Source organism: Arachis ipaensis, chromosome B7 (assembly GCF_059453495.1).
Source record: "Arachis ipaensis isolate K30076 ecotype BB chromosome B7, ASM5945349v1, whole genome shotgun sequence".
Lineage (NCBI taxonomy): Eukaryota > Viridiplantae > Streptophyta > Magnoliopsida > Fabales > Fabaceae > Arachis > Arachis ipaensis.
The window spans coordinates 20,552,337-20,624,425 of record NC_142442.1 but is presented as its reverse complement, the minus strand read 5'-3'; the positions used below and the strand labels follow the sequence as shown (position 1 = coordinate 20,624,425).

General features: G+C 31.9%; 3 protein-coding genes and 1 pseudogene across 3 annotated transcripts; all 4 read right to left on the bottom strand.

Moving 5' to 3' along the window:
- Window positions 1–10,754: 10,754 nt before the first annotated feature.
- On the bottom strand, window positions 10,755–13,454 carry LOC107606857 (agamous-like MADS-box protein AGL80). The gene is made up of 3 exons (XM_088492845.1): window positions 13,278–13,454; window positions 12,600–12,953; window positions 10,755–10,901 (listed from the first exon to the last, which is right to left on the bottom strand). The coding sequence occupies exons 1-3, from the start codon at window positions 13,452–13,454 to the stop codon at window positions 10,755–10,757; spliced, it is 678 nt and encodes a 225-aa protein (XP_088348971.1).
- A 14,314-nt stretch (window positions 13,455–27,768) lies between these two features.
- On the bottom strand, window positions 27,769–31,009 carry LOC107609556 (transcription factor RF2b). The gene is made up of 4 exons (XM_016311557.3): window positions 30,334–31,009; window positions 29,281–29,413; window positions 28,807–28,891; window positions 27,769–28,712 (listed from the first exon to the last, which is right to left on the bottom strand). The coding sequence occupies exons 1-4, from the start codon at window positions 30,822–30,824 to the stop codon at window positions 28,357–28,359; spliced, it is 1,065 nt and encodes a 354-aa protein (XP_016167043.1). The 5' UTR covers window positions 30,825–31,009; the 3' UTR covers window positions 27,769–28,356.
- A 6,281-nt stretch (window positions 31,010–37,290) lies between these two features.
- LOC107606855 (uncharacterized) lies at window positions 37,291–39,180 on the bottom strand. Its single transcript, XM_016308867.1, has one exon. It carries the CDS (start codon window positions 39,178–39,180, stop codon window positions 37,291–37,293), a length of 1,890 nt encoding a protein of 629 aa, XP_016164353.1.
- A 22,695-nt stretch (window positions 39,181–61,875) lies between these two features.
- Window positions 61,876–62,896, bottom strand: LOC148550534 (transmembrane 9 superfamily member 5 pseudogene; annotated as a pseudogene).
- Between the last annotated feature and the right edge of the window lie 9,193 nt (window positions 62,897–72,089).

Genomic DNA, 72,089 nt, shown 5'->3' with positions numbered 1-72,089 from the left:
CCCGAGGACAGGTGATGTTGCAAGAATCTCTTTGAAATGATTGAATGCTTCCTCACACTCCGGGGTCCATTCAAATGCTATCCCCTTTCTCATCAAGTTGAAAAATGGCAGGGCCTTCGCAGCCGATGCCCCGAGGAAACGGGATAGTGCGGTGAGCCTTCCTGACAACCTCTGAACATCCCTGACACAGCCTGGGCTCTTCATTTGGAGTATTGCTTGACACTTTTCAGGGTTGGTCTCCACCCCTCTTTGGGTTATCATAAACCCTAAGAACTTTCCTGCTTCCATGGCAAAGGCACACTTGAGTGGGTTGAGCCTCATGCCGTGTTGTCGGAGGGAAGCGAACACATTTCCTAGGTCGCTTAAGAGGTCCTCAGGCCGGGTGGTCTTTGCAAGGATATCATCCACGTATACTTCCACCGTTTTGCCTATGAGGTCGCTGAATATCTTGTTCATTAACCTTTGGTACGTGGCTCTGGCGTTCTTCAAGCCGAACGGCATTACCTTGTAGCAATATATTCCCCCCGGCGTTATGAATGCTGTTTTCTCTTCGTCTGGCCGGTGCATCGGTATCTGATTGTAGCCAGAATAAGCATCCATAAAGCTCAGATACCGATATCCCGCCTACGCGTCGACGAGCGCATCAATGTTGGGTAGGGGGTAGCAGTCCTTGGGGCATGCCTTGTTGAGATCAGAGTAATCCACACACATCCTCCATTTTCCTTTGTGTTTTCTCACTAGAACTACATTCGACAGCCAGGTCGAGTAGTCGAGTTCCCAAATAAATCCTGCTTCGAGGAGGCTGGCCGTCTGCCTGGCCACCTCCTCTGCTCTTTCTTGTGACATTTTCCTTCTCCTCTGAGCCACTGGTCTGGCCTCTGCCTTGACGTCCAAGTGATGTGACATGAGTTGGGGGTCTATCCCTGGCATGTCGGCTGCGTCCAAGCAAATAGGTCGCCGTTAGCCCTAATCATTTCCATTAGGGGTTCCTTCAGGTCGTGCGGGAGGTTTCTGTTCACGAAGGTGAACTTCTCCTCTGTGTCACCGACTCTGAACCTCTCTAAGTTCCCTTCCGATTTAGGTCTTGGCTTGTCGTTGACTCTAGCGTCCAAGTCGGCGAGGAACACTCCCGATGCCTTTTTAGATTTCTTCCTTAAGGAGAGACTGGCATTGTCGCAAGCGACTGCCATTTCCAAGTCTCCTTTTATGGATCCCACGGATCCGTCATCAGCGATGAACTTCATTACCAACATCTTTGTACTGATCACTGCCCCAAGATCGTTGATAGTCTTCCTTCCTAGGATGACGTTGTAGGCCGTGGAGTCTCGCAGAACCACGAACTCAGCCATTACTGATCTTCGCCCCTGTCCTAGTCCTACTGATACCGGTAGGGAGATTATCCCGTCTGGCTTGATGAAGTGGTCGCCCAAGCCTACAACATCGTGCTGGTGAGTCTTTAGGTCGGCATCCCATAGACCTAAGGCATCGAACACATTGCGGAACATGATATTCGAGTCAGCCCCAGTGTCTACGAGGATCCGCTTGAAGAGGCCGGTTCCCACTCTGGCCGTGATGACCATAGGAGGGTTTTACGCGACCTCATTGAACCATTGGTCCTCCAGACCGAATGAGATGGGTGGAACCCTCTTGGAGCTTCGCACGGAAGATGAAGAAACCGCCAGTACTTTGGCGTCTTTCTTGTGTGACGACCTCGACCTTGGAGCCGCGTCTCTTGCTATTACCACGTTCACTATGGTAAGGTCGTGCTCGTTGTCCTTCGGCTCATGACGTCGTTTCACTGCGCGGGTCTTGTCCTCTCCCTCGCGGTCGCGATCTCGTCTCCTCGGCTCTCTGATGAGATGGGAGAATTCAGCCAGTTTTTCGTCCCGGATCGCTTGTTCTAGCGCGTCCTTCAGGTCGAAATAATTCTGTGTCTTATGTCCATAGCCCTTATGATAATCACAATAGAGGCTCTTGTCCCCCCCCCCCGTTCGGTCCTTCAGAGGTCGGGGCTTCGACAAAATTTCCTTCTCGGCTATCTGCTGATAAACTTCTATGATGGGGACGGTGAGGGGGTGTAATTGGTGAACTTCCCGACTCGGGAAAATGGCCTGGATGTCTTTCCCGGACCACCGTCTCTAGCGTGCTCCTTCTGTCTTTCCCCACCACCGTGCTACCGAGGTTGACTGTAGGTGGGCTACCGCTTGTTGGCAGCCACGACTTGACTGACTTCTTCATCGTTGATATATTCCCTGGCCACGCTTTGGATCTCCTGCATCGTCCACACCGGCTTTGTGGTGAGATGCTTCCTGAAATCCTTGTTCAGAAGTCCATTCGTCAAATATAGGTTGGCTACCGAATTAGTTAGCCCGTCGATCTCCAAGCACTTATCGTTGAACCGGTTCAGATATTTTCTGGTCGGCTCGCCGGGCCTCTGCGTCACCCCGAGCAAGTTGATCGGGTGCTTTGCCTTTGTGATTTTGGTAGTGAATTGGGCTAGGAAAGCGTGGCTAATGTCCGAAAACCTAGCCACCGAGCCCTGCGGGAGGCTGTTAAACCACCGTATTGTAGGTCCCGCCAGAGTGACCAGGAAAGCGCGGCACCTCACTTCGTCTCCTACTCCCTCTAAGTTCATCCTGGCCTCAAAGGCCGTGAGGTGCTCCTGTGGGTATTGGGTTTCGTCGTACCTCATGTCCGTCGGCTTATCAAAATGCTTTGGTAGCCGGACCTCAAGGATGGAATGATGAAATGGGGTTGCGCCCATTATCACGGGTCGCCGCGTTCTCCTCGGCCTTTCTCCGCTGTCTTCCTGGTTCTGCTCTGTGGCGCGTCTTCTTTTAGGCCGGGTGTATCTCACGGGGTCACGACGTCTTCTTGGACGTCCTTCTTCCTCCCGGATGCGTTCGGATTCATATCGTGGGCTAGGCGTTCGCCGGGAGTGACTTCTCGGAGGAGAACGGGAATAGCTTGGTTCAGGAGTCTGTTGACGATGTTCCTGATCTGCCAGCTGGCGCTCCAGGTTCTGCATCTTGTGACGCAATTCCTGCGCTATTCTGGCGCTATTGTTGCCTGTTCCCCCAAAGGGGCGTCTCTCTTGATATCGTGAAGACGTCTCGGGTCATCATGGGGGGACCTCGTGCGCTCCCGGGAGGAAGCCATGGAGGTTTCCCCTCTGTGCTCGGCCCCGCGGCCTGGTTCTCCAGGACCCAGTACAACGTCCATTCAGGCATATTTCCCACAGATGGCGTCAATGTACGGTAGCTCGGGTACCGGACGGTTCGGAGAGGTCCTCAGGTGGATAAGGTGGGGTGTCGCCTGACTCTGGGTTGCGGGGGTAAAGCTGGAGTAGCTGACCTCCCGGGCTCTTTAAGTGAAGAGGGGAGTGTCACCTGCAAAGACACTCCGACGCTCTAGTCAGTCAGGTGTGCAGGAAAAAAATGGAAAAAGGTGATGTATGTGACATACCTTGGGGGAGGGGTAGGACCCTCCCCTTATATACCTTGCCAGAGAAGTGGGCCCATAGGCGAAGGCCTCCTTCCAAGGAGTTTCCTTCTCCCCAACTGTTATGCAGCTGGCAAGGAGGGCGCGTGGCCGGATCGCCAGACAGGCGGGTACGATGACCCGCCCAAACGGGTCGTTAGGTCTCCAGGTCGGGTCGGTCTCCATGCCTTGCTGGGCTAGGCCGTATCACGCACATACATATGTATAAATCAATCACAACTACTTATATATATATATATATACACATACACAATAACTAAGTTTTTTATACCATAACTTACAAACATAACCATCAAAACTTCTACCCTCTTTACAAAATATAATATTAATGGCGAGGGATAAATAAATAACAACTAAACTAATATAACAACAAAATCATATAAGCAAAACACGCTTAAATTCTTCGTAAGCTTCTTCATCCATTTTCTAAAAAGATAAAGCTATATATAGGGGGTGAGAACCTAATCACACGATCTCATAACGGAGTTTCAAAATTGTCATAAGAAGATATTTAATAAGAAAACTGTTTTCAAGCTCAGTGATGATTATCGTTGTCTTATGAATCTTTTGAAAACCGACGGTTTAATCATAAAAAAATTCAAAAACCTTTTAAAAGAAATTTGTTAATTATCTAGAAAATCCAAAACTCACTTTTCTTATAAAAGAATGTTAAAAGTTTTCTAACAGTATAAATGACCAACCTGTTTCAAACATAGGTTCATTAAGTTTATGCTGAACCAGCTTGATATTTCATACTTTACTAAATCATAATTAGAAACGAATCACGACCTTCGGTCCATCACATAATCAACCACGGCCTCTTCCCCAAGCAATTCAATCAAATCAATAATAAAACATCACATTAGGAAACAACCCTCAGCTTTACCACCACCAGCATGAGAGATCTCTCAGTTGTTCAAATATATACAATGCAAACAAGAAAAACACAATTAAAAAGCAAATACAACAAATAGCTCAGATAACAGTTAATAACAGATAAGCAATTAGGCATACCAAAACAAATTCAAACTCAAACAAAGGTTCTTGCGATGTTAGTGTCTTAGGATCGAGTTCTGATTACTGCATGTTGATGAATTTAAGTTGTTGTCGTAGCTGCGGATATGGTGGAACTATGGTTGCGGCCACCGCTGATTACGGGCCGAGAGAAAAAATGTTTCTTTGACGCGTTTGGGGTATGGGTTGCAACTTTTCGAGGTAGGATTTTTTTGTTCTAAAAACTTATTTTTATATTTCGGAATTGTTATAAATGGATATTGATGTGAAAAATACGTTTTTGGTGATTATGTAAGTCTTATGGATTGTCTGGATTGTTTTGGATGAATATGATTGTTTAATTGATTGAATTATTGATTGATCTTGTTAAACTGGTGATTGCTGAATTGGTTCTTTTTGAGTTTTGGAAATGGGTTTGATTTACTGGAAATAACTTGATTTTGGAATTGATTTGATTTTGAAATGGTTGACATTGAAAATGGTTTGATATTTGAAAATTTGAATTTTGTTTATTTGAGGAATGATTTAGTTTTGAACCCATTGAAAATAGTTGTGATTGATTTATACATATGTATGTGCATTTTTCAAACAAAAAGTATTTCTAATTTTTAAAAGAATAGTTTATATGGTTTCGAGTTTTACAAAGGTTCATATTTTATTATTAAGTATGGAAGTCGTCGTAATGTTCTTCACTATCAGAGTGGCGCAGCCGAACGTGTGACATTCTAATAATAAGAGTGTTACATCACCCATATCTTTTAATGCAAAAGCTGAATTTAGCCTCTGAATTACTTCAATAATGACCTCCTTTTTGTTTCCTCTGATGATAATGTCTTATACATATATGAACACAAATGTAATAGTTGTTCTATCAAACTTCACAAATACTAACACATTAAATTTGGTGGCTGAGAATCCTAAAGTGCTTTAGGATAGTAAAGAGTTTATAGTACTAAGTTCATGGTGCTTGCTTCAATTCATACAATGCTTGTGTTAATTTATACACTAGAGAACTATCTCCTACTACATATTCTTGTGATTGCTTCAGGTAGAGATCTTCACTTAAATCACCATATAAAAATACATTATTTACATCAAGCTATCTTATTGTCCATGACTTTGTTAGAGTTATTGACAGTATGAATCTGATTAAGGTAGGTTTGACTACTAGACCATAAATCTCAGTGAAGTCAAAACTAGATCTTTGAAAAAAATTTGGAGCTACTAACCTAGCTTTATGCTTCTGCAAACTCCTATCTGTAACATCCTTACTATCAGAATGTCACGTTTCCGGTTGCGTCATTCTGATAGCTAGGATATTACGACGACTTCTATACTTAATAATAAAACAGAAACCTTTAACTCGAATACCGGATCGCTATTTCTTTGAGAAACCGAAGGTTCTTTTTCAATAATAACAAACATGCATATACGTATATACAAAAATTCTGATACAAGTAATTTATAAATATTATATACATACAAATCATACAACTCCTATACCTCTTACAAAATTATAATGACAAAAGCGAGGAAAAAACTATGATTGATATATATAAAAACAAAAACAGTACAACTAAGGACTTAACAAAAACTTCATCAGCTTCCTCGTCCGTCCTAAAAAGAGAAGTCTGTAGGGGCTGAGAACATCATCCTCGCTGAATCTTAGTAGAGGGTTTTTAAGAATTGTCATAAGAAGATATTTTAAATAAAGCTATTTTCAATCGCAGTGATCATCAGTTCATTATCCCAATCTAAAACTCATATTTTTCTTATAAAAATTTCACACAAAATAACATTCCATATATTTTACTACTTACTAAGGAACCATTTTAACCAAACTTATCACTAATCCAACCAATCACGGCCTCCGACCCAAACACAATCAATTCACAGTCTCTGTCCCAACACATAATCAAATCAACAATCAAATCATCACATCAGGAAATGATCCTCAGCGTCACCACCACCAGCATGAAGGATCTCTCAGTTGTTCAAACACATACAAAACAAATAAGAAAAATACAAATATGGAAACACATACATCAATTAGATCAAGTAGCATTTAATTATAATTAAGCAGATAGGCAAGCCAAAACAAATGCACACTCAAACAAAATATACAAGTGCATATAATACATGTCTGCCTTATGGCTAATGAGCTCATATGTTGGTTATACAGTCAAACCCGACATGTCTAGTAGCTAATCCAGATATTGTCTCTCTGTTGCACACTAAAATCTCAACACATCAGCTGACCATTAGAGGGAGATTATGTACCCTATCACCATTAATTAGAGAAAATACGTGTCCTATCACCATTAGAGGGAATACGCGCCTTGTCACACTTTTCAATCATAAGGATAATCCTCAAACCGATTTCAATTTGATTCTTAAGTTCAAAATATTCCCACCTTCCTTACAATGCACCATTTAACACCTTTCTCTCGAATCCTTTTCCTTTTAAACCAATTTTAAATTTAAACTCCTTTCAAAATATTCAAAAATCATTTAACAGACTTCAATAATTCGTTTCTTCATATCCCTTTAAAATCCTAAGAACATAACTCTTAGACTAAATTTAATTCGATAAAACTCACATTCGTTTTAAAACAAGTTTCCAAAACTAATTTTCCAAAACTAACTTTAACTTCACTTTAAATTCAAAAACTCTTTCCAAAAGATCTAAAACCATTTGAAATTGCCAATTATAAATCCTAATTAAAACATAATCACTTATTCTTCAACAATACTTAAAAATTTGCTAAAACACCTCAAAACATACTCCTTCCTTTAGTATTATCAAAATCAAATAAAATAATTTTTTAATCAATTTTAACTAAAATAAAACTTTCAATTTCTCATAAAATTTTGGCAGTATCTTCTCTAAAATTTGGACTTTACCACTCTTCAAGAGTCCCAACCACCAAACCAAATATCTCTCGGTCATTCAAATCATTTTCAATAAATCATTATCTCAACAATCTCCAACTCAACTCAAGGAAAATTAACAAAAACCCATAATTCGAACAACCAATCCAGTAAATCACAATAATTCAACCTCAATTATCAATGCGCGTTCAGACGCTCAATAATCATTATATCACAATTCAAAAAAACTAATTTAATTAGTCAATAAATCAATCATTTATCCAAAACAACTCAGTTCAATCCATAAGACTTATGAAATCATAAAGATATACTTTTCATATTAATATTGACTTGTAACAATTCTTAAAAGTAAAATGAGTTTAAGAAAATGCTCCTACATTGAATAGTCGAAACCCGAAAGCTATAAAACGTGCAAAACACCTTTTTACCAGCCTGCAGCAGCGGCAGCCGCAACCACACAATAACAATGGCAACTTCAAACGCGATATGTAAGAACTGAAACTCAACCCTATTGTAATGACGCCATAGAAACCTCAGTAATATATAACGGAACAGCGATTAAAAGGTTCTCGGAGCAATACAACTTACTGTATCAAAAAGAAACTAAGAACAGAGTAGCGACAGCTCCAACAGTTGATTCTGGCAAGCTCCAGCAGCGGCGACTATTGCTGGTGACCAACCAAATGACGACGATGGTGGCAGAAACAGCGGTGACGAATCTGGCTCAACGGTGGTGACAGATCTGCGACCGTGGAGGCACGACCACACGAACTCTCTCTCCGAAGCTCGCCGGCGGCGGCCATGGAAGCTCAGCGACGGCAACCCAGCAACGGTGGCTCCTTCTCACGCGTGCTTCCTCTCCATCTCTCAGCGACGGCGCATGCAGTTCGGCAATGGTGCCACGACAACATCTACCACGGCAGCGGCTCCTTTCTCCTTGCGTGGCTTCAACGACGGCGACCATGGAGTCGCGGCGGGACGCGGCTGAACGGTGGTGAGCTCCCAGCACCAATGCGGTCTCAATCCTCATCAGTGCCATCTCCCCTCTCCTTCCTTCTTCCTCGCTGCTCCCTCTCTCTTTTCTTTCCCTTTCTGTCATGTGGGTGTGTTAGAGTGAAAGGGGTGGCAGCTAAGATTATGTTAGGGTGTTAGGGTTAGGGTTTTTGAAAGATATAAGGATAGTTTTATAAATTCTAATAAAAGTAGGGTAATATAGTAATTAAAAATTAATTTTAATCCAATAATAAATATATATAACAATATCATTTATTCATTATTTTGTAAATAATTTTTTTTAAATAATATTCTAATTCAAAAATTAAATAATTAAATTAATTTTCTGTTATTCGTAAAATAAAATTAAAAATCTAAATACTCAAATGAAGGCATAAAATTCTCCTTAATATGTTTAAATACAAAATGTTTTTTTAGATAAGTAGTATAAAAGTTAAAATACATGGCAGAAATCAGTATAAAAGTAATATTAATCAATAATAAGCACCGGACCTTTTCAATACATATAAAACAAACTTATCATATGTTAATCCATATAATAAGTTGATAAATAATATGTTGGTATCCTTACTTTTTCATTGGATAAAAATATGTGAATCTAAATGGTAATAATTGGAAACTTTTAGATTGCATACATTTTCATGCATAAAGGAAAAGTCCTTCATAATTTTTAAAATGTGACATTTAAAAATAGATTATACAAAACAAATGTGATGTTTTTAAATCGTACTTATTCAAAATATGTTAATTGGTGTGTCGCATTTTTTATTGACTAAACGCGCAAATCAACCTGTTACTTTTTTTTGTTGATGACCTGCGAAATACACGCTATATGTGTGTTTTTTTTTTGTTTTTGTTCACAATTGATGCATGTTTCTCCTTTTTTTATTGTCTTTCTCTTAGGAAGAGGCGAAATATAATCAACTTGAATTCAGGACAGCTATTCGAAATTTTAGTTGTTCACAATTGATGCATGCTTCTCCTTTCATATGTGCACGCCTGACGTCTTTATTCTACTTGCACACAGTAGGAATCTGGCCAAAAAAAATTTTCAAACATTAAATTAAAAGTTTCTGAAAAGCATTGAAAATTTCAAAAATTAAATAATGAGCTAATAAAAAAAATAGTTAGAAAAGTGACTATATAAAAACTGAGTAGAAGAGAAGTTAGAGCATAAAAATAAAGAATTTGTTTTGGATAGAAGAAATACGCAGAGTGTGTTTTAGTGTGTGAGGGAGTTTTTTTTTAATTAAAATTAGTGTGTGAGAATATATTAATTTTATATTAAATATATTTTTTGGTGTAAATAAAGTTAAATAATGTCCTATTGGCATCATAATAAAAGTAATATAACAATAGAAGCAGAACAACATATTATTGAATGAGTACATGGAATTAAAGTATGTAACATTTTATATGTTTTTAAATATTATTAGTATTATTCTAAATATAGTTACAAATTATTATTAAAATTTTTTATGTAAATATCATAATATAATGTGCAAAGAAATCAAATAACAAATAATAACAACAAATAAAATATATTAGATAGTTTTTAAATATTTATAATAATAATAACAACGTTTTATGGTTAAAAAGTTGTTATTATTCAACCTTTAAAAAAATTGTTATTTAATTTAAATATGTAATTTTAAATTACATATTTAAATTAAATAACAATTTTTTTAAAGAGTACCAACATATTATCTCTCAATTTATTGTCAAGAATAATTAATTATTATATTTTAAATATATATATAAAGAGACACATCCAGAAAATATATCTATAAAGACACTTCTATTAAATACAGCCATAAAAAAGACATTTTTATTAGACACATCCACAAAGACACTTCTATTAAACACAGTTATAAATAAGAATTGGCAGAAATTGGCAAAAATGCTGTTAATAACCTAGCGAGATTGTTATCCAATTTATCTTGTAGATCTTTTGATTCGACAAAAATAATTATTTCATTTATTATCCATCTATTTAGATGTGTAACTATTATTACCCAAAACAAAAAACAGCTCTTCTTAGTAGTTATCACAAAATAATTATCAAAAATCGAACAATTAGAGAATAATACAATAATGTAATGAATTTATTCCCAAAACACTTCTGAAATGTAATAAAAGTACTAAATACGCCACACATGAAACTGAAAAGACAAATACTAAGACACTAAACCACACACATCACAGAGTAAACTGGAAATTAAACAACAACGGAAACGAAACCATAAAATGCAAGACCCTTACTTAGCTAGAAGAGACAAAGCCCTAAAGCCCTAATTAAGTAATTATTATCACCATTGATCAATCCACACAAATTAATTAATTCCTGCATTTCCAAGAATCATCTCAAAACCACTATTGTAGTTGTTGTGGTTGTTTTCCTCCATAAATGAAAAATGGTTCATGTTCTTCCTACTAGACTCTCCACTCTCAAGGGGAGGACCATGAATCGCTGGTGACGACTTGGGGGGGCCAGATAGAAAATAATTGTCAAAATATTTTTAATATGAACCCCATTTAAGATAAGCTCGTCTAATCTCATCTCTCTGGTTTGGGTGATATTGCCAAATTTAAAGCCGTTTTTTCAAGATCTCGTTCCAAAAAGTTAAGGTTAATGACGCCAGGACGTCGCTTGGATCACCAATCTTGGCGAGGTTAACAACCCCACTATGGTGACATAGTTTAGATTCACCAATCTTGGCGAGGTTAGCAACCCCACTATGGTGAAAATAGCCATAAACCCATCTTAGTTGGCCAAGCCAAGGATGCACCTCTTACTCTCAAAGAGCCTAGAGGAAAATAAGCACACAGCTTATTTCATATTCAAAAATCAACTTCAACTCTATTTCATAAATAAAAGGTACATGAGTTATTTATACTAGTGGGAGAAGGAAAAGCCTTCATAACTTGGACGATGTGGGACTAATTCATAACACAAAATTCACTATCTTAAACAATATGGGACTTGTATTCCCTTATTACAATTAACTAATATAATTAACCTACTAACTCTACTATCCACACCAAAAAGATTTCATTGGCGAATCCATGCCAAAAACCTACACCCACAAATCAAATAAAATTCCACTAAAGCAAGGTGAAGGCCACAAGGACCGACCTTGCTCTGATACCAAACTGACGCCGGGACGTTGCTTGGGATACCAATCTTGGCGAGGTTAACGTCGCTTGGAATACCAATCTTAGCGAGGTTAACAACCCCACTATGGTGACATAGTTTACATTCACCAATCTTGGCGAGGTTAGTAACCCCACTATGGTGAAAATAGCCATAAACTCACATTGGTCGGCCAAGCCAAGGATGCACCTCTTACTCTCAAAGAGTCTAGAGAAAAATAAACACACAGCTTATTTCATATTCGAAAATCAACTTCAACTCAATTTCATAAATAAAAGGTACATGAGTTATTTATACTAGTAGGGGAAGGAAAAGCCTTCATGACTCGGACGATGTGGGACTAAAATATAACACAAAGTTCACTATCCTAAACAATATGGGACTTATATTCCCTTATTACAATTAACTAATATAATTAACCTACTAACTCTACTTGCTCATGCGTCAGTTAAAGTCATCAGATGTAATTTTTTGAACTTTTGAAAGTTATATCTCACTTTCTTTGTGATTTATTAAAGTAGAAGAACTATCTACAGGTGTTGATATTGTAAAAGTTATATGTTCTCCTTCTTAAATATTAGTCTTTCTCTTAAAAAATGTATCAATTCTTTGATTTTTCATTATTATTTTATATAAAAATTTGTAAAATATGTAAAGAAGAAGTTAGAAGGACAAATATTAAAATTTATAATATTTATTGAATTTTTTTTATCAATTTATACAAATACAATAATATTAATACTTATTGAATATTCTATTATTTTTTATTATATAAAAAATTAAATTAAATAAATAGTAAAATATAAAATAATATTAAATTAAATAAATAAAAATATCTATTTTTTATATTTGAACTTAAAGATAGAGAGAGTGTTGTTTATTGAATTTATTAGATACTTTAAGTCATAGTAAAGTATTTAAGTCAATTGAACTATTTTTTATCTTCTGAAAAAGTAATACTAAATTTTTTATAAAAAGTTTGGGGGGGCCATGGCCCCCCCTTGTCTGAACTAAGCTCCGCCACTGGACACGACGCGAAATCCATCATCATCTCCTTGTTCTCTTTTTCCAGAAGCATCTGCAACCGCATGTCGATCTCCCTAAGCTTCATGTCAGTATGATAAGCCAAGTTATTCAAATCAAAGAAGCTCAGATTCTCTGGAAGCCTGTTTCTTAGCATGAAATCATGCATGCGAAGCTGGAACTCCTTCTCGTTGTTGTCATGCCTTTTCTTCTTCAGTTTCTCCTTCTCTTTAGCGATCCTCAGAGTCAAGTAATCCGCATGATCCATCCTCTTCCTGTTTTGATCAATTTCTGGCATTTGCCGGAATTTCTCAATCACCCTTTCAACTCCCATGCGGGAGGGCCAAACCTCGGGCTAAAGAAACAAGAATAATTCAAAAAAAAAATTATTACTAACAAAAATGACTCCTTCAAAATTAGATTAAGAAAAGGTGATCTGTTTTAAGATAGGGTCATTAGGATTTTGTAATTCGTATTATATATTTATGTTCAATTTTATTTTATAGTTGTAAAGATTTTTTCATGTGAAAATGATATTACGGACTATTAGATCATTCACTCGAATGTATTCCATTAAATATGTGAAATCATCTAACGATTTAAAATAATATCATCTCTACATAAAAATATTTTTATAAAAATAACAGCCTTATTTTATAGTTGTAGATTTTGGACAAACCTCGTCAAGAGGATGAGCGTCTTGACGTGAATTGTACACTATGGCACAGGCATCAACCCCACAAAGGGTGCTTAGTTCACTAATTTTCTTCATCATCCCTCTTTTTCTCTTCTTGTATGTAACCCTCCTTGCAGCATCGTTGGTTATGTATGCAAGCTTCACTTTGGATCTAGCCATGGTGGTAGTCAGCAAAGTAGAGAGGAAATTAAGAATGATGAAGGGAGAAAAGTAACCTAGGTGTCTATAGTAATTTTATTTCTGCTTCAACCAATCCCTTTATAGATTCATTTGTGAAACCTAGATTCATTCCAGGCTAAGCCATTTTTTGCTGCATTAATTGTCATCCTATACTAATATGGTTACATCATGAAGCCTTGACCCAATATGAAATATTAGGATTTGGGGGCTGTTGAATGAAATCTCAAATTTAATAGTTTCCATTCCTGGAGAGTATAACATTATATTTTAAACAAATAATTATGTGTTAATATTTAGATTAATCCTGAAATTATCTTTTGTGTTTCAATTTAGTTTTTAAAATTAGTATTTTTATCCGTAATAACATTACGGGCATATAAATTTTTTAAAATTATGGTCCACTTTGTTTTAACAGTATAGATTATGCATGACACAAAAGATTTATAAAATTAATCAAATAATAAGGTATCTGCAGATAAAAAATCAAATAATAAGATTTTTAGTTATTATTTTTATATATGAAAAAGTCTAATTTTTTATTAATAATTAATTTTAACATTTGATATCTAAAATTTAAAATAATTTTTATACTTACTATTTAAAAATAATATTTTTTCTCTCCATGTATATAAAAATATAATTAGATATTAGCATAAAAAATTATACTGATAGTTATAAAATTAACTCAAAATTAATTTTTTTAAAACAATTGAATCTTGATTCTAACTTTTAATTATAATATTAGTATTCTCTCCAAATTATATGTAATAAATATTTGAAAGAATAGAAATAAAAATATAGATTAAAAAGATAAGCAGTAAATTTAAAACTAAATAAAAAACTAAAAAAATTATGTATATAATAACAATAATAATAATATTTTTTATTTAAATTATATTATTTTATTAATTTTATTTTCTGTAAAAGAGAAAGATAGAAAAAATAGAGAATGAGAAAAAAGAGAGCGAAAGATAAAGATGAAGAATGAGAGTGAGTTTGTTAATTTTGGAAGAAAAAAATTATTTTAATTGTAAAAAAATATCGGATGACATATTTTGATTTGTCAAATTACTAATATAAAATATAAAATATATATAGAGTAAAAATAGTAGAGAGAAATAGAAAAATAGAGAGAGGTAGACGAGAGAATTTAAGAAGGGAGTTTATTAATTTTGAAAAAAAAATATTTTCTTCCAATTTTAATAAGAGAGTGTCATGTGACACATTTGATTATTAAATTAGATAGTAATATACGATACATAATATAGGTATATTTTAATTTCAATTTTAATATTTCAATTTTAATTTTAATGCAATTAAAGAATGTCATGTTGCACATTTTGATTGTCAAATTAGTAATTAGTCATTGATATTGATAATGATATATAAAATAAATAGAATGGTTGAAGGAATGAGAAGAATAGAGAAAGGAAGATGGAGGAAGAAAGAACTCTTTAATTTTGGAGAAAAAGATTTGATTTTAATTGCAACGAGGGAGTGACATGTGACACATTTTGGTTGTAAAATTAGTAAGGAGGAGGGATAATTCTTTAATTTTGGAGAGAAAGATTTAATCTCAATTACAATGAGAGAGTGACATGTGACACATTTTGGTTGTAAAATTAATAAGAAAGAGAAGAGAATTTCTAAATTTTAGAAGAAAAAAATTGATTCCAATTACAATAAAAAATGACATATAATATCTTTTAATTATAAAATTAGAGATATATAATAGAATAATAGATTTTGATTTACTCAATTTAGTATGATTCTTAAAATTTTGCTTTACTCAATTTGGTAGTCCAATTTAGCAATTAATGACGTGCTAAAATGAATTAATGGCTATTCCACTCAACTTTTTAATAGTTATTTCTAAAGTGGTAATTAAAACTTTTTTATCACAATTTTTTTCTACAAAATATTTAAAACTCTGATGTAATCCTAATTTTACATACAAGTTTTAAAGATTTGTTAAGGAATAAGTTAAGGTAAAAAAATTTAATATTCATGTCAATAGAAGTTAGTGAGTCTAGTCTGATATTCATTAGTCTATTTTAGCATGTGGTTAACAATTTAATGATGGAAATAGGATTATAGACTAACATACATAAGTTATAGATTATAAATTTAGAAAACAAATTGAGTAAATTAAAATTTTAAAGATTAAATTAAACGCAAATATAATTTCAATGACCAATCTAAATATTAGACTATTAGCTTAACAATTATGCTCTGAGTACACTCTTTACGGCATACATGCTTTTTTTAATATCAGTATTTTCTTAACAACAAATACGTATTTTTTTTGTTTTGTTAATTAAATAATAATCTAAATTCACAATTAATTAATATCACTGGTAGTATTCCTCTCCCATGTCCCATTTTCCATTTAGTCAAGATAAATGATCCTCATTTCCTCCCCATTCTCATAACGGAACCTCATTTAATAGTCCCCTTAAAGAGGTGGACGAACACAAATATCTGTGAGTATTAATCAAATTGTTTTTTTAAAACATATAAAATAATAAACATAACATACATAATATAATCCAATATAATCTAACTTAAAAGATAAAAAAATCATAATGTATTAGTTAAAAAATACAATATAAAATTCTATTCATATGATTTCAAACTCAAACCATTTCAAATATATATGATTATTTTTGTATTGTCTATTACATTTTTATGATAATATTATCTAATCTAATATTAATAAAATTAAACTAATAATCATTAAAAAGATAAAATATATTTTTTGTCTTTTAAGTTTGATAAAAATTTTAAAAATATTTTTATATTTTATTTTGTTTTAATTTTATTCTAAAAATTTTCTATTTGCATCTAAAGGTGGCAATATGTATCATATCCGCGGGTATCCAACGTTAACCCGACCCATCCGACCGGGTAGGATTGTCAATTTGATTCGCAACGGATAGAGTAGGATGCGGGTAGGATTCTCGTGCGGGGTCGGGTAGGATGAGCCTCAATCCTATCCGACCAACCCGCACTCTATATATGTATATGTTATATACTTATATAAAAATATGTTTTAAGTGGATGTTGAATAAAAGACTTTTCACTAAATGCAAAAGATCCTTAGTCACTAAAAGAAAATTATTAATTGATAATTTAATATTTATTTTTTACATAAAAGTCAGTTCTATTTTAAATCATCATCAAGTTATATAATAATGTTGTATCTTTTTTGTAGCCATAAGGTAGAGTCGTGTATCCGCGGGTTGATAGGGTTAGGGTTGGATCCAAACTCTACCCTATCTTACCCATTGCCACCCCTATTTGCATCAAATATACCTCCGACAACTAAATTTTCAAAAAATTTAAGATAATCCAACAACAATGTATGATAATTATGTTTGATTTGCTTGTGTTGAGAGTTATTCTTATGAAATTATTTTTGAATTGGTCCTAAATTTCTTGAAAAATTAGCCGAAGGGGTATATTGATGCAAATCGAAAATTTATGAGACAAAATTGAAACAAAATAAAACTTAGGAATATTTTTAAAATTTTTGCCAAATTTCAGAAACAAAAAAAGTAATTTACTTTAGGTTTTTATATAAATAGAATCAATAATTATGTAATGTTATACTATGGGATTTAGCAGTTCTCCATGGAGTAAGGACCTCTTTCTCACCCATTCTCATTTATCTTCGAGTTTGTATTTTTATTCTTATAACGACATTATGCCAGAAATTATTTATTATATTAGTCCGTTATTGGTGATATGCATGTGAACGATGCAGCGAAGAGTTGGATGTGTGTATGAAAAATTATGGTTCTCACAGCTAATGGGGTGCTGACACTGTCTTCTCACCTATAAAGAGATGGTCATGAGTCACCATGCGTACGGGATCCTGTACTCGTGCTCTGCGGTGCTGAGGCACCTACTTCATGCGAGATGCTAGAATCACTACAAGAAAAATGTAGAATGGCGTCAGAGGCTAGCTGCAAATTTATCGGCGGATTCAGGTTTTTAACAGTAAATTCACTGGTAATAATTGGAGGAAAAAAAAGAAAAATGAGCACGATCATTATCATTGGATTTAGGGAAAAAATCTTATGTAAGATAATTAAATGAAACGCGTCATTTTGGTCACAAGTTATCCGTTATCGGCGAATTTTTCGACGATAAATCCACCGGTAAAATTGACCATAAATTCGAATTTGCGAACACTTCTCCCTCTATTTCTGCAACATCACTTCTCTTCCCTTTCTCTTTTTCTACCGTCGTCAGCCCCATCGCCACCATTCGCTTCCATTTCGTCGTCGTCGATCGCTTTCCACAACTCTAACCATCGTTGCCGTCGAGGAGCATCCACCTGGAGTTTGTTTCTGCCATGGGGATCTATTTCTCCCCCTGCAAGTTTCTGCCTCTGTCATTTGCCTCTTGCTTCCGTCAGCTACGATGCTATCCTTAGCTTCCTCTTTCATCTAGATATGTCTTCTTCTCTTCTTTTTAATTTTTTTTAATATTGTTGGCATTTATTAAACCCTAACCCTAATAATTAGAATAATTTCTCTAAATGTTCAGTTAAATTAAAGTCTATCACTCTATCTGGTAGTACTTATAAAATTTGTGATATTTAATTTTATTTTAGTTATTAAGAAGATTGGAATCTTGTGGAAAAATCCACAAAAATAATTGTCTTGGAATCTTGTGGAAGAATCCACAGAAATAATTGTCTGCTCTCTTGATTCATGGAGAGCTATGAATATATATTACATCAGTATTTTGTGTTACTTTAGTTTGAATTTTATCATCATATGTCTCTCAATATTTAGTATATCTAATATATAATGCAGTTGCTACAGGTTTATTCACTCTAAATTAAGAATACATGTTTAAATGTGAAATTGGTGGTTCAGTTTCTTATGTATAGGCATAGTATTAAATCTTGAATAATTGAATATCTTGGGAGAAATATTAAATTTTTACTCTATCTATTATGTTTTTGTATTAGAGTACTTTTATCAAGTTGTGCATGCTTCAAATGGTCAAGCAATGATGTTCTAGTTTTGATGGCATATAAAAGACTGGACAATTTTTACTTTAGCTAACAATGATGTTCTATCTTTGTTTCAAATGAGACTTTAATATCATTAAAATTTGAGACTTCAACATCATTAAAATTTATCATCAAATCTTAAGAGTGATCTCACAAACTATGTGTTTAATTAGCCTTATTTGATTTTTTCTCCCAATCAAATATTGATAATTCAGACCATAAACTCTGCATTATATTATTTAACTGATAACTACATATTTGCACATAGATGAATATTGAATAGCTACCACACTAACTCATGATTCACATTCAAGGGCACTTCAATTTTCCTCCTTTTGCGGTTTGAGATGCGTAGCAAGGACAGGCATTGCGGTTGCGGCAGTACTAGGTGGCATGTAGTTACATATTTGGCAGCAGGTATTGAACTATATGATTATTATTCTTGAAGTTAAGTCAAGTGAAAAATATAGATGATTGTTTGTTAAATGTTCGTATTTGGTTTTTGTTGTGATTTTACTTTTTTTTTTTTTATTCTATTAATAAAATACATGTTAGTTGTCTAAAATTGTATTTATTATTGTAAATATATTTAATTCATATTCTATATATGTATTATGTATAGCTCTTATAATTGTAAATAGAATGGTAGATAGTTATAGTTATAGTTTTTGCCTATTGTATTTGAAGTATGTTAGATTTATATAAATATAAGTGAGTATAGGTATAAAATAAAATTAAATTAAAAAATTTTCAAAAATTAAATTGAGAGTACGGTGCATTTTAAATTTAATTTTCTTCTTTAATTGAATTTTCTTATTTTTTTAGTTTTAATATTAAATTTTGATATTTGAATTTGTTTGTGAATTTTTAACTAAAAAATATAGACAAATTATTATAAAAAATTACAGAACTTAAATTTTATTAGTTTAGAAATTATTCAATTTAAATATTTAAAATTATATATTAAATTTTTAAACAATTTTTTTTAAATTAAAATTTAAATTTACCGTCGGTTAAATCTATCGATAAGTATCAATTTAATTATTAATAATAAATAATATATTACCGTTGGATTTGTTAAAAAAAAAATTTGATGATAATAAATTTTAAAAGAATTTCTCCACTTAAAATTTATATCCGTCGGTAATTAGTGACAGATGGACGAAATTTATATCATCAAATTTTTTCTGCCGCTAAAGTCTACTTTAAACAAGTTGCTAGCGAATGTTTTTAATAAATCCACCTGTAAATTTGACAATATTCAACAATTTTTTGTAGTAGGTGTGACACGCATTCCCCATGCAGAAGGCACGCCATCTCCTCTTGTATAAGAAGCTGCTCTTTGCTCTTCTTCTCCATCTCTCTGAGTGTGAAGAGAAGGTTACTGAGGGTGCGAACAATGTTTTTTACAGTAAAGAGTAAAGAGTGTAACGAAAATATAGTCTCTGTTAAATTTGATGGTTTATAAATCTCAATGTGTATGTGAAGTAAGTACACAAAAGTATATATTTTTTATTTAAGGTGCAGAAATAATACGAAATATAAGTTTATTTATCCAAAAATATATTATTGTGCATTTAAACCATTTTTAATATGTATGTTTTTTTATTATTATCGAAGAATTTATAATTTTTTTTTGTAGTTAGTGTTATTATTTTTTTTGTACATGATTAATATTAATATAATTAATTTTTATTGTTACTATGTAGTTAGTATAGTTTAATTACTGATTTATTTATTTACTGTATATGTATTAATTTGTGTGTTACTTAAGTTTATATATTATTATTAGTTTTGCATATTAATAGTTTCATACTATATTGTTATGTTAATATTATTATAGTAATATTTGTTTTTGTCGATTTTTAGCAAATCGAGAGTGGTTCGATATCTAGTGGTTTGGGAGCGAAATCTACTCTTTTGTGCGAGTACCAATTTTTTAAAAATGCATCAAAAGCGTCATCGATTAGACAGGTAATAGGATAAAGATGAAGTAAACATTCGTAAAGTAATAAAAAAAACAAATAAATAAGGTTTTCAAAAGGATAATGTACTGAAATCGGAAAAGATTGCGTTGAAATTAAAAGAAAATACTAAAATGCCTTTAATTGAATCAAAAGACTTCGACATAAAAATGTAAAGTACAGAAAGATAAATTGGACGATAAAAGAAACACTTGGAATAATAAAATTACTTGAAATATGAAATTTACAGAAAAGTAAGTTTGGAAGAATAAAGAAGATGGAAGAAACCTATAGAAAAATTAACTCGATTGCAGACTCAAAAATTCACTGGATGTGAGTGTGCTTGAGTATTTTTTTCTGAGTAAAAGTTCCAACCCTTATTCACTAACACTTCTCAGTACTTATATGCTAATCTTACATAACTGACAATTAAATTAAAATCAATTATAATTAAATATGAAATTACAAATTTGAAACGCAACTTCTCTTGGTAACTATTCCCGCCGCATGATTGTAGATATTTCTCATAATTTCCTTGTGTAATAAAAGCCACTAACTTTTCCGCTTTCATGACTATTCGATCAGCTCATCGAAGACCTTACTCAATTTCTCTAATGGAATCTCCTATTCGATCAGGCCCAGTCGATTAACAAACGCAATCAAAATCCAAATCAGCGCCTATTACTTCCAACCTCTAATTCATGCGAATATCTTCTCGAGAAACCAAACCTGACACATGATTGATGCGTTATGATAAACTGATTTTTATTACGTATGAAAAAGTAAAATACAAATCATCTCTAATGACAGCATTAATAAACAAATGACATCTTGAGACACATGCGTTCTATTTTTTAGTGAATGAATGCACAATTACACTAGAAAATATGACATACATCTATAGTCTCAAGACCGACGGTCATACTGTAAGACAGAAGAACAGACAGTAATTTTACTCACTTGGTTGACGAATCCATTTTTGTTTTATTTCGTGGTGGGTAATCTCGAATGTCCGTTTCAATGGGATTTTGTTATCCCTAATATTCGGTGTGTGTATTTCAAATACTAGTATAAAGAAGAAATTTAATGGGTTCAGACCTTGTTGCATTAGGAAATATTATAATTCCATTCATTTTTACAAAATTTTCACTAAATTATTTATTGCATTGCCAGTTAATAAATAATGATCAATTACCATCCCAAAAAAATTGACAATTAAGCAGATTCATCGAATTAAGCTTATACAAATTGAGAAAAGTTCAGTTTGAGTTAAGCCAACACCCCACGTGTTAGTTTAGTACTAGGTATCACTTATTTCATGCACGTCTTGTTTTAATATTTAAACCTAGAATTTGTATTCGATTCTCATACTTTTTGTTTAATCATTATCTTTGAAAGAAAAAAAAATAGAGGCAGTTCGCATAAAATTTATAATAGGGACCGTGATCTGTAAATCCAATTCCAATTTATGGAAAAATTTCAAGTGTAACTAGGATACGGGTGTTTCAGTGGTTTTAATAGTTAATTTCAATTAATATATTATATATAGAATAAATTATCATTTGTATCCATAAAAGATACAGACACGATGACAAATGTACGCATATAAGAATAAAACGACAATTGTAACCACGGAAGATGACTTCCGTGTGCCAAAAGTACCCGACGTTGGTTACGTAATTAGTCTGTTAGGGTACTCTTGGGCCTTGGCACATGAAAGCCATCTTCCGTAGTTACCGTTTTATTCTTATATAGGTACATTTGTCTGTATCTTTTATGAGTACAAATAGTAATTTATTCATTATATATATTTTTTATAATTCAGATCCAACGGTTAAAATAATTGAAATACCGGTATTTCTGGTACACTTAAAATTCTTCCCCAATTTAAGAAAACAACAAACATTTAAAAGATGATAACTGTAACTATAAGATCTAGTGCAAGTGATAATTACTTGAGTTGTTTAAGCATTATTATGTTTCGAATTCCAATCTTAGAGTTACTTGTATGTAACAAATACTGGTCTCTTACCTTACCAGTGAATTTTCACCTACTGTCTTATAAAAAGAAGCAATAAAACTATCTAGAAATGGACCTTTGCAGTGCCAAGAGAGTAGTTTTGGGTCTACCAATTGATACCCTTAACCCAAAAAACACACAAAAAAAAGGGCTATGAAGGCTTTATCCATTAACTGAATTATCATGAGAGCTACGTTTCAGAGTAGCCTATAGAGTGGCCTCTCAAATTCGTTACGCATACTAAAATAATTCCCGATATCTCAATTGCGCCGGTTACGGTTTTGATTCGAGTAAAATTACAACATATTATTGAAAAATTATCCCGTATGACACTCGAAATAGCGAAATATGATATTCCTTTGTACCAACAAGTAGTCTTAGACAAATTTATCGCGTAGTGAAATTTGAAGGACAAAATTAATCTTCTTAATGAACATAAAATGTGTTAGATGATAAAAAAAAAATGTAGCGTAGCAAAAAAAAAATACTAAATACATACGTATTTTTCATATATTTTCATATATATAATCATATATTGTGAATATATACCTATATTAGCTATTAAACATATTTTAACAATTTATGTAATTATTTGACGTGGATTTTATCATTATGATATGGATAATAAGGTGAAAAATAAATATTTTAGAATTTATTAAAAAATATTAATAATTTAGATAGATTAATAATAATAATAATAATTTTTATTGAAAAAAATTTAGTGTATCTTATTTATTAAATTATACACATATAAATATGATTATTAAATTAACTCACAATATAATCATTATTTATAGTTATAATTATTAATATTTGTTAATAATAGAATATTTTAATGAAAAAATAATACTGAAACGTTTTGGCATCCAACTACTATGATAATTACTTCATGTTATCATGTCTTTGAGAATTTTTGTTAAATAATAATTTTAATTGACAAATTTAGTATGATTTGTTTACTACTCGTTTAGTGTTTAAAATTTATAAGTTCGTATACTAAAAAGTATTTTAATATATTTTAAATTATTATTTAATTATTATTTTGATAATTATATTATAAAATTTGATTTGATCAAATAAATCATTTAAATGGAATTTGAATTTATTTTAAAGATTACTTGAAAATTAAAACATGCAAATTTTTTTGCTTATATATCAACTAGTATTTTTATTCGTAATAACATTACAGGAATATAAATTTTTTAAAATTACGGTACACTTTGTTCTGACAGTACAGATTATGCATGGCACAAAAGATTTATAAAATCAAACTACTTTTACAAAAAAAGTCCTAGGTCAACAAAAGTCTCTGGCTAAGTAGACCAAGATATTTGTAGATAAAAAATCAAATAATAAGATTTTTAGTTATTATTTTTATATGAAAAGTCTAATTTTTTATTAATAATTAATTTTAACATTCGTTATTTAAAATTTAAAATAATTTAACGTGTATGCTTTTACATTTAATTAGGTGTTAACTATTAAGTTTGTTGCACAAATAAAAATAATTAATTTTTATATTTGTTATTTAAAAATAATATTTTTTTCTCTCTATGTATATAAAAATATAATTAGATATTAGCATAAAAAAAGTATACTGATAGTTATAAAATTAACTCAAAATTAATTTTTTTAAAACAATTAAATTTTGATTCTAACTTTTAATTCTAACGTTAGTATTCTCTCCAAATTATATGTAATAAATATTTGAAAGAAGAGAAATAAAAATATTGATTAAAAAAAGATAAGCGGTGAAAATTTAAAACTAAATAAAAAACTAAAAAACTATATATGTATATAATAACATTAATAATAATATTTTTATTTAAATTATATTATTTTGTTAATTTTGTTTTTTGTAGAAGAGAAAAATAGAAAAAATAGAGAATGAGAGAAAAGAGAGAGAAAGATAAAGATGAAAAATGAGAGTGAAAGTGAGAGTTTGTTAATTTTGAAAGAAAAATATTTATTTTAATTGTAAAAAAAATATCGAATGACATATTTTGATTTGTCAAATTACTAATATAAAATATTTATTATATATAGAATAAAAACAATAGAGAGAAATAGAAAAATGGAGATAGGTAGATGAGAGAATTTAGGAAGAAAATTTATTAATTTTGAAAAAAATGTTTTCTCTCAATTTTAATAAGAGAGTGTCATGTGACACATTTGATTGTTAAATTAGATAGTAATATATGATACATAATATAGGTATATTTTAATTTTAATTTTAATTTTAATTTTAATTTTAATACAATTAAAGAATTTGATGTTGCATATTTTAATTGTCAAATTAGTAATTAGTCATTGATATTGATAATGATATATAAAATAGATAGAGTGATTGAAAGAATTAGAAAAATAGAGAAAGGAAGAGGGAGGATAGGAGAATTCTTTAATTTTGAAGGAAAATATTTGAATTCAATTGCAATGAGATTGGTTGTAAATTTAGTAAGGAGAAGAGGAAAATTTCTTAATTTTGGAGAGAAAGATTTTATTCTAATTGTAATAAAAAAGTGATATATAACACATTTTTATTATAAAATTAGAGATATATAATAGATAATAGATAGTTTGCTATAAAAAAATTTCAAGTCTTTTATAATTTATTTTTTTCACATCAATCAAGCAATCAAAACTCAATATATAAAATTTTATTTTACTTTATTAAATATTTTTTCTCTCTCCTAATTATCTATCTTTGAACAAATCATAAATAGTGCCATATTAAAAACTAAAATTTATTAGATATAGTTGGATATAATGTTTTTTAATTTTAAAATTTTAATTTGAAGGTAATTTTTTTTATGAAATTACAACTTTTAATATTTAAGAAGCTAAAATAAGTTTAAAATATATAATATATTCGAGGGTTATCTAATTTATACATATTTATGTGAATTTATGAAATTCACTCAAATTCATCCTAACTTATTCAAATCTAAATTACTAATTATTAAATTTATTTATTTTATTAATCTAAATTCGTAAACTTGTAAGAATTTAAAAGTTAACTCGAGAATTTAACAATTTTACTTTTTAAAAAATAAAATCTGTAAAAGCAAATTATGAATATACCAAATCAAAATTTACAAAAAAATTACCAATTTGGTCTCAAAAAATGAAAGATTAACAAAATGATATATGAAAAAAATATTATTTAATTGTTAATATTAAATACATACTTTAATTAAGATAGACTCTTTATTTATAGTGAACAAACTTATATGCTAAAAACAAAAATAAAAAACATTATTACACGATATATATTGAAAATAGTTTTAAATTTAGTAAAAAAATCTTAATAATTAATAAAAATTGTGAGAAAGGGTTGAGATTTACAAGGTAAAAAGAATAACTCAATTAATTTAATTTAAAGTGCAAAAAACAATAAATTTAAGCTATTAAATGTAACGTTTGAAAAATAGTCAGATAAAAATAAAACATAAAAAATACATTTAACGTAAAATACAATTTTTTTGTAATAGGATCCAAAATATATATTTTTTTTTCTTTTTTGGTTCAGTTTGTGTATATTTCACTTATATAGAAGTGGAATATTTAAGTAAAATATTTTTACATATTTTTCATATATAAAATTGCAAAATATGACTAAAATTTTTAATATATATTTTGTTATTTTGTTAGTGAAATATGAAAATGATATATAAAATAATAAATTTTAAGATTTTTCACAAATTAAAAAATTTTAGAGAAATAAAAAAATGAACAAAATTAAATATTCTAATATTATTTTTCATCGATATTTTAATAAACTTTTAATTCTATAAAATTCATGATAACATATGTATTTAAGAGTTAATTTAAAAAAATAAAAAATAAAATTTTATTGTTAAAAATAGCTTAGAAAAAAATAGCTTGACATAATTCACATAAAAGATGGACTCATTGTATATTATAATGATCAGTCCAAGTTGGGTAGGTTAGACATTTTCATCTATTCTAAACTGAAAACAGGAAAAATCGGTTGCAAGCTTTTTGTAGACCTTTTGTAATTGATATGCACAATATTATTATTCACTAAATCTTGACCACATATATTATTTAACATATATCTTAATGGTTGTAGAAATTGAAATACCATAATTCCGGAAATGGATCCTCTTCAGTTTTTTCAACACTTGATAAAATACAGTGCAATCTCTCACCTTTGATTTTAATAGTGGGACCAAAAATAAATAAGAGAGAGAATGTGGTGAATGGTTAGATTAAACACTACACACCATCCAGTTTTTTATTCACTGGAGAGGATCCACTCCCCTATAATTCCAAACAAATAGAGTGACATATGTGAACATCTTCCCATATTATTATCTCAACTCTTTTCTATCAAGTAACTTATTATGTCATTAAAGACTAACCCATATTATTATCTCAACTCTTTTCTATCAAGTAACTTATTATGTCATTAAAGACTAACGGAATGTATTCTTGTCAATTCCAAAGATATAATAATTAATGCAACTGGTATTTCAAAAACTATTTTAATGCATCTAACTCATATGAAGAATCACTTTAAAACTGAACTCGATTATCATTCTGATCTATTTTATTTGATTTAAAAATTAATATCCTTATACTCGGTTAAATTGTTATTAATATTCCACTACAAAATGCATTATAAGAAGAAAAAAGAAAGGAACATTTTTCACGGCCCCTAATTGTCAAAAAATTGGTCTTGACATTACTAATTATTTAAAACAGGAGATAAATATATTTTATGTTCTAAAATTAAAATTTTGTTTTAATTTTATCTTCTAACATTTTATCTAGCAACTGTGCTAAATATACACTAAAATTAGCCATTAAAATCAACCACTAATATAAAATACATATTAAAATATATATTAAAAATATATATTAAAATACAACCATGTATACTAAAATTAACTACCAAATCAATCACTAGTGTAAAATACATATTAAAATACAAAATATATATTAAAAATAAATTAAACTACATATGTATCTACAAAAATACATAGTAACTAATTTTGTTGGCTTATTTTAATGTACAAATAATATTTTTGTATTGAAAATAAATTAAATAGCACATGTATTTGTATATATATGGTGGCTGATTTTAATGTACAAATAGCATTTTTATTTATTCTATTTTGTACATTAAAAACATTAAGGAATAAAATCAAAACCAAGGATGCACAAAAGCATACTTATGACTTATCCCTATTCCCTATATTAAAATCAGAAGCAATAAACTGGGACGTTCAAGCATTCAGCATTAAAAAGCAGCACTTGCTTTACACCACCGGAGAAAAAAAGAAAAGAGAAGCACATGCTTCATGAAAGGTCTGATTTTAGGATAAGCGTAGTACAATTGGTCTCTAAAACACTGAAATTGTACAACAAAACTATGAATAATAAATCTAAAACTTAACTCGGTAACTAAACATCATACAAAGAACCCAAGTCCTTACTTGGTACCATGAACTAAAAAGTAAAAAAACAACAATGAATCAGAGCTTCCATGCTATCATTTGAATGATGATGATGATGATACAATAATGATACAAAATGACTAGAGGGGGATCATTTATACTTCCCAACATACACAGAGTAACCTAGCACTCCCACTGTTCCAGAAACCAGAAACACTGAACACCAAGCTGAAACACGATTGCACGAACTTGGCAACAAAACCCCAAAGGTGCTTCCCCTTTTTGGGGAGCATCCCTAAGAATAAATAATCAAGAATTAACCCTTGAATCTGAATGGAAGATTTAATGAAATAGAGTACCTTCATTAGTTGACTAGATGTCAACACTATAAACAATGAATGATGCCATGGATAAAAGTCAGCAGGTCAAGCAATTTGTGTTAAATTCAGAATGTAGTGCTACTCTCACTTGCAGAAATTGATGGGCCTTCGGACTTCACCGTAGTTGGTCCTTTGCTGTTGATGTCGAGTCCCTGCATATGATTTTGCATTATTTCCGAGAGTGGATGAGAACTCGATTGTTGTAGTTGATGCGTTGGCATGCCAGATGGGGCATGAGCAAATGGTGGCAACTGCATGTTCTGGTGATCAGAAGGACCTGATTGGGGTTGGATCGGAAAGAAATTTGCTCCTGTGAATGGCATCTGGTGCATTCCAAGGTTAAAAGACTCAGTGGGGCTCATCATTTCGCCAGTGGCAACCTTAAGCCTCTCGACTTCTTTCTTCAGTGCCTCATTAAGAGCTAAAGCAAAGCAGAAACCATTTAAACATAATTAATTAACACTAATAGCATACTTTAAGAAATGTGATGAGATTCAAATGGTAATAATGGTTACCATCACGAAGTTGTGCTTGTTGCTCCATGGCTTGCAGGCGGAGCTTAAGCTCTGTGTTTTCAGTACTCAGACCATTTGTGTCCCTCTACAAAAGATAAAAAGCTGATTGAGTCGTATATTCATACTCATACACAAGTTTCGTACTAATGGAAGGCGAGGTCAACTGCTTGTTCTTCAGTATTTTGATATGAAATTACAAACTATTAAGAGGAAAAATACTTCAAAGTAATAAAGCAAATATATTATAATAAAGAAAGAGCAGAAAAAAGAAGAAAACAGAAGTAAATGTTCCATTAAGTTCTATGAGACCTCAGGTGTTCATAGATCAAGCAGTTGAATTTATTGCACTGAGCTACATTGAAATCCAATATTAAAAAGCAGGGGCTATTATAGAATGGAACTCCTGCAAGTGTTATTGCAAAATAGATAAACTTAGAAGTGGTTTTTTTGTATTAGATATCTGTCAAAACAAACCTGGTATAGTGTCAGCTGGGCAGAAAGGGTTGTGGCTTCAGTTTGAAGAGTCTGAACTTTGCGCTCAAGTTCTTGAATGTAGCGAGCCTTTCTCTCTTTTGATCGAGCAGCAGATTGCCTATTTGCAAGTATCCTAAATGGACAACAACATAATTAAACTATGAGAATAATAAAAAAACAAGATCTACAGGAATTAGTAATTACTAACATTAAAGTCACTCAAAGTTAAAGGAAAGAGAGCAGCCTCTTTTACACAATCCCCTCAGGCTCCTTCCATTTCAAATGCTCAACATACAAAATTACTTAATATTTTTGCACTGAACAGGAAGATTCTTAATGATCTCTAATTGTTCATAAACCATAAATTACAAATTCATCAATTGAAACTTGGACACATAAGCACTATACTATGACAAGTTGACATCCCTTTTAAGTTTTAACCCATAAGATTCAAACACCATAAAAAATCTTCGTCACTGAAGTATTGACAAATTTGCTTCTGCGACAACCTAAGATCACAATAAGGGTAGACTTTCCCACAACCGCAAACTTATACTGATGACAAGAAAATTAAGTATCATGGAGAATACCATAATTGTCAAAAAGCGTCACACACAAGCATAAATAACACAACCCTCCAAATTCTGTTCGTTTTTCTCTTCCTCTCTCACAAATCTACTAACAACATACATTCATCTTGAATCCTCTCCTGGTTAGTCAAAATAATTCAACTTTTACTTCTCTAAGCAAAATTCTTGGATATATAAATATAATGACCAGTTAAGAGTGATGTGAATGAAAAAATCCGAAAACTATACTCTTAATATAGAAACCAAGCACAAACTTCACTTAGTCAATGATTTAGACTTCAAAACAAGATCCAATCTGTACTTCAAAAATCCACACTACTAACGAGCTTACTCAAAACATCAAAACCTAAATCTAAACCATTCAGCAACCAATCCAAATCCAAATCCAAATCACGAAAGAAGAAAAACATCGCAAATTGAAGTATGCATTTTGAAAAATTAAAAAGCAAAAATGATTGAAGACCTCTTAGCACGCTTGGGATCAATGGTCCAAAGCTCAGCGAGCTTATCAGGAGGCATAGCTTTCTTAGCGTCCATGATCTCCCCAAACGACGTCGTAGAACCATCCACAGAGTTACTGTGCCTATGCCTCGGCCTCGGAACCGCCTTCTCCGATTCTGTACCGTTACCAATCGGATCCGATCCGTTTCCCGATCCGCCCGAGCCATTCCCGAGCTTGTCCACGTCAATGTACGTCGTGAACAGGTCATCCTCCGATCCGATCTCGTCGAGGCTGGCCGTGGAGGAGCCGCCGGTGAACGGATCCGACGGCGAGAGGTCCATCATGTCGTCAGGTAAGCGGAAACTGACCTCAGAGTGAGCTCGGCGGTGGCCATTGGCGGCGGAGCGAACGAAGAGTGAGGAGGCTGAGGAAGTTGCGGCGGTGGAGGGGGCCGGTGGAGGTAAGTGGGAAGCGGAGTTTGGAGGTGGTGGTGTTGGTGGTGGATCTTGCATCTGTGTTGTTATTTGTTGCCAATTCCTATGCTTCTTCTTTGTCTTAAGTCTTGAGAGTCACACAAACAACTACAAGTGAGTGAATGAATGAGTGCAATTCTCTCTGTCTTTCATCCCTCTCTCTCCGCTTCCCTTTACTCCCAAGTTCCGGCAATTAACAAATCCGATAATAATAATAATAATAATAATAATAATAATAATAATAATAATAATATTCTCAATACTATTTTACTAAGTTCATTTTTGAATTTCTTTTATATTGTATTATTAAGTGTGAAATTCTTCCTGAAGAATTAAATTATGTGTTAAATATTGCTATGAATATTTACAAAATATCACTGTTTTTACAATTAAAATAACATTTTTTAACAAAATATTAATAACGTTTTGTGTTTTAATAATTAAATTAATATTTTTTGTGATAAAATGTTAATGACGTTTTGTTCTTTCATAGTTAAATTTTTTTAATTATAAAACGTCAATGACAGTTTTGTGCTACCATCACAATCATATAAAATACTAAAATAATCAAATATTTTTATATTTTACGTTAAAATTATTCATATATAAAAATTTTAGCCCTCATTTTTCTATAAATTCATATAAATATATAATAAAAAAGATTATATATAATCATATGTGATTCGTCCGTGTAGGGGTGACCGAGCTATAGCGATTCCGAATAACACTCGTTGAGGAGGGAGAGCTATACGTCGATCTGGACGGAACACCGCGACAAAAATACCTGCAAAAGATACTCCGACGCTCAAGTCAATAAGGAGGTTTAGTAAATATACTAAGTTAATGTAAAACTAAAGGTAGAACCTGATCTTTAGCCGGGGTTGTATACTTGGCTTTATAGATGATGTTTTGCTCGTTTGTTGCGAATAGGTTCGAGATTCTGGGTCAGTTATCGTGTTCTGTTTTAGGTGATCAGATTTTGCTTACCAGGTCTCTCTTTTTTTCAAATTTTCGGGTTCGACTTTATTTTTTTGTTCCGAGTTTTTGGGTGGCCGAGGTATAGGTTACATATCATAGCCCCCAAGCTTGCCTTGGTTTGGACAGGACAAAGGCGAGCTTTTTAGCGGTAATATCGTATACCTCGGCCATGGATTTGTTGTTGCATCCGTACCCCGTAGCCCCCAAACTCGGATTGGTTCTGTGCAGGAATTTGAAACGGTCTCTACATTTAATTTTTGCTTTGTTCTTCGCGCCTTAATGAATGATTGATTTGACGTGCGTTGCGCGTTTCAAGGTGCCCCTGGCCGTGTGATTGAGGGGGGTTTGAACGTGGGTTTCTTCAATGGTTGAGATGAAAAAATAACGTTTCATATGTAACTGCTTAGTTCATTTGTAATATGCGTGTTCGCAACCGTTGGTTTTTGCATTTGGGAATTGTTGCTTTCTGATAAAAATGAGCAAAAAAGGTGAGTGTTAATCTGTTCTTCTGCTTCCACTTCCTTTCTTGTTTGCTTTTGTTTTCTTGCTTCTGTTTCATGGAAGAGGAAAAGGTTGGTGTTAATGAAGTTGACCCATATGGTTGGGTTGATGCTAGGGTTAGGGGTTATTCCTCGCAATTTAGTGATAGGGAAGCTGTTGAGATGTTGGGTTCTGATGTTTGGGTTAGAGATGGTAGTGGCATTAAGATAGAAATACTCCCTTGTCAGAGTAGTGATCGCGTCTTCCATCGTCGTGATGATTGGTCCTTCTTTTATATGTATAGTTGTTTGTTTACTGAATTAGGAGTTAGGCTTCCCTTCACTGACTTCGAGTGTGGCGTTCTTTATTGGTTGAACTATGCTCCGACTCAGCTTCATCCAAACTCGTGAGGGTTTGTGAGGGCTTTTGAGATTTTGATGGATTTACTTGAACATCCTCCTTCTCTTAGGTTGTTTTTCTCGTTGTTCCAGGCTAAAGGGGTTGGTCGTGGGCTTTGGGTTAATCTGAGTAGTTATCCTTGTCGTGCCATCTTTGGTCTTTACAAATCTTTTTTTAAAGATTTTAAAACGATGTTTGTTAAGGTTAGGAGTGTGCCTGAGGAGTTTCCTTTTTACTTAAACGAGTACCTTATAGAGAGGTTTTCTCTGTCATGGTGTCCTGAGCCTATGCAAGTTTTGGACGTGGATGATAGGTTTGTTGATGACCAGATTGTGATGGAGTTTCTGTTTGAGATGTTGGGTCCGAAGGAACTGTTGTCTGTAGCCGAGTTGTTAAAATGGGATACTGATAGGCAAGCTGTTTTGGATTACATAGGTAATTTGGGCATTTTTGCTTTATTGTCGTTTTGACTTGGTCTGTTCTTATTTCGTCGTTTGTTATGTAGGTGAGAAGGCTCCAACTATTACTACTGCCGGATTGAAGTCGTTTTTTAGTCAACGAAAAAAGGGGGAGAAGGAAGGGTCGACTACAAATGCTAAGAAAGGTGCTGTAGGTATTCCAATTCAACCTGATCCGACCTATAAACCGAAACGGAAGAGAGGGCATGTGAAAGGTAAGGGAGACTCTTCTGCAGATCTTCAAATGGTGGAGTCGGCATATGAGTCTCAAAAGAAGTTGCACGACTATATGGGGACGTGCATGCTCGATCGCTGTGGGGGAAGCTCTATCCATTCTCTACTATGGCTGATAAGCTCTGCTGCTTTCCTGATGATCTGAAGTTGATTAATGAAGTCGGACATGTTGGGGAGAGCCGTTTTCTACTGGTGTGTGTAAACTTGTTTCTCATGATTCATTATTTTTTTTTTTGTATTTTGATTGTTTGTCTCTATTGTGGGTGATTGGTGCTCGTATCGTGGCTGTTGGAAGAGCTCAGGAACTTGCTTTTGAGAAGGACCATAAGGCCACCTTGGAGATTGCTGAGCTTTCCTCGGCCGTGCAGGAGAAAGACAAAACCATTACCGAGTTGTCTTCTTCCTTGAGGTTGAAGGAATCAGAGCTTGCTGAGGAGAAACGTCTTCAACTTTCCTCCAATGAACAAGCCAAAACTGTTAAGGCTGAAAATGAATGTTTAGAATCTAGAATCAAAGAGTTAGAAAACGAGGTTTATGAGGCCTTTGCACAAGGTTTTGATCATGTTGTGGCGGTCGATGACAGCAAGGAATCGAGCATTGGTGACAAGGCGGACTAGGCTGTTTCGTTTATGTTTTGTAAAGTTGTGTATGGCTTTTTTGCCTTGGATATGTACTTGACTCTTTATTTAGATTGCCTTTTAAATATTCCCGAGTATGATGCTCGGGTCATGTTTATTGATCTCCGAGTATGAAGCTCGGTTTATTTTGAATATTGGAATTTTGCTGTTTGTTATAAGATATGTTAGTTGCCAACATTATGATAACCTAGATATTGGATTGTTTGAAATAGTAGTGACTTTCATACAATGATTTGTGGCGTCTGGCCTCGTTAAAACCCTCTTCGAGTAAAACCCATATTGTTTGGGAAAAAAAACTTCAAAGGGGAAAAAGAGTACCTTCATCCGCGGATTACAGTATATGTTATGATTGATATTTCCTTAGGGAGAATACATTCCATGTTCCTAGAATTTGGCCTCCCTTGAGGGTTTCTAGTTTGTAAGCCCCCTTGCCGAGGTTCTTGACTACTTAGAGCGGCCCTTCCCAGTTCGCTGCTAGTTTTTCATGTGCTGGGGGTTTCCGCGCTTCTTCTGTTCGTCTTAGTACGAGGTCTCCTTCATTGAAAGACCTTCGAACGACCTTTTTATTGTGTCTTCCTTCCATGAATTTTTTCATAGCTCGTTGTCTTATGGCTGAAATGTCTCTTTCTCCTCTACAAGGTCTAGCTTGGCTGTTCTAGCTTGCAGGTTACTTTGTTGATTGTATAGCTCGGCCCTTAACGTTGAAATGCTGACCTCTATTGGGATTAGTGCTTCTGCGCCATATACTAGTTTGAAAGGAGTTTCTCCTGTAGCAGATTGGATTGTAGTATTATAACTCCACAAGATTTCTGGAATGAGGTCGGCCTACTCGCCTTTGGCTTCGCCGAGCTTTTTCTTTAAACCCTGCAAGATAATTCTATTAGCGGACTCGATCTGTCCATTAGTTTGTGGGTGCTCAACCGAGCTGAAATGATATTTAATGTTGAAATTTGTTAGGAAAGAAGCGAGTTTATGATCTGTAAACTGCCTTCCATTATCAGAGATTATTTCTCTTGGTATGCCATACCTACATATGATATTTTTCCATAGGAAAGATCTCACCTTGTCTACTGTTATGTGTGCTAGTGGTTGTGCTTCTATCCATTTAGAGAAATAGTCTATTGATACTAAAAGGAATTTTACCTGTCCTGGCACTTTTGGGAAAGGTCTGAGGATATCTAGTTCCCATTTATCGAAAGGCCAGCTTACCTCTACGGTGTGGAGCTTTTCGGATGGAATTTCTGAGACTGTGGCGTGTTTTTGATTGTTGCATGCTTTGACTTTTAAAATACAGTCTCTTTTGATTGTTGGCCAGTAATACCCTATCTGTAATATTTTGGCGGCCAGTGCTCGGCCTCCGATGTGGTTCCCGCAGACCCCCTCGTGTGTTTTTGCCATGACTTCTTCGGCCTCATCTTTGCTGATGCATTTGAGGAGTGGTTGTGAGTATCCTCGCCTGTACAGGGTGCTTCCTATCACTGTGTAGAAGCTTGCCCTCCTTTGGAAGAGTGGTAAGCTTGATTCTTTCTTTGGTACGGTTCTTGTATTGATGTATTTGAGGAAAGGTGTTCTCCAATCCTGTACCTGCATGATACTTGATATTGTATTTAGCTCAAAGCTCGGTTTATCAAGTGTCAACTGTGATAGTGCTGGTGTGCTTGTTGTCTGCCTAGTAGTGGCTAATTTGGATAATACATCAGCTCTAGTGTTTTGCTCTCGGTTTACATGAATAATGTTAAATTCATTGAACTTTGAAATAAGATCCTTTGTTATGAGCCAATACTTCTCTAACAAAGGATCTTTTACCTGGTAGTCGCCTTTGATTTGATGTACTACTAGTAAAGAGTCGCAGTAAACTATTATCCGAGGTATTTTGAGTTGTTGGGCGAGCTTTAGTCCTATCAGCAGAGCCTCATATTCTACCTGGTTATTGCTTGTAGTAAAGTGGAACTATAGTGATTGCTCGGCTATTACTTTGCCTCCTTCCTTTAATAGTATGCATGCTCCGCTTCCTTCTCTGTTTGATGCTCCATCTACGTGTATACTCCAACTCGTCTCTGCGGGTTGTGCCTCGGTAGTCATTTCTGAGATGAAGTCGGCCAGTATTTGTGATTTCAAGGTTTTCCTTGATTGGTACTGAATGTCAAACTTAGAGAGCTCGATGGACCATTTGATTAATCGTCTAGCAAACTCGGGTCTGGTTAATATCTGTCTCAGAGGTTGGTCAGTACGGACTATTATTGTGTGGCTCTGGAAATAGTGCCTTAGTCTCCTTGCCGTGGTGACTAGTGCTAGCACCGGTTGTTCTATTCTCAGGTATCTTGTCTCCGTTGGCTGTAATACCCTACTGATGAAGTATACAGGGCTTTGCATTTTCCCTGTTTCAACCACTAGGACCGAACTTATAGCATGGTTAGATACTGATAAGTATAAATGCAATGGTTTACCTGTTTCTGGTCTCTGGAGTATTGGAGGTGATGCTAAGAGCTGTTTGAGCTCCACAAAAGATTTTTCACATTCCTCGGTCCATGCAAATTTCTTATTCTTAGAGATTATTTGGAAGAAATGATATGATCGGTTTGCCACTGCAGGTAAGAAACGTGACAGGGCGGCTACTCTTCCTGCAAGTTGTTGAACTTCTTTTATTGTCTTCGGGCTTGCCATGTTCAGTATTGCATTGCACTTTTCTGGGTTTGCTTCAATCCCTCGTGAAGTCAGCATGAAGCCGAGGAATTTTCCTCCTTAAACTCCAAAGGCACATTTATCTAGGTTAAGCCTCATGTTGTATGCTCGAACTTGATTGTAAACTTCCAACAAGTCGTCGCAATGTGAACCTCATTCAGTTTTCTTTGCTACCATATCATCTACGTAGATTTCCATATTCCGACCTATTTGTTGTCGAAATACCTTGTCCATTAGTCTTTGATACGTTGCCCCTGCATTCTTTAGGCCAAAAGGAATTACCTTATAGCAAAAATTCCCATGTTCTGTAATAAAGGCTGTTTTGCTTTGGTCCTCTGGATGCATTAGGATCTGGTTGTAACCAGAGTATGCATCCATAAAACTTAAGCTTTTGAAACCAGAGGCATTATCTACTAATTTATCAATGCAAGGTAACAGATAATCATCTTTAGGACAAGCTTTATTTAAATTTGTAAAGTCGACGCACATGCGCTATTTACCTGAGCTTTTCCTTACCATTACCACATTGGAGAGCCATGTGGTGAAGCAGATCTCTTTAATGAATCTTGCATTGAGGAGATTCTTGGTTTCCTTTAGTGCTCCTTGTTTTTTCTCTTCTCCTAGGTTTCTTTTCTTTTATGCCACAGGTCGGACTCCCTTGTCAATTGCTAGCTTGTGGAAGATGACTTCTGGATTTATTCCAGGCATGTCATCAGGCGTCCACGCGAATAGATCGGCGTTGCTTCGAAGTATTGTTATTAGTTTTGATCGTTCTTCCCCCTCTAAGGCTTCTCCGATGTGTGTGAAATGCTTCTCATTTTCTGTTAATATTACTCGCTGGAGGTTGTCCATTGGCTGAGGTCTTTCATTGAAATCCTCCCTTGGATCAAGCTCGGATAATGTTAAGATCATGGCTGTATTATGGATTGCTTGCACTTGTGGCCGAGTTGTCTGTTTTGTTGAGTTTTGCTTTAGGCTGGCATTGTAGCACTGCCGAGCTTCTTGGTGATCCACATACATTGTTGCTATCCTGTTTTCCTGCACGGGAAACTTAACACACAGATGTAAAATAGACACTAATGCCCTGAATGCATTCAGAGCAGGTCTTCTGATGATAATATTATAAAGGCTATAACAGTCTACTATCAAATATTGGATATCAATCGACTTTGAGATAGGGTCTTCTCCCATCGTCGTCCTTAACCATATATGTCCCATAATGGGGACTCTTTCTACGGAGAAACCAACCAGCTCTCTAGAGGAAGGTTGCATTATTTTTTCTGATAATTTCATTTTTTTGAAAGTGGAATAAAATAAAACATCAGCACTGCTACCTGGATCTAGTAGTGTTTTTCTTACCAACAGTTCTCCAGCTTGAATGGAGATTACTACCGGATCGTCGAGGTTAGGGCTTGCCAATTTGAAGTCTGATTGATTGAATGTTATTGTGATGTCTGCGTCTTTTTCTCTTTGGAGGTGTGTTGTTCCTTCAATTGCTAGCATCGCTCTATAACTTCGTTTTCTAGCCGAAGTTGTTTCACCCCCACCTGCGTAACCTCCTGATATGTAGTTGATAATACCTCTTGGCAAGTTGGGTGATGTCCGTTTTCCTTTGTCCTTGTCTGTTGATGCTCGTGGGTGCTCATCTCTGTCCGAGGTGACTTCTTTGGTTTTACGTCCTTCGACGTACTTGTCTAGGAGTCCTTGGCGTGCTAGTCTTTTGAGTAGGTCTTTGGCAACGATGCACTCGTCTGTAGTGTGTCTGAACTTTTGATGAAAAGCGCAATGCTTGCTTCTATCCACGAACCTTTGATATTGGTAACTCCCTGCTCGGGCCGGCGATTTTACTATTTTGGCATTGAGAATCTCCTTGATGATGTTCTCCCTCTTGGTGTTGAATCTGGTGTAGGTATTAAATTTTGGTGTGAGCTTGAGAGGCTTCTTTGGTTTCTTGTTGCTCGGTGATCTAAAATTTTTTTCCTCATCTCTTCTGTGTGGCTGTTTATCTGCTTTCTGGGATTCGCAGAGCTCTTCGATCTCCATCTGGCCTGCGGCCCTTTCTCGGAACTCTTTTAGTGTCTTTGGTTTAGTTACAACAATCATCTCCCAGAACTTGCCAGGTCTGAGGCCGGCTTTAAGGGCGTGCAGGTGGACTGCCGGATCTAAGTCTTGAATCTCCATGGTTGCCTCAGCAAACCGAGTCATGTAGTCCTTTAGGCTTTCATGTTGTCCTTGTTTGATAGTGCCTAGATAGTCTGATCCGTGCACATATATTCTTGATGCGGCAAAGTAATCGATAAAAGACCTTGCCAGCTCCTCAAAAGAAGAAATTGAACCTGCAGATAACTTAGAAAACCAGAGTAACGCAGCACCATCAAGGTAAGTTGAAAAAGCTCGACAGAGTACAGGTTCATTGTTAGCGCCATTAAAAAACATCATGGATTGGAATTTCTTAATATGGGCGCGGGGGTCACCAAACCCTTTGTATGGCTCAAGGGCGGTGGGCAGCACAAAATTTTTCGGCATCTGAAAACTGGTGATTTCTTCAAAGAAAGGGTTGCCCAAGGTCAGCTTTTCCTTTGGCGGGCTGATGCTCAGAGGGTCCGTGTTTCCCTGGGCCGAGCTTTTAGAGTTTTCTTCCTCGTATTTTCCAGCATTGTTATGGGCGGACAGCTCGGCTATCCTTCGTACTTCCGCTTGAAGTTCAGCAATCTGAGCTAAGAGCTCTGCTTGCGTGGGTTGGTGGACCCATTATCGGCCATGTTTGAAGATCGGGAATCCTGCAAAAAAGAGTAAAGAGTTAGGCAAAGAAAATAGTGGGGTTAGATGAGTTTTTGGCCACACGGTGGGCGCCAAGTGATTCGTCCATGTAGGGGTGACCGAGCTATAGCGATTCCGAGTAATATGTCGTTGAAGAGGGAGAGCTATACGTCGGTCTAGACGGAACACCGCGGCAGAAATACCTGTAAAAGATATTTCGACGCTCAAGTCAATAAAAAGGTTTAGTGAATATACTAAGTTATGTAAAACTGAAGGTAGAACCTGATCTTTAGCCGGGGTTGTGTACTCGCCTTTATAGATGATGTTTTGCTTGTTTGTTGCGGATAGGTCCGAGATTCTGGGTCAGTTATCGTGTTCTATTTTGAGTGATCAAATTTTGCTGACCAGGTCTCTCTTTTTTTTTTAAATTCTCGAGTCCGACTTTATTGTATTGTTCCGAGCTTTTTGGGTGGCCGATGTATAGGTTACGTATCAATATGTAAAGTAACGTTAAGTCAACAAAAAAATATGTAAAGTAACGTTATAAAAGAATGACAATATTAGTTTTGAGTAATAAGAACGGCAATCCTACATATATAAATATTTTTGTAATAAGTTTAATTAAATTGACATAAATTTAACAAAAAATTTGCATGCATATGGTACCGTTTTTCTTTTTGCACTTTGTTAGTAGAAAAATTTTTATTGTAAAGCACATTATTGATTTAACGTAGAAATTTTTATATATAGCACATAACATATAAAAATTTCTACATAGTACAAATTTATTAATATAGTACAAATATTTTTGTTCATAGCATAGAAATTATTCATGTAAATATATTTTATTAATTAGGTGAGTTAACTATAATCTTTTAAAAAATTTTGTATTATGTGCTAAAATTTCTGTATTTTATTAGTTGGATGCAATATTTTAGACATGTAGTCTTTCAAAAATAATTTGCTACATACCACAACAATTTGTGTTATGCACCAAATTTTTTATACTGTGTATCAAATTTTCTATGATACACGTATTTTGTTAGTTAAGTGTCAATGTTCTAAACATGTGGTCTTTTAAAATTTTGTGTTTTATTTTTAAGAATCAAAATTTTTGTACTATGAATTCCAAGTTCTCTGCTATAATCTTTTGAATATATATAATAATGATAATAATTAATGAAAGAAGATGAGAAAAAAAAGGAGAAAAATCAAATAAGAGAAAAAGAAGAAGACCATGTTAAATAAGAGAAGAAGAAGATCACGACGATGATAACATTGTTGAAAAAGAAGTGCGCATAACAAGAAATTCAAAAAAGAAGTTGAAGAAAATGACGACGACCACATTAAAAAAAAATGCGTGTATCTAACTTGATTAAATTGGTCGATAAAATTGTTTGGTCACATATTTTTATTGTAATAATAATAATGATAAAAACTAGCTTAAACTTAAATGATGAGAATAATTAAAGTATATATATATATATATATATATATATATATATATATATATATATATATATATATATATATATATAAAATAAAAACAAGATAGTTTGATTTAACTTTTAGTTTCTCTTGATTAATCTTTTTTACACGACGATGATACGTTAAAAAAATACGCGTATCTAGTTTAGTTGAATTGGTCGGTAAAATTGATTGGCCACATATTTTTATTGTAATAATAATAATAAGAACTAGCTTAAACTTAACTGATAAGAATATAAAAAGTTGTGTAGAAAAGATTTGGGGTGAATGTCTTTCACGGGATGTTTGGGGAGGCGGTTAAAAACGGACGCATATTTCTGCTACTAGTTGGTAGAGATCATATTGAGCTGTCACATCTACAGTTTACGGATGATACGATTCTATTCTGCCCTCCAGAAGAAGAGATCGTTAAAAATTATAGGAGGATTCTCTGTTGCTTTGAATTGATGTCGGGGTTAAGTATTAATTTTGACAAATCTAGTTTGATTCCAATCAACTGTGATGATCGATGGGTAAAGTGTATGTGCAGCGTACTGGGTTGTCAGGAAGCCTCTCTCCCAGTTAAATACTTGGGGATCTCGCTAGGAGCTAACTCGAGATTGGTGAAGACTTGGAAGCCAATTATAGATAAAGTGGAGAACAAACTGAGCATATGGAAAGCCAAGGTCCTCAATAAAGTCGGTAAGTTAGTGCTCATCAAATCTGTGTTAAACAGTCTCCCTGTTTATTATCTGAGTCTATATAAAATGCCAAAGGCTGTTGTAGAAAAACTGATTTCTCTACAGAGACGATTTCTGTGGAGCAAGAAAGATGGTAAGAATAGTATGGCCTTGGTCATATGGGGGATGGTGCAGGCGCCAAAAAAGTTTGGTGGTTTGGGTGTTGGGGATACCATGGTGCATAATACAGCCCTTTTATTTAAGTGGTGGTAGCGCTTTTCTAAGGAGGAGTGCCCGCTATGGAAGAAGGTGGTCTGCTCTTGTAATAACCTAGACCCAAATGTGATGCTGTCCTCTCAGGTTTACCTGTTCGGGGAGGCCCTTGGAAGGATATATGTCAGATACAGTTCAAGGATCAGCAAGTAAGGCAGAAGATGATTACTAGGCTGTCAATGGAGTTTGGTGATGGGAGAGGGACTCGTTTTTGGAAGCATGTCTGGTTGCGTGATGGTTCTCTGAAAGATCAGTTTTCAAGACTCATCTTAGTTTCAAACCAAAGAGGATCCGTTATAGGGGAGTGTGGATTTTGGATGGGGTTGAGTAGATCTGGAACTTCCAATGGAGGCGAGAGTTATTCCAGTAGGAGTTGGATTTAGTGAACCAGCTACATGATATACTAAGACTGGTCAAACTTGCTAATGGCAGAGAGGATAGAGTCATGTGGAAATTTGATAAACAAGGAGTCTTTTCTACTAACTCTTTTGTGCAGGTTTTGCAGGCGGAAATAACTCCGGAGGATATAACAAGCTACAGCTTTACGAGGACAATTTGGAAAGGGCTAGTGCCGCCAAGAGTTGAACTTTTTATCTGGTTTGTATTGACTGGGAAGATCAACACTAGGGGTGGCAAACGGGCCTAAATCCGCCGGGCCGACCCGTGTAACCCGCCAAAAAGGCGAGTTGGACTGGAAAATTGGGACCGCCAAATAGTAAAAGCCCGCCTAACCCGCACCGCTTAAACCGCGGGCTTTGACAGGCTTTGGCGGGGCGGGGCGGGCTTCCCCGCCGGGCTTAGTATTTCTTTGACAAGGGGTATTTTTACAATTTTTTTTTTTTGCCAAAACCCAACTTTTTCCAACCCAACTTACAAGAGAATGAAGATGAAAATTGAGTGTTTTGGATTATGTTTATTTTGTTTTAGAGATAATATTTATAATTATATTTTAGATTATGTTTATTTTTCTTTGGGAACAATATTTTATAATTACAAAGACTTTAATGTTTGTGAATATAAAAATTATAATTTGTTTATACTTTTAGAAATTATAATAGTTAAAAGCAAAAAATAGAAGAGATTTTTTTATACTTTTATATATATTAAATATTATTTAATAATTAAAAGTAAAAAAAAAGAGGATATTTGGCGAGCTTAGCCCGCCGGCCCGCCAGCCCGCTATTAGGTGGGGCGGGCTGGGATTCTGGGACCGCCTCACTAGGCGGGGCGGGGCGGAGCGGGTTTTCCTGCTTGCCACCCCTAGTCAACACTAAGGAGAGGATGAGTCGGTGTGGGGTTATCAACAAGGAAGATGTTATTTGCGTGTTATGTAACAAAGGTGTTGAAAATGGTCACCATTTATTTCTTAGTTGTGAATTTTCTTGACAGGTTTAGTGTGCTTGGCTATCATTTGTTGGTAGGCAATAGACGTGCCCAGGGACGTTGAAAGAGCATTTCCTAAGTTGGATTGAGATATCCAATAGCAAGGAGGTACGTAAGAATTGGATGGTGTGTTTCTGTGCGATTATTTAGAATTTCTGGTTAGAAAGGAATACAAGAATTTTTCAGCATAAAAGAAAAGGGGTTGAAGATGTTACCTATTTGTGCTGTACAAACTACAAGGAGTGACTAGGTGTGGATCCTTTTTGTTGTTAATGGCAATGTCGGAGATAACAAAGTATAAAGTTTATCATTCTTTGTGTTGCCTAGTTTCTTTTCTTTTTATAGTTTTACTGATCTGTTTGTTGTTCTTTGTATGCTCCATTTGTTGCGTTGAGCTAGTTTCTTTTAAAAAAAAAATAAAAAATTGTGTAGAACCTAATTATAAAAAAAAAAGTATAGATAAACAACTTAAACAATTACAATTAATAATCATAAATTTTGTACTTTTTAAAAATAAAATTTAAATAATTAATAATTAATGATAATTAATTAATATAGAGTACAACTTAAAAATGCTTGTTGGTTTATTGTTGGCTAAACGCCTAAACCCCTGTTAATTACTTAATGAAATTATTAAAAAATATATATAAAAATTAATTATAAATATAGTAAAACTATATTGACCATAAAATTAATTAAACCTATAACCTATAATTTACCTATATAAAAACATCTTTATATATTATTAATGTAACAAAAATCGTTACCGTTACTATTTATTACTTAAATGATTATATAAATGGAAACAAAATTATTGGTGAGCATTCCATGTGTCAGAATTAAGATCTATATTTTTATTCTTATTATCATTATTTTATAATTATAGTAGCATATCTTGTTGAGAGTTGGGAATGCAATAGCAATACTATTCAATTCTTTCTTCCTGCCTAACCTAAAGTATTAAATAAAAATATATGTTTTTTATGTACATCATTTTCAATCGCCATGTAGCAGCACATGCAGAATCATGTGACTCGGTTGAAAAGGTCCAGTGATATGTCACTTTATACTGTTTATAAATTGGTGTTTTGACCTTGGAAAAGGTTGCTCTTTGATATTATCATATGCAAGCGTGTAGGTGTGTAGCTGAAAATGATTTAAACTTTAAAGTAAACATCACTTATGATATTTAGCTGCACCCAATATTCAAATTCAAGTTGAAAATAATAAATGCAAGTTAGCTAGATCTAGGGGGGAAGGATTTAAACCAAGAGAAAATAAAAAAAAAAAGTTGTGGAAAGTGATGAATTAATGCATGTTTGGGAAAGAGAATTTTTTTTAAATAATTTGTAACTCTAGCATTCTAGCTATTAGTAAAAATTAAAAATACAAAATCAAGGGCCGCTGTCTCTGAAAATATTAATACTTTTATTTAATAACTATGTTTCCAAATCATAATATATGTTACTTATTTTAATTAAAATTGTTTAGTTTAGCATTTATGCAAAATGAAGTTCTTAAACTATATTGCTTCAGTTTAGAATAAATATCAATGTTGTTTCTGATATTTTTTTTATTTTATTTATATCTCAAATATTTAAAAATAACAAAATATTAACTCACCTTAACTTAATAAAAAATTACTAATAAATACAGTGACATATTCATGACAAATCTTAAGTTGTTATTGTTGTAAGTAAATTTTAAAAATAGTTCAAAAATACAATTAAAAATAAAAAATTAATTTACAAAAGATTCTTGTTAGTTGTTACATCATTATTTTCATGTACTATAAAAAAAAAACTAGATTTTTTTTCTACTAAATTACAAAAACTAATTTTGCATTTGAGAAAATATTTATCTTCCATTATTAGTATTTTTTAGGGGTTAAAAATAACAATTATATTTAATCACTTTTTAAATAGGTAGAACACAAATAAAATAAAATGTTTACTTCAAAGTTTGCGACAAAAATAATATATTATCCCAATAATAAACATATTCTTTGTTTTTTTTGGGTTTTGGTCATGATAATAAACTTATTCTTGAATGCTTTGGTGGTGTTCAGAATTGGTCTGTTCGCTAGCATCAGGTTCTTTTGTGGAATCGGATTCGCTTGCAGGCTCAGTGGATTTCTGCCATTACACTTTTATTATTTTTGCTTTTTGTTTTCTATTTTTTTTTTCCTTTTTCGTGGTTGGGGTCATTAGACTTATTCAGAAGGACTAAGCTTTAACTGGTTCACCCAATTTTTTCCCTGTATTTTCGTTTCAGGCCCAACTAGCATACATTCAGCGGAACAAAATAAATGTTGCACTGTATACCAAATATATATATATATATATATATATTGTACAACTATAGATTGATTACACGTCCAAAAAAAGAAAAATAGATTGATTAAGTGGTCATTCCACTCTTCTGCTATAATAAGTATGCGTATCTAGTAATTTATTAATCAATAACAATCCTAAAATAAAAATTAAATCCGCAGCAAACTAGTCATTAACTTATAGAATGGAGAATATTATAAACAAAAAAAAAAAAATCTTGCACTTCAATAGCAAAATAATAATTAAAAAAAATTGCCGCACTTTTACCGGTTTGCATGGGTTCCCCTAAGGAAAAGTCTAGGGGGCCAGCAATTTTATCAAATTCTGGCCAGCATGTAACCATCAAAGAAGAGTGAGCCATTGGATGAAATCTCACATTAATCTCGCACCATTAAAAGCCTCATTGATGACTATTTGATGGCTATAAATCCTAAATGTTGCTGGCCCCTAGCATTCCTCTTCTCCTAATACTTTAGGGTATCTTCGAATGCGATTTTTTGTTTTTTACGTACCAGAAGATCTATGCCATGCACGGGTGAAAGATCTTTGTTTGCTAAAATTTTTCTATTGGATCCTGTTCATAAAAAATATTTTATTGTAATTTTATTTAAAAAATTCAAAAAAAAAATCTTAATTATATCATTTTTAACAAAAAATACGATAAAATTTGACACTTAATATACCAAAATATCATGGTTTGAATAATTTTTTTAAAAAGAAGCATAGTTTAAAGATGGTACGGTTGACTTGAAGTAAACTTTTTCAAACTAAAATATTAATCACGTATTTAGATTATTTCTATATGTCATATATTTTCTTGTAAAATTGTAACATAAAAAAACGCCTATATCTTTAAGTAGCAAAACTATAATTTTGTAATTAACATTAAGTGGTATCTTTTTACTATCTTTTTTAATGGACAACTTTTAGGCAAATTTTAACTAAATTTAAAAAAATAGATAAATTTATTCTAATATAAAATAAAATTAACTATTGAGCTTTTTTTATTAATTAACTATTAAGATTATTTTTCTTTATAGCCATGCCAATTCAAAATTTGAATTATTTTTTTTATTTGTATAATTATGCTAACTTAATAGTTAATATATACCTAATTATGTGTTTCAAAAACTAATTATTTCAATTTAAAAAACTATAAAATCTCAAACAAACGTCAAAAGTAAAAAATATAGTCATGGTGATCAATTTTACAAGTTTATGATCATTAGTTTGGCATAAATTGAAATAGAATAATCAAGCAAATATAAAATAAATATGAAGTGTAATCGTATTGCCTCTATAAAGATATTTTAAAAAATTAATTTTGATTTTGATAATATAGGACAAAAAAAATTAAAATACCAATAATATCATACTATCACAAAAAATGGGATATTATGCTGTATATATTTAGATTAGGAATTCAATCTTAAACTGAGACAAAATACATGAAGAACAAACCTGTTTTCTACAACTTTTTTGAATAAATCAACTGATATTCTAGATCATTTAATATTTTAAGGACAAGTGTAAAAATGCAATCAAAGAATACTTCAAAATTCTAAAGTACAATAAATCCAACCCATATGTTAAATATAACAATTAACAGACAATAAATAATTGAAATTTTTGGTATAATAAACCTTCCTCCTAAAAGTTCCTATCAGTGGCACCAAAATTAAGATCTATTCTACAAGTATTGTCATGACGACTGGTGACCAATTTATTGGTTCTACAACAACCACCTCTAGTTCTCTTATGGAGAGCCATGGTATGCATAGAAGAATCAAGGTCACCACCAACATTAGTACAACATTTAAAGTGTGAGAATTATAAGGTTACCGTCGACTAAGATTTAATAGAACAAATAGAAATCTTAGCAACAACAAATTTACCATACACAAAAATTATTACCCACCACACCAATTTATATATTCATCTATTATCTTAAACCCTGTATATGACAATCTTATCATCACTTAATGCAACAAACTGTGGGGTCAATTCTGGCATGTGAAAAAAAAACATGACATTTAAGATGTCTTAAAAGTGTCGAGAACTTGATACAATAAAATTTCAATTCACCCTTAAATGATATAGAACTTTTAACACCATATTTTTCATTTGAACTGTCATCTTGCAAGCATTTTCACCAAGCAACTAATCATATTCCAACCCATATTTTGTAGCATAGAAAAATATCAAGTATCAATTGGCATGCTTAAGATAAAAGAAATTGCAATTCAAAAGTAAAGTCGCTAAGACTCAGTGAGCTCATGGAAGTAAAATACACTTAAATCTGTTTATCATTGCCCTTTTAATACTCCTAGACTCTTAGTTGTGGATAGTTGATTATAAATCTGAGAGTCAAAATCCCATCCTAAATCAACAATAAGCTCCTCATCAGCTCTCTTATTAATTGGAGTTTCATTCTTGGTCCTCATCACAGATTCAATAAGTGATAACTAACAAAATTTTCTAAAAAATGTAAAAAAATATTATCAAATAAAATTAAAATCGTAATTTTAAATTTATTAGATTAGATTATATTATCACTCCAAAATTCACAGACTAATTAATCCTAATAATAACCCAAACCAAACATATAATTAACCATGGCTTTGCAAAATAAGAATGTGAGATAGATTATTTGATAAAAAGGCACAAATAATTAACTGTAGTGGAATTCATTTATATCTATCAAGTTGTTGAATTACAGTTGCCAACTTGCCATTATGATCATGCATGCTAAATCTATCTATTAATATATAATAAGCAACTAGTGCATGCTTATTTGCTTGAGAAGTGTACATGTCCCTTACATGACAAGTGTATAGCTTATTTAATTGCCAGATGACAGCATGAGAGGTCGACAAATAGAAGAGCAAGATAAATGGATAAAAAGGTCTTTGCAATGTAGATAATTCCAAACTATTCGAAGCATTCAAAATATTACACAGTAGATCTTCATTCTCTTTAAATAGGTTTTCCCACACTCTTACCAGGTTACCATTTGATAAAAGAAACCTTTACTTTACCACTTTTTGGTCATCAAAAGCTTCTTTGTACCTGAAAAAATGGAAGAACAATATGATTTAGTAATTGACGTGAATCCCAGAAAGCTACAATAACATTTCAAAGTGTATGTTGTTAGAATATGAAAAGTTCCAAGCAAGTACAATGAGAGAGAGATCGGTTCGATTGAAATGATTCTACGAGATATTAAGGTATCATTAAATACAATGGCTTATTTATTCTCAATGTATTTGTTTATTTACTTTTAGTGGTGTGATTGAAAAATCTATAATCATACCATACTCAATTTGAAAATGGTTTGCATTATTGAAACATGGTGGCAGAATACATTGCACTATTCCAAGGGGGTTAGTAAAAAAAATGGAGTAGTATTTTTGTTGAGTTTCAAATGTATATAATGACTAATTTCATAGTCTTCGACAACAAGACGAAGGAGAAAAATAGTATGAGTAGGATGTGTTGACATTTTCTCAAAGAATTCAGGTGAATCATGTCCAGAATCCTAGCTTCTCTCTTGATGCTTTCTGACTTAAGTCCTTTGTAGATCTACTAACAACTGATAAAATAGAAAATTTTGAGATGTTTGGTGAGTCTTCTTTATTCTTTATGCATTTATTGCATGTCACAGTAGAGTGACAACTTTACAAATATCTCATACAAGATTTCTTATTTGTAGACCTCATTGGCGAGATTGTTGGTAAGAAAGATCTTAGAAATCTGATTACTAGCAAAGGGAGGAAGGTCAAGCGGCTGGTCGTCATTCTTCAAGACCTTGAGTATGTATTATGCAAATCTCGATAACATTTCATACAGAAAAGTCATTTTTGGGTCATTTTCGTGGTGACAAACTCTTTGCCTTTGTTATTTTATACTTAGGAACAATAGGATGAATTGTATTTTGTTTGGTAAGTTGGTTGACCATCTTCTACCTCATTTTGAAGATGGTAGACATGAACCATTTATTGTGGTCCTATAATATTTCAAAGCAACTAGATGGAATGAGAAAATATCTGTTCAAAGCAACTTTGAAATCTCCAAAGTTCATGTTAATCCAAAAATAACAGAAGTTATCAACTTTAAAAGCAAGTTAAAGGGTTTGATTAACCATATTTTTTTGGTGAACATTTCTATAACTGATGTTTTCCTACATTCACCATTATGTTTAAGTATTTTGATGAATTGTTTAATGTGGTATCTAATTTTTATTAGGGTTTGCCTGGCTACAACAACTCGGTCGATATTTTGGGGTTGTGATTAATCTTACGAGCGATACTGATACTTATCTTATTGTGGTTAGTTAATTACATAGTTGATAATAGTCTTTTAGGTAGCATATGATGAAAATTAAGTGTTGTATTTGATAATCTCTAATGTTGAGTTTTTTTTTTTTTTTTTTTTTTTGTATTATCTAGAGGATTCTATTGAAGAGACTGCTTCCAACCTCAATTCAAAACACTTGCTAAAAGAACTTCCAGTGGTGTAAAGACTGCTAACACCAATGTGAACAATAAGGAAGAGCAGAATTTCACTAATAAGCTCAGCTGCAAGGGGTTGAAAAAGTTGAAATTTCATCTTAATAATTGTGATAATTAATATGCTAAACCAAGATTAGTATCAATAGTTACTCTACCTTTTGTTAGGTTATTTATCATAAGATTTCTAGAGTGAATATTGGATTTCAAACTATATTAGTAATTAGTGATGGGCAGAGTATCCAAATATATATTTTAAAACTTATTTTGTGAACTATGTTATGTTATATGGTAATGAAATTTTAGTAAAATATGGTCATATTATTTGTTATACTATTAAATTGATCTGACACATGATATTATTTCCACTTTGATTATTGTGAATTAAGATAATCACAATTATTCAAATTTTACAAAAAAAAATTATATAATCAAGCACATCACAAGAATTACAAGAATAAAGTATGATACAATTCACAATAAATAAATTTTTTTAACTTAGAGAACTGTGTCTTATATGCAGAGGCTTTAACTTAGAAAAACAATAATGTTTAAGTACCCTCCTCCTTTATCCGGATTTGGGACCGACTATGTACTGCAAGCGTAAAAGATGATTGAATCACGTCTTAGGTGGTTTGGACATGTGAGAAGAAGACCGATAGAATATTCAGTCAGGAGAGTGGATGAGATGGAAGATGGACAAGGGGCGAAAGGCAGAGGAAGACCTAAGAAGACCATCCATGAGGTGGTCAAACGAGATCTACATGTAAACGGTCTCTCTGTAAACATGATACATGACCGAGCACAATGGCGTCATTTGATTCATATAGCCGACCTCACTTAGTGGAACAAGGCTTTGTTGTTGTTGTATTTAAAATTTGTAATATGATGACTTTAATTATATTTAAAACTTAACATGTTTTTTTAGTATTTTGTATTTTATTTTCATAAGATAAATTATATTTTAGATAGAAGGAATTTAATTTGAGGTGTAGAACATGGCGGATGCAAGTCTTTAAAATACCTGTAAGTTTGCATTTAGATCGATAAAAATATCCACAAGTAATTAGGGGTAATGGGCCGGGTAGATAATTAATATTTGGACCAGATGTGTATATTAAAACATCCGTCTCGTTTATCTCATGATATCATTTCTAAATTTTATTTTATTTTTTATATTTATTTAAATAATCCCACAATTCGAATCAAATATACATTATGTCAAATATAAAATTCGTTTATTAGTAAAAAAAATTATAAAATATTATTTTAGTTTTTAACGTTTGAAATAAGTTTTAATTTAGTTTTTAATATTTAAAATATTTTATTTTTGTCCCAGAAATTTTAAACTGGTTCAATATCCTTCCATCATTACATTTGATACAAATAGTTAATAGAATAACTAACGTAGAAGTAACAACGTTATTATTAAATCATATCTTTTTCTGTGTGTTAGAAAAACATAACCAAAATTTTTTATAATATATTTTCTTGTCAATTTCCTTTTTGTAATGTTACATAGATTACTTTTTTTTATCAATAATAGGCTTATTATTATAATTATTTTTTAGTGAGAGTACATAAAGATTACATAGTATATAAGGTATAATAACTCAACAAATATTTTCTAAAGGAATTTTTCATTCTCTTTAATAATGAGAAGAACTCATTTCTCTCTCTCGTAATCCCTTTTGGTTCATCAAACCATCAACATCACAGCTTGATGTTACCTAGATTAGTTTTTTTTATCAATAATAAGCTTATCATTGTAATTATTTTTTAGTGAGAGTACATAAAGAGTACATGGTATATACGATGTAATAACTCAACAAATATTTTTTAAAGGGGATTTTTCATTCTTTTCAACAATGAGAAAAACTCACTTTATCCAAAAAAAATAATTACAATGATAAAACTATTATTAATAAAAAAATAATCTAAGTAACATTTTTTTATTCACAACTTCTGAGTTTTAATTGAATAAAAAAAATTTGTCACGCTGATTATACAACTCTGATTTTAGTATTGTACAATTGAATCAAACAAAAAAAATATTTGAATCAAAAATTAAAAAAAACCTAAAAGAATGCGTCATCCGCAGCTCCATTTCTTTTCTTCACCTTCTTTAGGCTCGCTGTGTAGGGATCTGGTTCTTAGCGTGCCTGTTTTCGTAGTTTCCGCGCTTCTCTTTGCGCTCCTCCTTTGTCTCGAGACGAATGTGATACAGCTCCTCTTCGACTTTAGACTTTTGTTACTTCAATTCTAAGAAGAACCAAGCGGTCCACTGTCGTGCCGTCCAGAGCAGTGTAGAGAAATGTTTCCTATACACACTCTGATGGGCATTAACGCATTCCTTTTCTAACAATTTCAAAAGTCCAGTCCGTTAGTAGATGTTAGTATTTCTTGGAGTTTGCCAGAAAATGCCTCCGGTACTTGCATCCTTGAACGCATGTTGCGCGGTTTTTCACACAATGTGGACAGCGAGTCATGCTTCTTGACGAAGGTAAATCTTTTCGAGAATCTTTTCGAGAATGAAGGTAAAGAGGAGAGAGAAGATAGCTGCTTACAAAATTTGTTATCTAGATTATTTTTTTTTATTTTGAGGGAGAAAAATGAAATCAGAAGGAATTAAGAGAGGGAGAAAAATGAGTTCTTCTCATTGTCGAAGAGAATAAAAAATCTCTTTTAAAAAATATTTGTTGAATTATTACATCTTATATACTATGTACTCTTTATGTACTCTCACTATAAAATAAATTACAATGATAAGTCTATTATTCATAAAAAAAAATCTATGTAACATGTAAAAAAAAATCAAATCCTGTTGATCAATTATTAACACTCTAGACTCAGAAAATTTTTTATATTAGTAATTATTAATGAATCAATTTTACTTATGTATCAAAATTAAACGTTATTAATTCTTTAATATGTTAATTGTTTATTTTAAATTTAATTATAAGATAATATTAAATATATTTAAAAATTTTTGAGAATGAAATAAGAAATTCAAAATCTTTTAAAGTTGAAGTAGGGCATTTAAAACGCTAGATACTAAATTAGAATTTAGTCTAAATGTTAGAAATCAAAATAATATTTTATTTTTTAAAAAATCATTTTATTATTTTTTGTCATATTTTTTAATTTCTTGAAAAGTTATTTATTATTCATATTTTTTTTTAATTTTTTTTCGGTAATATATATAAAATATCAAATATCAATGATAATTTCTTCCTATCGAAATTTCTTGTGTCTGATTGGGTTGTATATACTGAAAATCTAAAAGAGGTTCCATTGGATGGCTTTATTTCCTATTTAGAGATACAATATTTTCATTCTAATTACAATAGCTCATTATGACTATCTTGCTTAAAGTTTGTACATTCTAATTGACACTTATAGATCGAAAGAAAGTCCTCAAACATTTTAGTATAGAAAGGAGGAACGCATCTCATATGTTTCGATAATTATAGTTATCGAGAAAATACGTGTATTGTAATATAAAAAGAAACCACATTGGAGGGTTGGAATTATTGATGAAGGGAGTTACTTCAAATAGTAATTACTCGATGCTGCCACAAAATCAGAATTCAGTAAGGATTCCTATGTTTCATAATATGAGTAATTTTTCAAAAAACTAGTGCAATCTTAAATGGTTAACCTTATAGGAAGATATTCTAATTTCAAGTAGGCTCTTAACACATATCTATACGAAAGTATGAACTTTTAAACCAAAATAGCAAAACATCAAAGACACAATAAGAGATGCTTTTTGGATATATGCAATCAAGTATACACACATAAAGATTTTAACATATAGCTTCACCATTATTGAGAATTTCTCTCTCTAACAATGATTCAAATATAATCAAATTTTAGAAACACTTCGTAACATTAATTACTCAGTGCTGCTACAAAATCAGAATTCATTAAGGATTTCCTATGTTTCATAATATGAGTAATTTTTCAAAAATCGATATCCAATGAATGAATGAATAAAGTCAAGTGTAATTTTCAGGTTCAATAAAAATATTTATTAAGAAAGTCTTAAATCTAAGAAGGATGACAATAGGATTACCCTATTTAAGAAATTGAGCCTCAATGATATCCAATTATGAGACTGTATGATCTATGGATCACCATATTCGTTAATATTTAATGTTAATATTATAGTATAGATAAAATTGAAGAACATGTCATGTTCAGGTGTCATGTCAAATCAAATTTCCAATTTGCTATATTAGATCTTAATTAGATTAGATAAAGTGCCATGATATTAGTGTTAATAAAGGAGGTTCACAGGTCACATGATTAAGGAGATGTGTATCTATGTAGATTATATATATTAAAAACTTAAGAGGTTGCATGGGATGATTTTATCCCATGTTTTGAGATTTTTCTTAAAAGTAGTAATTATGCAGCAATGCCATCAAAATGTTAGTAGTCAAAGAGATCCCATGTTTCATCCTAAGAGTAATGATTCAATGTCAGAAGCACTTTGCATAAAGAGTATACATTCTAATTGACACATATAAAAAGGAATAAATTCATGTAACCTTTCAGAATAAAGTAGAGCAACACATCTCATGTTTTTTAATAAATATGGTTCTCGATGAAACATATATACAATAAACCATTAAAAAGATTTCAGTGGAGAGGTGGACTTTCTGATAAAGGAATTTACTTCAAAACAGTAATTATTCGGTGTTGCAATGAAATCAAAATTCATTAAGTATTTCCTATTTAACATAATAAGAGAAATTCTTTATTTGTGTTACACTTTGGATGAAGAGGGTCAAGTTTAATTTTTAGGTTCAGATAAAATACCAAAAATCTAATCACATTGACAATATATAAGGTGAGCATAACACGTTATTGAAGAAATTATATAGTGTGGAACGCCAATCCAAGCACCATTGGAATGGTGTACTACCTAGCAGAAGAAATTTCTTCAAAGTAGCAATTATTCAATGCTTAATAAAATCTGAATTAGTCAATGATGGCATACATATCATATTAATCAGTATAAGTCAGATTTGAAATAGAATTCATAATGAGTGATCAGTCTATGTATGGCTCGATGCTGCAAAAGGTGATATGCAAGGAGTTTGTTGGATGAGAGACACAATGTATGACTTTTTAGAGACCTGTTAAAAGTACAATTTCAGAAGTTTAAAATAAACAAAAATCAATCTAACTCTATAATCCATTCGGTGATGCGTGCAAATGGTATATAGTATCTAATAAATAATTTAAGAAAGCTTTGGTTGGATGGCACAATCAAATCCAATTCGTTCAATCTATGTTTGAAACATACATCTGCCTTATTTTTCAAATAGGTAGAGCATTATATGAAAAATAAATTTTTGTTAGAATAGTTAAATATGAATAAGATAGTCATGTTTCTATCAAAAGATCTCTAGCTAATACTCTCTCATGAATAGTTCATTGAATATATATGTATTGCATATACACCAAATAGAAAATGACCATCCATAAGCATTATCACTATGTTGGGAGTCTCAAATAAGCCTGATATGAAATTGGTATGGTAGACTTTGTTAACCTAGAAGGGAGATAAATACTAAAATGGGTAGATAAAAGAAGATACAGTAATCAAGGTTAGCAATTTGGTGCCAAACCAGGGTAATATTTTTTTCGTTGTTGGTCCCAAGTGGTGAAATATAAAAGATGAGAACAAATGCCATTGGAAGTAGTATAGTTAATAAAGTGGATAAGTTGACAACAAATTGGTAGAGATGTTTAAGTCACTGTGCTGTTCTTATAGGCTGTGTACTTTTTTGTCCTTACATGGGGTATATATTATACATGGTAAAAAGTGTATCATCGATTTTAACTATGTATAAAAGACCTACATAATTAAAATAACATATATTTACTTTATCAAATATCTGCAGTGTAATTCTATACAGGACGTAGGAATAAAAACACTTTTATTTCTATGCAAAAAGTTTATCTAGGCAAATACAGTAAATGACAAAAAATAGATACATTTTATATACATTGGGAGCTGTGCTGGAAGGCACTCAAATCTGGCTCCTTTTTTCATGTATAATCTTATGTGCAAAAGACAACCCAAGTCAGATTGATTAAAATAGAAACACTACAATGGCGATTCAAAAGAATTATATCTAAAAAACCAAGGACCGTGGACCCAATACATTGGTCATACTCCACAATCTATTGCTCATTAAATAGAGTACTTCACAACCTATTGCTCATTAAGTCACCCCATTCTATTATGAATCTAAATATTTCCTTTCCCTGAAGAATCAATACTAAAACCACATCACAAACTATAGACACCAGCCAAGCACCAAATAACCAACCAGATTATAATACCATAACAACCAGAATTTTAACATGTGTGTCTACAATGGAAGGGACAACAACAAAGAAAATTCAGTTACCTTACCTTGGTCAGGATCTCCTATTGAAGATATTTGCCAAGAGTGATCCAAAGACAGTGGGGAGATATAGATGTTTAAATAAGAGGTGGAACGGTAGGCTTTCCAGTCCGATGTTTCTCAAACAGAACTGGTTCGAGACCAAGGACAAAAATAGGAATGTTATTATTGGAGTTGGCTACCCAGCTATGGAAAAAAATTCCATATGGTTTACAAGAACCAATGTTGATTGTCCTCAACAAATTCCATTAAATCTCCCTGTTTTTGATAAATCAGTTCGGGTGATATTCCATTATTGGTTCTTGCCACGATGTCCTCTGTGTACGTTTTTCTTAGGATGGATTGGATTCCAACCTCCTTATTTGGAATCTATTGATTCGACAGTTTCATACTGTCTCTGACGAGGCAACGCAACATTATTGTCATGCAGTCTCTCTTTACGTGTTTGGTTTCTTAAACGATTCAATGGAGTACCAAATCGTTCATGTATACAAGAAACACTATTCAGACTCCAACATGTCATGGAGTCTCTATAACTCATCTGACAATGATTGGTCTCATTCTGGTGTTGCGTAAACGGCGATTCAGAAGTTGGGCCCTAATTCAATTGTGGTCAATGAATTTGCATTTTGGATTGGCTGGGATGGTCCTAACTTTACTAACCTACAATTATAGCAATGTTTTCATTGCAGCAAAGGTTTGTTTTATCAAAATGAAGTCCCAGATGAAGCAAAGTTTACAGATCATTCACTCACACACCTTTACAATGGTCTTGGATTTATATCAACTGAAAAGATTGGATATAAACAATCTGTGTTAGTGTGGTCTATTAAGCATGACTCTCAGAACAAGTTATGGTGGGAAAGAAAGGTTAGAGTTATATGACTAAGTGTTCCTTACAATCCTAATCTTTTTCTTGAGAACATCATTTTGGTCATGAAATGTAGGACTAGATTCACTAATGATGCTGAAAGAACAGATCTTTTGTAGTCAAAACTTAGGTAGCATTTGGAAGAGAGACAAAGAATGAGAGACTGACACTGAGAGACAGAGACTGAAATAAGTCTCAATATTGTGTTTGATGTAAAATAGGAGACAGAAATTGAAATAAGAATGAAGATCTAATTTAATTTGCACAAAGGGTAAAGTTAGAATTAATTAATTAAAAGGGGGTATTTTAGTTATAAAATATTATTAAAGTTTCCGTCTCTATCTCTAAAAATTTCAATCCCATGTGTCCCCACTTTTGGAGGTACTAAAATACTGAATTTTTGGAAACAGAGACTGAAATTTTAGTATCAATCTTTGGACCAACAAACATAATATTGAGTTTCAGTCTTCCAATCTCTGTCCCAATACCTCAAAATAAACGCTACCTTAGGTATCACTTTGTAAGGATGGAGCACTTGATGCACAGAACTTGGGAGGAGAAAGTGTCTGTTAAGTTAGTTACTCTTCATGCAGAAAGTCTATATATAGTCTGATATTTTGAATTGGATAGAGTGGTAAATACTCTATCAATGATGTTGCTATCAATGTATGTCATGTTGTTGGTTTATGGTTGAGTTTTGTTTATCATGGTTTATTTTAGGTGTTTAGAGTCATTATGGGTTAGTTTTCAAAATAGAAAGCTTGACGTTTGTCCCCATTGTATGCAACATGTCTTTAGGTATTTTATGTTGTGTTATTTTCTACCTAATTTTATGGGTCATCCAAACTCCTATAAGTTTATTAAAGCTAAGTTAAGGAATATTTATGTTACTCTAATTTTTTTTTTTTTAAAATTCAGCATGTATGAAAATGATGCATAAGGTGAATTTACCTATTTCAAAGATTAAAAGGTAATATGGAATCAATGACTATTGGTGCGGATTTTGAGAATATCCACAACTGAACCGGCAAGTGTATCGGGCCGTCCAAGTAATACTTCAGGTGAGTGAGGGTCGATCCCACGAGGACTGAGAAACTGAGTGACAATAGTCAACTGATTGACTTACTCAACTGATTGACTTAGTCAGGTGAATAGAAGAGTTGGTTTTGTGGTTTTTAAAAGCATTAAATAGTAAATCAGGAGAAAAGAAAGCAAATAATGAGTTTGGTGTAGAAATCAATGGGAGAAATAGTTAAGGTATCGGAGATGTTTATTTTTCTGGATAAAGGTTTCTTACCAACTATTTTAATTATGCAAGATTCATTTTATGGCAAACTGTAATTGACTAAACCCTAATCTCTTAGTGATGTAGTCTTCTCTAATCTTCATTAACCGCCAATCTCTTGGTCACTTAATTCCGATTAGAGGGTAAAGTTCAAATCTAGTTTATGGCCACAAAAATTCTAATTACCCAAAGATAAACAGATTATATGTCACGTATCAAATTAGTTCAAGTAATTAGCAATTTAGGAGGAATTTACTTTCAAACTGTGTCCAGGTGAGAGACCTCTCCCGAGAGTTACAAGAACGCATCTAGAATAAGGGTCATGCTCTCATTCCACCCAGATTTATAAAATTAAGAATGAAAGTAATCTTTGAAATTGAATCAGTACATTAATTAAAATAGAAAAGTAATAGTCTTAATCTATAGAAATAAATAGAGCTCCTAACCTTAACCAAAGAGGTTTAGTGGCTCATGACTTACAGAGAAAACAAGGGTTCTGAAAAGTGCGGAAGGGAGAAGATTTCGAAGTCCCCCTAAAGGGTGAATCTTTTCCCTTTTATATCTAACCTAATTTGATTTGAAAATAAAATAAAATATTAAATCCTAAAACTAAAAGATATTGTTTGTAAATAAAAATTACAAAAATAAAATAAAAGATAACTAATAAAGGCTAAATCCAACTAGATATGCTCCAAGAGTGGGCCTTCAACTCGGATTGTCTGGCGCTAAATGCCAATTGAGCGTTTAGCGTCCAAAGAGGGCAGAGGCGTTCCTGACTTGTGGGCTTGCTGGCTTGGCGTTTAGCGCCCAAGAGGGGGCAGCTCCACATCTTTTTCTTTTTATTCCAAACTCTGCCAAATTGCTACGAATTTCACCTGAAATTATAAAAACACTAAAACAACTCAAAGTAGCATCCAAAGAGAATTTTTGCACTAAAATATGATAAAACTTAATAAATTCTAACTAAAATCAACTAGAAAATAAGTAGAAAAAATGTACAAGATGCTCATGCATCAACTATTAACTCGGATACTATACAATTCAGTAAAAAAAAAATTGATATAGAAGATGCAGCAGTTGGACATAGAAAGAATTCAGTTATAGGTTTTCATAAAGTTGTGTGTTTTCAAAAATATAAGTTGAAGAAATAAGGATATATAATAGATTTATACATATTGTCCCTCTATTATATAATGTTATAAGATACTGATTAACACAATATTCAACCCTTGGGGAAGAATTGCTACTTTTCATTATTAATTATAAAAAAATATTCATTTAATATAAAAAAATTCTAATACTTAACAAAAGAAACATCTAATTATATTTTAGCAAAAATAATTAAATATCTAAAAAATATAAAAAAATATATGAAAAAAAGAAACATTCAATTATATTTTTGTAAAAATAATTAAATATCTATAAAATTTAAAAAAATATGAAATTCTTAAAGAAATAGATACATTTACATTTGCAATACAAAAAAATTCGAAAAATATATAAAAGAACATCCATTTAGTATGAAAAAGAAACATTCTGATACTTAGCAGAAGAAACATCCATATATATTAACTCGTAGAGATTTTGGATTCACCCAAAGGTATTTGGCTGGTTTTTGGCTAATACCCTTTTGGTTCCCTAGCATTGCTCCTCATAGTAATTAACAATGTATTTATTATACTTTGATTCCGGACACCTAATACCATAGGGTTCTAGTTGAAGGATATTGGGTATGATTTAAATACTTGTAGAATTAATGATTAGTCAATAAGGAATCCGTTAACTCTCGGTAAAGAGTTTGAACTCTATGATTATAATGGCTGAGATGAATAAAACCTTAGCCAAGGGGATTGAATGAATGAAGAAATGAGTTTCTTAGGTCATTCACAGTTCATTATAATAATGGTAACAAGTTAGAGTTTGACAATTAAACCATATTCTAAGGGTTAACCAAGAGTTGGAAAGATGGAAGGAATTATACTTTGTTCTTTTGAGTTTCTTAGTAAAAATATATTACTTTATACTATCGAGTCGTTGAGGAGTGTTGCTAGACGCCAACCTTGATTAGTAAATTTAGTATGACTAATTTACTACTCGCTTAGTATTGAACCTATGGGGTCACACACTAACGAGTGTTCTAACCTTTGCTATAGAATGATTTAATTATTATTTTGATTTGATCAAATAAATAATTATATTAATTCAAAATAGAATATTATTACATTCTTTGCTAGCACCAAGAATATAATAATAGTATGATAATTGAGAATATTAAATGAGACTTGAGAATAATTAGTTATTCTATTTCTAAAATTGCATTCTAAATTTGGATGAGATTCTAACTGATTCTGTTTCAAATTGAGTTATGATACGATACATAAATTTGAAGGATTCAGATTTAGAATTTTAAGATATGATTTAAATTTGAATTGAGAATCAAATTTAAAATCAGTAACAAATCTCATACTATATATATGTATGCCAAGAGTAGAGGAATGTGACGGAGATAAGAATAAAACACAAGGGTTTTATTCCTTTACCTTTACGCACATAAATGTATCTGAGCCTAATTCTTGGAGAAGAATTTTATGGTGTGCAAAGAATTGCAAGAGGTTTCTCAATTTAGATCAGATGTCCATTGGTCAAGGAGTTGACAGCAAAGGTTGGTATCGGTGTGGATACGCATAGAGTCTTCGTACAATTGAAGAATAAAGTTTTTACTAAAGCGTCTAAAGGTATTTAGATTTGATCTATATATTATTGGAATAAATTTTAAACACAAAAATAGATCTTTAGGGAGTAAATGCCCAAAATGGTCCCTGAATTTCAAATCGGTATTCAATTTAATCCTTGATTTTTTTAAATGACCAACTAAATCCCTTAAATTCAGAAACGTGCGTCTCCGTTAGTTCCTCGCAGAAGTGCCGTCAAAACATTGCTGATGTGGAACGTTAACTGCCATGTGGGCATTCTAGCTGTATGCTGATGTGTGCCAAGGTTGAATTTGATTCAAATTGGTATCTGTAATTGCCTAATATTACCCAAATTAGTCCATTTCAATTATAAAACCCTAATTGTCTTCCCTTCTTCAAACTGTATGCTACGTTCTTCTGTTCTTCGACTTTTCTTCTCTTCTTCGACTCTCCTTCTCTTCTTCAGATGAAAAAAGTAATGTTATTTCATTAACAATCTGCTATTACACAAGCAGCAAGTACTTTGATTAGCAAAATAACTTACCTCCACCACCATTCATGGTCTTCCACAAATAATTGAATTTATGTCAGGCCAATATTGACCAATGCAATTATGACAATGGCAGCGATAAATGTGATGAACAAAATGCTAGAAAGAGTGTATATTTTGTAGTCCTACATACTAGCATATTCCTGATGTAACTACAGGACAATTGCACTAAATGACACAAGATCGCCAATAAACATTTGAAATGGTATTTTCCTATATCAAACAAATTGCTGAATCTTCCTAAGATATCTCTTTGTGGAAGAAGGGTTTTAAAACTCAATTCTAAAGCCGTATCCAATAACTCCATCAAACACGAGTAAGGGGATAGCAATGACTATGAATATAACAAGAATCACAATAATGAAGCAAAACGTGAGAGCAGTTGTGGCACCATAAAATATTGCAATAATGTTGAAGATAGAGGCTATGACAAAAACTAGTCTAATGTAAAGAATTACTGCTAAATTAACACTCCTTTTCTGGAATCATAATCAAGTAACACAATAGACATAGGATGTTGATAAAAAAATATAATGAGACATCATTTATTTTTCATGTTAATTGTATATGAAATTACCCATTCATTTCCAACAAACTAGCCATAGAAAGATGCTGATGAGTACCTGAACAGCAAAGAAGTTTTTAAGTATCTATCCATCCTATTCTCAAAATGCAGTGCAGTTGCATTTCAGGTAATTGAATAAGTGAACTTAAATCAACATCAAGATCAACATCAAACATCATTACTTATATCAATAGCACCATTTGAATCACCAAATACATTCATTTCTATGACTTGGTCTCCATTAAAAGAACATCAAATTGAACATGCATAAAAAAGTAATACTTTGTCCCTCCCTTAGCAGGACTCCAACAATCCTCCTCAAGCTTCCCAATAAACCCCCAAAATAGAAGGTCATCCAAGTAAAACTGGAAGTAGTAGTCACAGTTAATAGCTTCGTTGAAGCTTGCAACCTCATCAACATATCCATTTTTGGCACAATGTCTCATCAATTTTGTCCTCTCTGAACTTAAATTCATACAAAGCATTGCTCAAATAAAAAGCCACAATAACAGAATTGAAATCCCCATCTTTTTTACGCTTCACTTTACCAATAACTCCCTTTATTCCTTTATTCTTTTTTCTTTTTCCATCATTATAATGTTTTGAACATCATTGGAGCGATTTATCTTAATATAAATTACATCCAGGCATTCAAAATTTGTATCAAAAAGAGTGATAGTGAGAGATTACAAAAACCTAAACACTCACCTTTCACCTTCTGCAATGTGCGAATATGATGATGCTTCATGCAAAACTTGATTCACTGAACACAACCGGGGGTGCCACGGAGGGGCACTTGTGAAGCTCGACAATTGCGAGTTGAAGGAGATGAAGAGATGATGCAGAAGAGAAGAAAGTGTTTTTGATAGCAAACGGCATTGTTTGCCCTGTTCCCCTTAAACGGTGTCACTTTTCAAATTGTCAACTAAGCATTTAACTGCACACATCAGCAGTGTTATAACGTCTGGTAACTTTTGGACTAACGGAGATTCACGATTCCGAGAGTCAGGGATGCATTTGGTCATTTTAAAAAATGGAAGACTAATCTGAAGCGAGTTGGATATTTCAGGGACCATTTTGGGCATTAACTCGATCTTTAGGATTACCTTCTTTTCTTCCGCTGCATGTTATGAACATATGATAATCCTTCAGTGGTATTAGAACTTTAGCTTTTTTGTGTTTAAATTTTTATTCCTATTTTCTTAAAGTTTATGAATTAATAGGATTAATTCAAATTATTTTTAAGCATGTGATGTATTTATTTCTATTGAGATGGTTTTCTAAAAAATTAATAGTTAATTTATTTTAATTATTTAATTATGATTAAATTATCATTCTTTTAATATAAAAGTTATATTTATAGTCAAATATTTTGTTTGATTTTATTTATATATTAAATTTTATTGTGATTTTGATCACAATAAAAGGAATAAGATGCAAAATATCTTTTGTTTGTTATATATATATATATATATATATATATAAATAAAGGTCAAATTTGATTTGATAATTTTTTAAGGCTAAACGTTAGTACATGAAAAATCAAATTTTGATTTGATTGATGTGTTTTGAACACTATAATTTTAGAAATTAGGTTTTCTAATGTTCTTGATTATAAAGAGCGGCCTGACAACCAGGAGTTTTATTTTCAAGATATTAATCAGTATATACATTTGATGTATTAGAGATTTAATTTTATATTTTTACCTAGACAACTTAGGAGTATAAAATTTAATCCATGAATACTGGTAGAAATTCTCTAACAATTGAGATAAATCCTAAAAGTTAGGAGTTTGCCAAAAATAAATTTATCTCTTATTTACAAGGAACAACCTGACAATCAGGAGACTTGTACTCACGGATAGAATTTATTTATGCATATGATGATGTATAAGGAGAATTAATTTTATACTTGAACCTAGACAACCTAGGGGTATAAAATATAATTCAGTTAAATAATTGTTTGACAACCAGATAATTATTTGGGATTATAATTGTATGTGGTACAATTTAATCATATTTATTTGGAATAGGTATGAGTAACAACTTGACAACCAAGGTACTCATTCATGATTCTAAATAATTTTGACAGAGATATAAATTTCTTAATTTACTTTCATATTTTAAATTTTTAAATATGTCCATCTTTCGTATGGCATACTTGAATTGTTCTTATGTATGAAAGGGTTATCATGGATATGATAATCCTATTGAAATAATATTGTCCAATAAAATTGGTGATGAAATAGTCAATACTTGTGAAGTATTTGAAATATTGCTTTACTACCATTTGTGTTGTTTTTGACAATCATGAGTTCCAATTTCAAAGGTATTTACCCACTATTTATTATTAAACATCTTGAGAAGATGTATGATTCCCAAAGTAAGATAGTATGACTATAAAAAATTTTGTTTAAAATAGTGAAATTATTGGGCGATATATTTTAAATTAAACAACTTTAGAAGTTGAAATGCTATTAGGCAAATGATTTTTGCGAGAATTATTCTTGCAAGCATTTTTGAAGATTTATTTTGTTACCATTTATAATTGGCCTTAATTTGATTAAGGTTTGTGATCTTTTTGGAAAAACTCAATATGAGTATTGAGGATGCGAATCAAAATTGCTCTTAAGGGTTGGTTAGACTAATAATAAAGATATTGAGTATTTTTATTATAAAATTTTAAAATAAAATCTCTAATATCTAATTGATATTTTATTGAATAGAGAATGAGATTCTCTTAATGCACAAATACTAGTAATCTTTTGTTAAATATTTGGACTACATTTTAGAAATATTACTAAATTAACAAATTTTTTACTAAATCAATTTTTTATCCATATGAGATATGAAAAAGGCATAAGCTGAAACTCAAGAACATTAGAGTTTGGAGATGTCTTATATGTGTTAAGAGATTGCACAATAATAGAATTGATATTAGGTCCAATAAATGAGATTTATTGGTTACCCTAAAAAAATAATGAGTATTATTTCTATCACCTTTTTAAGACAAAGTATTTGTGATAAGAGTTTGAACTCTTTTTTGAAAAAAGAGATTCCCTCTCAAAGGAAGATAAGGTGAACAAATAAATCTTGATGAAGTTCAAAACAATCTAAAGTTTGATTTGTGCAATGTCAAGAGAAAACTTTGTATTTACAAAGATATATTTTTCTCTTGACATAAAAAGGATTTGATCGTCAAACAAATATTTTGAAAAAGTAACCTATTTATATAATGATATAATTCTATAAAGATAGATCTAATGGTTACTTATATTTTTTTTATAATCATGTTCAATAAGGACTGTCCTTAAAATAAAATTATACACCATTGTAGTGGGAGATTTTATGTTTTGAAAAAACGTGTATTATGCACTAGACGTATATTGCAAAAGATCAAGCACATGTGCTCAAAAGCTAAGGTGTTTAAGGTCAAAAGAGTTTTAATAAACACAAATGTGCATTAAAAATTATACACATGATTGATTGGCTCTAGTGCAAGTGGGAGATTATTGAGATAATAGTATGCCCAAGATCCAATCTATCATGATTGGCTCTTGTGCAAGTGGGAGATTGTTGGGAATAAGGAGTATGACCACAATCCAATCAATCATGTGTCAAATAATTTGTTATTGTTATTATATTAAAATGTTAATATAATAAGGTCCTTGATTAAATGTAGAGATTTATCATTGTGATAGTGATTATAATATTGAGAGATAAATCTTTTATAATTTAATCTAAATTGTTCTTGGTCATAGGATTATTAAAAAGGACATTAATAATCTGAAAAGATAAATATATATAATGGTCTTCATTGGATGAAGATTAATAGATCTCATTTATTAAATTATATATATAGATGGTGCATATATAGATATGACCATTGAATTGACTCACTTTGAGAATTTCTAATGGTTATAATTACCGTATATTTATTAATAGGATATTCTCAAGATGAAAATGGTAATAGAGTTTCCTTTGACCTGCGACTATCATAGTAATTAACAATGTATTTATTATACTTTGATTCCGGACACCTAATACCCTAGGGTGCTAGTTGAATGGATATTGGATATGATTTAAATACTTGTAGAATTAATGATTAGTCAATAAGGAATCCGTCAACTCTCTATAAAGAGTTTGAGCTCTATGATTATAATGACTGAGATGAATAAAACCTTGGCAAAGGGGATTGAATGAATGAAGAAATGAGTTTTTTAGGTCATTCACAGTTCATTATAATAATGGTAATAAGTTAGAGTTTGACAATTAAACCATACTCTAAGGGTTAACCAAGAGCTGGAAAGATGGAAGGAATTATACTTTGTTCTTCTGAGGTTCTTAGTAAAAATATATTACTTCATACTATCGGGTCATTGAGGAGTGTTGCTAGACGCCAACCTTGATTAATAAATTTAGTATGACTAATTTACTACTTGCTTAGTATTGAACCTATGGGGTCACACACTAACGAGTGTTCTAACCTTTGCTATAGAATTATTTAATTATTATTTTGATTTGATCAAATAAATAATTATATTAATTCAAAATAGAATATTATTACATTCTTTGCTAGCACCAAGAATATAATAATAGTATGATAATTGAGAATATTAAATAAGATTTGAGAATAGTTAGTTATTCTATTTCTAAATTTGCATTCTAAATTTGGATGAGATTCTAACTGATTCTGTTTCAAATTAAGTTATGATACGATATATAAATTTGAAGGATTCAGATTTAGAATTTTAAGATATGATTTAAATTTGAATTGAGATTCAAATTTAAAATCAGTAACAAATCTCATACTATATATATGTATGCCAAGAGTAGAGGAATGTGACGGAAATAAGAATAAAACACAAGGGTTTTATTCCTTTACATCTACGCACATAATGTATGTGAGCCTAATTCTTAGAGAAAAATTTTATGGTGTGCAAAGAGTTACAAGAGGTTTCTCAATTTAGATCAGATGTCCATTGGTTAAAGAGATGACAGCAAAGGTTGGTCTCGGTGTGGATACGCATAGAATCTTCGTACAATCGAAGAATAAAGTTTTTATTAAAGCGTCTAAAGGTATTTAGATCTGATCTATATATTATTGGAATAAAGTTTAAATACAAAAATAGATTTTTAAGATTACCTTCTTTTCCTCCACTGTGTATTATGAACACATGGTAATCCTTCAAAATTTTCCTTTGCACCAGTCCTGTCATGCTTTATAGGAGTGTCCAAATCCACATGCTCAATCAATTATAGGATTTTGCAGTGTTTCAATAATGAAAATTGATTGTGATTTATTTTATTTATCTAAAAAATCACTTTGTATATAGTAAATTTTATCTAAATAAAATACTGATTTTTATATAAAAATATATCTAAAAGTTTACATTTAGGAACAATTTTAATTTTAATTTTCATAACAAAAATTACATTTTAAAAAAAAAATAAAACATACTTTTATTGTTTTCTTTAATTAAATTAAAATCTATTTTGAGAAACTATAACATTTCATAAGTGTTGAAAATATGAAACTAAAAATTAATTTAAAAATAAAAAATAAAAAAATAAAAAATATTTTTGTAAATTAATCAGGCTCTATTTTATTTATTTATTGTGTACAGATTCTATTTTAGGAAATGATAATACTTAATACCGTTTCCATTTGATAATGCTATTTCATACATCATTGTATATATACATGAATCTGTTAAAAAAAATTCCATAGTATCCTTTAATTCGATAAATTAAAGATTAGTCTATTGTTGATCTGAACTTTATTTAATGGTCTACCGTTGATCTTGGTCAATGCATTACTGTATACACAATGTGAGATTAAAACTTCCTGACATTTATTTTTTTTTTTTTTGGTCATGCCTGACATTTATTTAAACGGACAAATAAGTTGACTACTTGATTTTCTTTAATTGATTTTTGTCTTTTTGTGCAGCCTGCCTTGGGCCTGTTGATGAAGTATAAGACTCTTTTTTCTTTTTTTGGACACGAAAGCATAGGACTCTTGTCTTAGTATGAATCCTCCATATGGTAAGTTTGGAGCTTTTTTCCCCTTCAAGTTTCGAGAATGGGCCAAAGTTTTCTTGTAATTAATGCAGTTTCATTGTCAGCTCACATTTATTAAAGTGTGTTTGACAGAAATTATTTTTAATATGGAAAGAGAGATGGTGTTTTGGTTGAATATTGATATTTGAAGTGTATTACAGTAGTATGGAAATCATTCAACACGCCCCCCACGTGTTGCAACACGCCTCCACGTGTTGGCTAAGAAGCTGCCACGTGTCCAACACGCCCCCATGTGTTGGCCAGAATGCTGCCACGTGTCCACTACGCCCCCCACGTGTTGGCTTCCCATCCAAAAAATTCACCCATCTGTAATTACACCAAATACTCCCATTTTCAACAAAAACACCAATATTTTTTTCATACAAAAAAAATTAGCCTGTGTTTGAATGTGGCTGAAGCTTGTCCCAATGACAAATACATTTGCTTCTTAAAAATGCTGTCCAAAAAAAATGCTACATAGATTCGAATTTTTCTTGATGAAAAAAGAGTATTTAACGGATGCGTGAGTGGAGTAGGTGTGTGTTCTATGTCGTATTGACAAAAAAAAGTGTGTTTAAATACGGAAATCCAACGAAAACTGAAAAATCAAAAAAGAGAATATGTCTTATATAATTAATTTAGATTGGTTGATTAGTTATTTTACTCGTTTATTTAAACAAGTATCGAGATTTAAATTCTGTCTTATATATGCAGCAATTTAATAGTCAGCAAACTCTTAAATGGAGCTCAAATTCATAATAAATTAGTCTTTGACTTGTCGAATTAAGAGATAGTATAGAACAAATATATATATAGGCCTTGGCGCCTCTCATATACCAAAAAAACAATATATATATAGATTGATCGAGTAGTCACCTCACTCGTCCACTTAAATAAGTATTAAGGTTTGAATTCTGTCTTGTATATGCAGTAATCCAATGATCAGCGATAAACTCTTAAATAGAACTCAGATTCACAACGAATTAGTCTTTGACTTGTCGAATAAGGATATATATATATATATGTAGAAATCGTGTAATGTGTATGTATTTTCAAAACACTAGAATGATCTAAAGTTTGCAAGGCAATTGACAATTTGACATGACTTCCAAGGAATTTGATTCGGGTAGCATTATATTTATTGGCATTCCATTTATCTATCCATAACTATTAATTTCAACTAGAATTTTCTAAGCCATTATGTGAATTAATTTTTTCTTTCCGCACTTACATTCATGGACTGCCATTTGTATGTTGACAGGCGATAAGATTTAGAAAAAGGATTTAAAAAAAGTCCACCAAGTGTACCCCTAGGTATAGAACAGAGTTAGAATGGAATCTCCATGTCAATTTCTCAAGAATCTAATGTTGCAAAAATGAGGATCAATGGTAGCTAGAATAGGTTCTCATAATTCAAGTGGTCAAACCCTCCTAAGATCAAACTTGTTTTATGCGACTTGATAGAAACAAAAACTTTTGACTTAGTTGTCACTATATATTTTCAAACATATTATCAACATGTTATAATTTCTTTTTTTTTAATATATATAAATAAATTAAATATTTTATTTATCAATATGTATAATTTAAAAAGTATTTATGTTTATATCATTTTATTTATCTTATTTACAGTACAAACAAAATATATATTTAACTTTTTTTATTATATATTTATACGATAAACGAGATATATATATACATAATGTAAACGAAATATGTGAAATTATAAGTCTAAAAATATACTTTCTTAAAATAATAGAAAAATATTTATATTGTAATTTGGATCTATTTACAAAGTAAAAGTCGATATATTTTATTACTATTTTAAACTGAATTTAATGGTTTATAACTATCTAACTTTTAAATTTTAAATTAGTAACTTCCTGTGTATTACTATCAACGTTTGTTTTGCAAACACTATTCCTTTTTCAAATGTGTGAAAAGTCTCTTTTAAACTTAGTGGATTACTGAATTTAAAAGGGATTATTAATTTCACCCTTAATTCTAGATGTCAACCGTTGAGAGTAGTAGATTTAGAAAAGCTATTCATCCAAGCTTTTTATTTATCAAAATCCAACCAAATTGAAATAATGCATCTCAGATCTATGCACACACACGCTATGCGTCTTCTTTTGATCTTTTTCATTCTCTCCTTTTACAACGTCTTTTTCTCTTCCTCCTTTCTCTTCTTTCACATAATCAACATCATCATCATTCTGTTTTTTTTTTTATTATTTCTCTTTCTCAAAAAAGAATAAGAGAAGAAAAACAAAAAAAATATACAAAAAAAAAAAAATAAAAATAACAAAAGAGAAGAAGAAAGAAAAAGAATGGGAAGCAGCCAAATAAATTATTGTTAAAAAATTCTTGTAAAAGTTTAGAACATTGAGAAATTTCAATTAAGAAATTTTGGTGTCAAAGTTAAAAATTTTTTATGCCACAGCTAAAAACTTTTAGTGATATTTTTTTTGTTTTATGTTTCTTTTAAAGAACTCCTTCTCCTCCTACTCATTCTTCTTATTTTCATAATTTTTTTCTTTCACTCTATAAAAAGAATAAAAACTAAAAATAAAATAAAATAAAGGAATTATAATTTTTTTATTTTTTTGTTTATCTTTTTTGACAATAAACGCAAAAATTTTTAATAAAAAATAGTAATTCATAAATAAAAACACAAAATCTGTACAAGAAAAAAAAAAGAAAGAAGAAGAATAAGAAGAAGTAAAAAAAAAAAAAAACAGCAATATTAAGTACAGAACCTTGAGAAATTTTAAAAAAATCCGGTGTCAAAGTTAAAAATTTTGTGTGTCACAGTTAAGAAATTTTAGTACTATTTTTTACTTCAAGAAGAAGTGTGATTCGCACGTTCATGTGTGAGCGGTTTTTATTAAATCTGGACCAATTTGATTAAAAAAAATATTTGAATGTATAGCAAGACTGCAATGGATTGCCTTTTAAAAATTTGATTAACACTACATCAATTTAAATTTGAAATTGCCCACTAATTTTAGCATAATTACTTTTCAATTTCTTATTCCAGTACTATTTTTCACGTGAAGAAAAAGTGTGATTCACACGCACGTATGTGAGCAGTTTTTATTGGATTTGGATCAACTTAATTAAATTTAGTTGACAATAATATTTGGATGTATAGTAAGACTGCAGTGGATTACCTTTTAAAAATTTGATTAACACTACATTAATTTAAATTTGAAATTGCCCACTAATTTTAGCATATTTACTTTTCATTTCTTTTATTCTAGATTTAGTTACTAATATTATATCACGGTTATTTAACATCTTAAAAAAAATTATTCGATATATAACAATCATTTTTTCATTGTAACTGTACATATCTCGAACCCAAAATCTCTAGATGAAGATGGAGAAACTATATCATTTGAGTTATAACTCGTTGACAACTTTTCATATCGTGTTTGCAAACATGATCTAATTAATTAAAATTTTATTTATCTTTTTTACAGTGTAAACGAAATACATTCATACTTATTTTATTTACACTGTATATATATTATAAAAATCGAATCGAACCGACCAATTCAACAAAAAAAACTA

What these genes read in the sequence shown, in the direction of transcription:
- LOC107606857 (XM_088492845.1), bottom strand. Translation starts at nt 13,454, where the DNA reads ATGGCTAGATCCAAAGTGAAGCTTGCATACATAACCAACGATGCTGCA. An exon ending in ACGCTCATCCTCTTGACGAG is followed by an intron (nt 12,954 to 13,277) that starts GTTTGTCCAAAA and finishes TTGTTTCTTTAG; the next exon opens with CCCGAGGTTTGGCCCTCCCG. An exon ending in TGGATTTCGCGTCGTGTCCA is followed by an intron (nt 10,902 to 12,599) that starts GTGGCGGAGCTT and finishes GGCCCCCCCAAG; the next exon opens with TCGTCACCAGCGATTCATGG.
- LOC107609556 (XM_016311557.3), bottom strand. Translation starts at nt 30,824, where the DNA reads ATGCAAGATCCACCACCAACACCACCACCTCCAAACTCCGCTTCCCAC. An exon ending in CCCAGCTGACACTATACCAG is followed by an intron (nt 28,892 to 29,280) that starts GTTTGTTTTGAC and finishes TATCTTTTGTAG; the next exon opens with AGGGACACAAATGGTCTGAG. An exon ending in ACAAGCACAACTTCGTGATG is followed by an intron (nt 28,713 to 28,806) that starts GTAACCATTATT and finishes GCTTTGCTTTAG; the next exon opens with CTCTTAATGAGGCACTGAAG.
- LOC107606855 (XM_016308867.1), bottom strand. Translation starts at nt 39,180, where the DNA reads ATGCCGAAAAATTTTGTGCTGCCCACCGCCCTTGAGCCATACAAAGGG.